The sequence below is a fragment of the Lissotriton helveticus genome, chromosome 6, assembly GCF_964261635.1.
Source record: "Lissotriton helveticus chromosome 6, aLisHel1.1, whole genome shotgun sequence".
In the NCBI taxonomy this organism is placed as follows: domain Eukaryota; kingdom Metazoa; phylum Chordata; class Amphibia; order Caudata; family Salamandridae; genus Lissotriton; species Lissotriton helveticus.
Window position 1 is genome coordinate 711495711 of NC_136067.1, and position 72089 is coordinate 711567799.

Sequence of the window (72089 nt, forward strand, 5' to 3'; positions counted from 1 at the left end):
GTACTAGTATACAAGAGGTATTTCTTTCCATATGGGCACACATGGACAAAATCTGATTTTGGCATAGTTGAAGAACCTCTTGGGATAGTAGGCACCTATGGCAAATAATGGTAGCACAATGGAGGTAATTCTTTCCATAAGAGAGGATAACCGTAGCATATGGGGGTGAGGGGAATCATAATAAAATGCTGGCTCAATATTTGTTATACGGTTCAGCCATGGTATATTTACGGCAATAAAGGCAACATCCTGGTACTAACATGCTGCATGCACTCTTTGCATGAGGGGCAGTCATGACATATGAGGGCCACCCAGGAAAAAATGCTGACCCTGGCACAATGAAGGTCATTTTCGAAATATGGGGGCACTCATAGCATATTTTGAAAAACATGGGGTCAACAGCTGGGGAGATTCAGGTTACACTGGCTTGGCACATCATGAATGGGCTTTAATATTTAATAAATGCCCTTTCAAAGCCTGTGACTTTTTAGCAGGTCTGTGTAAAAATTGTGCTTGAAAATGAGCTATGCCCCAAAGTTTTTGGAAATGTTCTGGAGGCAGAACTTGCCCACCCTGAATCCTTTTGGAAGAGAACTACTGCACTCACTTCATTAGTTTGCTACAATTTTGGGAAAGTAATACGCCCCATCACTTTCAAAGATCATGTCAGCACTCTAATAAGTGGTGTCTAAAGTAGGCATTAATCTGTTTTGTGTTGTTATATTAATCATACAGTCATTATGGAACTTCAGCAATGTCAATTAGTGTGATGTCATCATGGCAAAGGTCATGTGACATCACTTCATGGTTGGATTTGGGGTCATAGTTTATGCAACTTCCTGACATTTCATCAAGATTATATGGTGTGTGATGCCACTTCTACTACTCCTGGCAGTTTGGTGAATCAACATCCATGTGTTGGTGTAGCTATCCAGAAAGCTGAGGACAGAGCATGATTTACATAGAAAAAAGCAATCATGTGACTTTTATAGAAAAATAAAGAACAATAGCAACAATGAACTGCAAAATACAACCAACCTTTGGTGTGTGAGATTAAAGTCAAGACTTTAGTGCAGGAGACATCAAGATTTAGCACTATCATGGTGCTGTAGTGCTGGTGCAAGAAAATTATAACACAAGGTAATGGGATTTCGGCGAATTAATAGTCTGGAACATTTTTAGTTGCAGCTTGAATGTTTATTAAGGAAGTACATAGAATCATGTAGTTTCCTGAACATATAGAAGTCTTGCTGTTCTGGAAGGGAATATTATATATGGTGTACAATTTACTTGAAGTCACACTATCACTATAAGCGTGAATGACAGCAGAACTCTCCAGACTGCAAAGGGTACTATATTTTTATACACTTTACTTGTTACAGCACTTTCTTTCACTTTCAGCTGGATTACAAATTCATCACAGACCCCTGTTTCATATATGTAAAAGCCAGTTTCTGGCTTCTTGGGGTGCAAAGCATTCTGGTTCAACTCATGGAGCGACCAATGTATCATATGTTAACCGATTCATGTATACTATAGACATGGCCACTGGAAGAACGCGATTACGCGGGCGAACCTTGTTACGCATGAGTATGGATTTGCCACACTTGTCCCATAATCCATCATCTGCTGATTTTAACAGAAATATTATGTGGTTCTAGAACAAATGGATAAACTGTTAGTAAAAACTTGGTGATGTAGTTCCCGCACTGTTAGGCTAATTTCAAAGGTTAATTTGTAATATTTCGGTTGCTATTTTCTGTAGCTGGCTGTTAACTGGTTAACTAGTACTAATGAGGAGAAATATTTGCCCGGACAGTATTACCGTGTATAAAAATTTGAAAAGAATGAAGTGATAGTATCTAAAGATGTGCCGCATTATGCTGCACAATTTGCCTTTTCTTACCTCATAATTTAGTCGACCCTGACACATAAATTGGTGCTCCCCTGCCGCACAATTCCAGTGGCTCTGACTATAGATGGCAACATGCATTATTTTGTTATGACATTGTTTTGGGTGAAAGAACAATTTTTAAGTTTTAATTTTGCTTATATAATGTCAATGCATTAATTATTAGCTATGACTTGATTGATCCACGCATTATAGTTGCAGACTTTAGTGTATACAGTTGGGGCGTCCTTCGAGGCGCACTTGCCAGGTCCCCAAGAGACAACACCCTGAAGCTGTCCGTTGCACTCCAGGGGTCCTCCTGAGTCTCCCTGCAAAAGAGACACAAAAAATACCTATTAGATACTGTACTTTTTTGTTTCTTGACAAAACAGATGTCCCGTGGTGTAAAAACATGTATTGCAGCCTCTTACGGAGGAATGGCCTAAGGATTCGAATTTTTAACAAGTTAATACGTTTTTATAACTACCATTTTTGTTATGCAAAGATATATGGTTGAATATTGCATTATCATTCAATAAAGAACAGTAGGACAACTCACTAAGGTGTACAGCTGCCAGCAGATTCTGGCAACATGATAGCTAAACAATAATCAAAGCCTAATGGGTTTGTAAATGCCTCCAGAAGCCTGGGAAAATATCACATGTGAAATAATAATCTAGGCTTCCCATTCTTCCATAATCTGTAATCTGTTTCTTGTGAACTGGGAATTTTGAAACCCCTTCTGTTTCAGCAAAAGGGCATTCCTGTGAGATTGTCTTCATTAGTCTTGCTGTCGCAGTTCGAAACCAGCAGCTGCCAAGCAGTGTAGCCTCACGTGCACAGGCCGTCAAGGAAGCCACAGGTGTAAATCCAATGACCAACTGACCTTATGAGAGGGGTACATGCATTTCCTTGTGTTTCTGGGGAACCACATGAGTAAAGTAGAAGGTGCATCCACAGATCAATAATAAAATCAATAAATAAAACAATAATAATATTAACAATAATAACAACAACTACAACAATAGTAATAGTAATAATAATAATACTAAGAAAAAGCACCAATAATAATTATTATTATCATGAATATAATACAAATTAAAAAAATTATTATAATAATTATAATATTTATGATATAGCCTAATAGCCTGCTGTAGCGGGCTATACCGGCCATTAAAGGCCTGCTCCAGCGTTTCGGCTCGGGCCATTAACAAGGGAGCGGGACTTTAATGGCCGGTATAGCCCAGCTACAATGGGCTATACGGCTAATAAAACATTCTGCCACTAGGGGGCAGAATGTTCTAACAAAAAGAAAACAGCAACAGCTGTGAACAAAAGCAACATTGGAATATTGCTCTGCAAGCTTTTACCGGCCCGTAGAAGCCCGGAGCACTCCATTGTATTTAAGGGAGTGCTTCACATTCCGATGCTCAAATTATAATATAGCCTTATAGCCCGCGGCATTGGGCTATACCGGACATTAAAGGACTGCCCCAGAGTTAAAGGCCCAAGCCGAAGGTGAGGGCCTTTAATAATGGAGCAGGACTTTAATGGCCGATATAGCCCAGCTACGGAGGGCTATACGGCTATTAGAACATTCTGCCACTAGAGGGCAGAATGTTCTAACAAATAAAACATAGGGCTCTCGGAGTCCGAGGAGGTTTAAATTCCCTCTGGCTCCGAGAGGCCTTTGTAAAATAACATTGGAATGTTGCTTTGCTGGCTTTTACCAGCCTGTGGAAGCTTGAAGCATTCCATTTATTAAATGGAGTGCTCCACATTCCCATGTTCTAATGATAATTATTGTTGTTATTATTGGTAATAATAATAATAGTTATATTAGTGCTGGACATAAACAGGTGTATATCATACCTTATACACCTTCTGAAGGTGTGTATTTTGAATGACTGTCTGTAAGGCAAGTGATATACCCACCTGAAACTCTTTTCTGATCTTAGGGATTTGTAAAAGGAAGGCAGACATGAATTGAAGTGACCTTTTGGCATCAATTGTCAAATGAACATAGGACCTGCATCACACAGGGCCTTAAAGCATAGGCATGAGCTTTTGAAGGCTATTTGTGTTTTTGGAAACTGATGAAGCATTTGCAGCGCCCTGAGAGAGATTGCGTACCAGGCGTTTAAGCAAAAGCTGTGCTGTGGCATTCTGGACCAGCTGTAGATGTTTAGTGGTGTAGGTAGAAAGTCCTAGGAACAAAGCATCTGCATAATCTAGCAGAGAGTCCACCACCAACAGCAAATTGGGATAAGGAGTGTTATCCGGTGGAAAAGGAAAAATCTTAAAGAGAATCTTCAGTTAAAGGAAGCAGGATGATATGTCCTTTGCCAAGAATGTTTCAACGGAGAGTTCATCATCAAACACAGCCCCAAGATTTTACCATTCTTAACTGGCAAAGGTCAAAGGCTTAGAGAGTCAGGCCACCCTCGAGGACAAGATCTTAGGTGGACTGCCTAGCACTATCACCTCAGTTTTATCTGAATTATGTTTCAGACAGTTTCTTTAGTTCCAGTCAGCCACAAAATTAAGCCAGAAAAAAAATTGGGGTGGCTGCATTGCTGTTGTCATCTAGCCTGAGAATGATATGACTATTATCTACATAACAGATCCAGAATAGATGATGCTCCATACGCAGCCCTGGAAGAGGCATTACATACAGGTTGAAAAGCATGGGGTTCAGTGAGGAGCCCTGCGGAACTTCGCATAAAACCTGCCAGGCTGAAGAGAAAATGTAAAAACAGTCTTGCTGTGGCCTGCTAAAAATGACCAATCTGGTTCAAATCCTGTCACGCACTTCCATCCCTCCAAACCTGTCAAGTAATGTGGCAAGAAACAGTGCTGATGGCTGGGTAGAGTGATAAAAGAATGAGAGCGGCAAGATCAGTGCTTAATTTGAGCTGGTGCATGCCAATGGGAGCCACCGGAACTCTTTTTTGGGGGCCAGCACTTATTTTCATGCATCAGAAATTTACAGTGAGCAAGGGACAGAATGGCTGAAGAGAAAGATGGAAAAAATGTCACAAAATGGGAAAGCAAAAACTGGCAAGAGTGAAATAACTGGGCAGCAGGCTGCGGGCTGCGGGCTTCTGAGTAGAGCTTTAGGCACAGGCACACAGGGCCCGATTCACAGAACTAACTTAAGACAAAATCCTAAACTTACTACCATTTTGGTATTCACAGAAGGCATTTAGGAGTCCTAAAGTTAGGAGTCCTAACTTTACTACTACTAAATTGAGAAAAATCCTAACTTTAAGACTTTCGGTATTCACAGAAGGCATTTAAGAGTCCTAAAGTTAGGACTCCTAACTTCTGTGAATACCGAAATGAGTAATTGCATTCTGTGAATACCAAAATGAGTAAGTGCCTTCTGTGAATACCTAAATGGTAGTAAGTTTAGGATTTTGTCTTAAGTTAGTTCTGTGAATCGGGCCCTCATTCTTTTACAAATGAACCACTGTTTAAGATTATCTGTGGATCATTTTGAACAGAGACAAAAGCCACTTTGGTACCATGAGAGGCAAAGAACACATTTTTACAGGGTTAAGAAGCAAGTTTGTGGTGATAAGCTTTATCAGCTGAGAGTTAATAACCTTCTTTGTGAACTTTGCACAAAAGAATGAAAGTGAGACGAGGCTGTGGTTGCCGACAACCAAAGGGTACAAGGAGGGTTTTTCAAAAGTCAGAGAGTATAGGCTCTTTTCCAGGGCCGGACTGGAAACCAATTCGGCCCTGGCAAAGTGCTCTGCCGACCCCCCCAGGGGAGGGGGGGGAGTTTGTGGGTGCCGCCGAGCTCTTTACCAGGGCCGGATTTCGGCCGATTTTGTTACAGGGCTGAAGCAAATACGGCCCTGTAACTAAAACGGTCCCCAGGGGCCCCAAACCGGCCCCCACCCGCACGGCCAGTCTGGGCCTGCTCTTTTCCAGTCTGCAGGGAGATGACTAGACAGAAGAGAGTAATTAACCGTTCTGCAGACTGAGGTATTGATAACCAGCTTTGAAGAATAAACAAATTAGGCTAGACAGGGCTCCGACCAAAGTATGACTTAATGATGATCATCATTTTTGTTATCTCCTCAGGAGAGACATGACTGAATTTGGTGAGCGCCTGTGCAGTAACTGAGGTCAAATCACTAAGCATGGAGGCTGAAGATGACAAGTGAAAGAGTTGATAAATAATCAAAATGGTATCACAGAAGAAATTAGATAGTGAAATGCAGAAAGCGGTGAAGGGGTGATCTGCTGTTGCATATGCAATGTGCTGGAGAAATCCCTAATGATTTTAATCATTTCAAAGGAATCTCTGCTGCTTTTCAGCAGTCAGGAAGCATAATGTTTTGACAGTGCTTGTCTGACCGGAGATTTACATTTCATGTGGCCATTTTCGCCTCTTAAAGATAATTGTGGTGCCAGCGTCTTTCGAGCAACTTACAAGCTAGTTAAATTAATGTAGCGAATTCGCCATTTCTGCATGGTCACTCCAATTTTATTTTCCTTTTTCTGCACAATATATTTGCTGGATTTAATACTCTGTGCACTTTACCACTGCTAACCAGAACTAAAGTGTCTGTGCTTCCCCTCTAAATCATGTGCTATTCATTGGAACTCCCTATTAGGCCTACTTACGTTTTCTATAAGTCCCTTGTAAATGGTGCCTTAAGTACGCTTATGACATGAAACGTTAAATGTCAAACTACTTAGTTTGTAAAATATGACTTAATGGTGAAATCAGATTTACTTGAGCAGAAAAGAAACTTTGTAACAATTTACTTAGGGCTGCCTGTGCTAGTACTAGTTTAAAACCAGCTCTACCATTCATCACACCGCCAGCTTGAATACACATCTTTGACATTAAGAGTTCAGAACTCTGACTCAGAGGACAATGACTTGCCGCTGGGCCTAGGAAAAGCCAAGTGTTAACTGCTGACCATGTAGCAGTCATTAGCTATCTAAGAGTGGATAGGAATAGCTGGCAAAACACTTTAGCGCCACTATCTCTTTTGACTTAGAGATGCCAGGGAGGACTTCTCCTATTCATTCCCAGAACTCGCCCAGACAGCCTGTATCCAGTCAAAGTAGGGTGGGGGACCATTGCTGCTACCTATCCCACTTCAGAGTTGGAATACACATCTTTAACTGGGTGAGTAAACAGTAATGGGAAATGTATGTTTCTGAGCGAATGTTAGGTTGCATATGTGGATCGTTGGGTGGTGTTGGTGTCCTTTGTGGAACATTGGGGTGTGAGGTTCTAGGGATGACAGGTGGTGCAGACTGGTTTGACTGACTGTGAAATAGAGCTTTTCTGTCCTTACTGCTGTATACTTCTTTTCTGTGGCAATGGGTTAAGCTGTCAGTCTCACCAGTCTTCTCCAGTGATTCTTCTACTTTCCATCGCAGAAGGAACCTCTGTGTGTGGTGCGCTGGAGTGCCGGACCACAGCAGTAGCTGTTAGCACAATTGAGGATCCAGCACAATGGCGGCGGGCTGTTAGTTGTCCATGCAGGCCCCACAGCATATTTGGTGCCTTACTGTGGCAATTTATGGTGAGTCGCATATTTCCCTCTCACTGGATTGAGGAACCCTGAACCACACCTCCATGCCCTACTGCCTCTAGAAACACACGTTGCGTGTATGATGCCAGCAGCCATTTTGATAGATTGGGAAGATTTCCATTCCATATGATAGTTTTGCTTGGCATGCATTCCCAACGTTCCAACTGGCAACCATTTTGTGCTGTTGGGTACTGAATCTGTGCCCAATCAGCTTCAGAAACTTAGTACTTTAGTTTTGGTGACCATCTTTATTTGAGAAGCTCTTCAGGTTTTCTGTGCATTGAGTCTGTGTTCACAGTGACAGGCACACCTAATCACTGTGATTAGTTTCTCATACAATTTAGCAACTATGGTATTAGTGGCAGCAACTCACCCATGCTAGGCCACACTCATGGATAAGATATCAGCTCCACACCATATTTACCCGTTTGGGAACTCCTCCACTTAATTGGTCACAGTGGAGTCAAGCATTTGAGGCATATTTGGAGGCATTCAACACTGACACATTCACCTCTAAAAAGAAAAAATCACTATTGATATGCAATCCAAAAAAGAACTGTTCTGGATTGGTATACAGTTTTACAGCATTCACATCTTCCTGGAGAGTCTATAGAGGACTTTGTAGCTGCCTTGAGCATCCTTACATCCACATGTAATAATGGGATTCAAGGTTGAATTTTGAATAAACAGCTAATTGTACAGACTAATAATACGAAAATCCAGGTAAGACTTCTAACCAGTGCAGATCCCAACTTGCAAACAGCATTGACGATATCTAGAAACATCAAACACTCGGAGCAAGGCATGAAGGAAATTAACAAAAGGTTTAAACCTTGAACTGAGGTTCAACTGATCTCTAAACAATCTGAAATACAATCATCTAAGATAGAAAGCGGAAAGGCTCCGCAGAAAGTGGTCAATCCCACCACCAAGTCTACCCGGGATAAGACTGATGGTTTGTGTTTCCGATATGGCAGCAAGTCTCATTTGAGCAATGTTACATTTTGTACTGCTGTCAACCAAACTTGTTTTAAGTGCAGAAAGAAAGGGAATTTTGCACTTGTATGTAAATCAATGTCAGGGCAGACCAGAATAGTTCAGCAATTGTAAAGTCATTGAAGAATGACTTGTCTGAGGATGATGGCAATTGAATATTAATGCTAACTTCTCCAGAGCATGATGAAACTGTAGAGATATCTACTATGAATGGGTGTCACAGAAGGAAACCTCCAGAGTGTGGAATTGCCGTAAATGGGAAGATCAGTAAATTAATGACGGATTCTGGTTCTCCTTTCACTTTTATGAATGTGAAGGACTTTGAAGGGTCCTCGGGATACAATTACACGCTTCACACATTGAAATATTTGCATATGGGGGAAAGAAAGTATAAGTTAAGGGTCAATTTGATGCCACATTCGAGTTTGTGGGCAAATCCATGGAGGGAGGCGCCGATTTGTTAGGATGGAAGGAACAGGGTGATTTGGACATGGGATTGGATCCAAATCATCCTAATATGGTTATTTAAATGAAAAGAATGTATGATTCAAGCAGTGCATATATTGGTCGAATTGGTGGGTGGGTAAGGAATTATCCCAATGTGTTCAACAAACATTTGGGTAAATTGAAGAGTCTCCAACACCACGTTATTTGTGAGGCCAGTTGTGCACATGGTGTGCTAGGTAACTTTGCGGCTACTTAATGAGCCGAAATCTGAACTTAAGAAATTGTGTGATCTGGGGATCTTTGAACCTATTGAAGTCTGCAAAGTCTGATAAGTCATTGAGGTTGTGTGTTGATTTAAGGCAACTGGACGCTAATATTTAGGTTGATCACCAACCATTGCACTATATTAATGAACTGTTGCCAACCCTTAAGGGGGTGGGGTTTTTTACATCATTGGATGTGTCAGCTGCTTACCACCAGGTTGAGTTGTGTCAAGAATCCCAACATCTTACATCTTTTGTCACGCCTGAAGGTGCGTATCCCTATTTTCAGATGCCATTGGGATTAACATCTGCTTGAGCTGTTTTTCAGAGATTGATGAGTAAATTGTTCAAAGATTTTCCTGTAGTCACTTATTTTCAAGATGATATCTTTGTGTATGGTCAAGATAAATCTGAACACGACCAAAGGCATACTTTGACATACTGAGATCTAGTGGGTTGATAATAAAGAAGGATAACTGCAAGCTTTCTCTGGATGGGGTAAAACCCAAAGTCAAAATACTGGAAGCAATTGAGAAGGTTCCTAAACCTCTCAACAAGGATCAACTTAGGTCTCTTTTGGACTTAATAGAATATTATGTAAAATGTGTGGGAAATTTTGCAAGCAAGACAGCATGCGTAAGGTACCTGCTTAAGAAGAATGTAAAGTATATTTAGAATGATGAGTGTGAAAAGGTGTTTGAGTCAATTAAACATGACATTGTTATAGCATGCCCTCTTAATCCATTCGATACTAATGACACCTGAATCGTTTCCACTGATGCCTGCAATTTGGGCCTTGGGGCCGTACTTATGCGGAAGTAGAGCAATGTTGATGAGGAAATTATTGCATTTGCTTCAAGGTCTTTGAGAGGTACAGAGACCATTTATTCCATGATAGTGAAGGAGGCTCTTGGTTTGTGGTGGGGTGTGCAGTACTTCAAAGATTTCGTGTGGGGCTGCATGTTTATACTAAGAATGGACCATAAACAATTGGTAGACCTATTTATCAGTAGCGGGGGTGGAAGAGCTACCCCACGCATTGTCAAATGACAATATAATGCAAGTGTTTCCCAACAACTTAGAGTATGTTGTTGGTGCCAGGAATGTATTTCCTGATTGTTTGTCAAGACTACTGTTATGTGAGACTGGGTCCTAGTTGAAAATGATGTATGATGACTTGGAAAGGGAATGTGGGGTGAGTTCCATTGATGTTACTATGAATGGTGCTCCTCCTGAAGAAGAGTGGATGGAAGCCTTAGCAGTTGACCGTAAGGTTCAAAGTATGCTGGAATTTGTTGCCAGTCATTGGCCTCCTGCTAAAGAAGTTCAGAGGAACTTAATTCCATATTTAAGGGCTTCAGATGAGTTGCCGGTTGTTAATGGTGTTTTGCATAGGCGTGGAATGTTGGTAGTTCCATCGGAGTTGTGCAACTAGGTTCTAACTTTAATGTTGGCACATGAAGCCTAGAATACCTGATGATTTTTTGTGGCTAGCGTTTGGCATGCTGTGGAATGTTTTGTCTGTGAGTGTAGTGTGTGAGTCATGAGTGACAAAACCCATGTACATGTCCTGTTACCCCCTTAACCACAGTAAATTTGTCATGGCATAAACTGTCTTTTGGCATATCGGAACCATGCAGTGTGTTTTTTAGCACACCAAAATATGCTTGCATATTAATTTACTATTTTGCTAAGTGGCATGAAATCAAATTTGTGGACAGTGTGAATACTGGTGTAGTCATTGATTTATTCAAAGAAGTGTTTCTGAGGGAAGGGTATCCTTAGGAATTGGTGACCAGCAATGGCACCCAGTTGGTGTTGAGGTAAATGGAAGAATTTTCAAAAATGTCTGACATAAAACACATCAGAACGTCTTTACATCATCCCAATAGCAATGGGTTGGTGGAAAGAAATAATTGTATTATTTGTTGTTGTTGTTGTAAAAGCTTTATTTCGATACGTAAATATCTTAAAAGCGATACATACAAAAATACATTTTCAAGGCTTATGGTAACATACATTTATGATTACTAAAATAGTCAGATAAAATACAATAAATAGTTAAAAAGAGAATTAAATTGAAATAGAAAGCCTTTTAGCTCGGATCACCCAAGCCCATTTTAAAAACTTTGAAACACCGCAAACAATGTAGGGGGATGTGTCAGTCAATAAAATGCGAAGGGCCACCAGATGCTGACGTGTGCCTAAGAGCCTGCACAATGGTGTTAGCCAACGCCTCCTTGGGGCACAATAGTCAGGACGTTCGAAGAAAAAATGTGCCACCGTCTCCATCCGTGTCGAGCACATGGCACAAAAAGGTGAGGACTGGGAAGATGAAGATCTCCACCTGGACACCAAGTTGGCCAAAGGCAAGGTGCCCACTCTGAGTTTGAAATAGAGAGCCCTGTCCAGGGGAATGGAGATTAGGTCCAAATAAGGCTCATAAGCAACCACGTCTTTAATTCTCAGGAATGCGGCGGTCGAATTGCAGTGGCGTGGATTGCGAATGAGTTTGGTGGCTATCCAGTCCCAATATAGCTTCTTCAGGGTGGCTTTCGGAGGAGCAGAGCGAGTAACCCAGGAATCTTCCAAACCCAGCTCCACCAATAGGCTCTTGATGTCCCTTAGCCATTTATTTCGATGCCATCCCTCCATAGCAATTACCTCGGACAGACCTGCTGCATAGGAGGCTAGCTCCGGGACCCTCCACAGGCGGGCCCACAAGAGCAGAGGCCGTAATCGCGCCTGGTCCGCGATTGATTTACAGCCCAAATCAAGAAGCACTGGGACGGTCGGTGTGCTCGATGGGAGTGCCAAGAGTTCTTTCAGGAATTTACTTTCTGCCTTGGCTAATGACTCCAGGTTTGTGGTACCCCACAACTCCGCCCCGTACAAAGCCGCAGCAACCCCTCTTGCTTTATAAATATCAATAGCTGGAGAGATACAATGTTTGGGGGAAGAACGATGTTCCCTGAGTAGAGCTCCAGTCACCCTTTTGTGGTTGAGCAACATCTTTTGGATATGTGGGGTCCAGCTCATGGAGTTACTGAGGCGAATCCCTAAATAATCAAACTCACGGACCCTCTCCAGGGGAACGGCATTTAAAACCGGAGGGGGCCCTAACTTTTTTGGGGGATTCATAGTCAGGAATTTGGTCTTAAGAAAAAATGTTCCACAGCGGATCAACTAGCAAGCACCTCAAATTTCCAAAGTCCCATATAAGTTTTACTTATAATTGTGCTGTAAACCTCCAGGACCTGCTGTGATTGGGTCCCACTGGAATCCCAGATGTAAAATGTCAAGAATAAATGGAGGCAGCACCAGATTTTAAGTGAATCAATGGAGCCAAAGGTGTATTCCAAAATAGTATTTTCTTATTTTTCAAGGTGCACAAGACAGCCAACGCGTTTCGCTCCAGCAGGAGCTTCGTCAGGGCAAATGTAATAAGTGGTCAGTCTTCCAATTGTGCAGTCAAGTTGAGTCAAGGAACTCTGATCAATATGATGAGACCCAGAGCTATTGTAAGTATTCCTAGCCAAGAGTAGGGAAATATATCATATCGGGCCGTTGAGTGATAAATACAGGTTTCTTAGGCGAACCGTCCCAAGGATATATATTTATATCATGGGAGGAGGGTATAGAAAGACGTTTGCGCAGTCCTTAATAAGCTGCCAAACTACGAGCTGCAGAAAAGTTCGCAGCAAAACAACAGCCCAACGCGGAATCACTCGAATTTGGTCTTATCTATGTTAATAATCAGGCCCCTAAGGGAGCAGAACTCCTGGAAGCGGGTGAGGAGCTTTTGGAGACCCTGAGGTGTCTTTGCAATGAGCAGGGTATCGTCAGCAAAGAGCAGGGTGGGGATCCTGGTGCCCGCCAGGGACGGAGCATCTGCAGGTTCCTTAAGAAGGTGCTCAACCACACCATTCACATACAATGAGAATAGTGTGGGAGCCAGCACACATCCCTGGCGGACACCCCTACGCACTGGGATTCTGTTGGTAATTGTATTATCAAGAATCAGCTTGCATTTGGCGTTGGTGAATGGTTTGGAAAAGAAGTCTGTGATGAGGTATATGGTTTGTGCCATCAGAACCACACCTCATGTAGCTACAGGTACGTCACCTTTCACTATTAGGGGGCAGTGATGCCGGAATGAAATTGAGCAAGGAATAGATGCATCAGACAAGTGTTGATGTTAAGGTTAGCAGTGTTGTGGAGGTGAGATGTGAAGTGCAAAAGAAATATAGCACAATAGGCAAAAATTACAACAGATTGATTGTTAAGGCACCTGCTCATGTTCAGAAAAGATTTTCCAGTTTTTCGGCATCTGTTCAAGAAAGTAAGTGAAGAAACATGCAATAATTATCAAGGATAGGAGGGTGTGGAACAAGAGTTTTATTTCATTGGTACCCGACTCCAAGGCCACCAATGTGCATTAGAAAATGGGTGTGGAACAGATGAATGTGTTGAAGTTGAATGTGACCAGCACCAACCTAGATTCCTCGGAGAATTAGAACTCTTCTTGTGAAGTCTAAGGATTTTGTTATGAAACAGATATGTATTATTTTTTACCTACATGTGTATGGTACCTGTTGGTTTTCTCTTTGCCTTCGCGACATGTTTGTATTTACATTTGCCTTTTGTTAATGCTCATTTTACCATTGAGTAGTTGGTTATGTTGATCAACGTAAGTTTATTTTGCATGTATGTCCCTTCCATGTTCCCTATCCCAATATAGGCAGTCTTATTCCATATGGTGCTATATTTTATTTCATTTGCTGTTTTACTTTTATTATTTCTGCTAATTACATTCTTATATGTCTTTGGTTGTGAAGGAAGGGGGTGTGTAGGGTTGCATATGTAGAATGTTGGGTGTTGTGGTAAATAAGCTGTATCTAAAATACAAAATGATCACAACATTGGTAGGTTAATTTGTATTGAGAAAAGGCAATGGAAATAGAAGAGAAAGTAAGTAAAAAGACCCTCATCTACAGTAAAACCTTCTTAGCATATTCCTTGCAGACAGGAAGCTCTTTTAAAATGTGACAGATATCTTGTCTGCTGTATTACAAGTGCCATAGGCTGTAATAAACAGTGGGTGAGTTGTACTCTTAACTGTCTCAAGTAGAACGGGGGCCGGGCTTTGCTCTCCTTGTCAAATAACAACACCGTTTTAGCAATGTTTTATAAGCATGCTGGGTCACAAAGTTAGAAAGTGTAGCTAGAAAGTGTTACAGTTTCCAGCAAAATGGCGCTTTTGCAACCTAATATCTCATTCAAATTAACAAGGGACATTAAGTTCTGTACTGTAGGCATGAGCAGGGCTAGATGTCTTCCTTACCCCACAGGAGCTCCGGCCTCCCTGCATGAATCCAGCACACATCATGTTGTCTGTGTAGTAGTAGGGATAGGCCTGCTTGCACTGTGCACTGGAGATAATTGGCAGATCCAAACACTGGAGAACCCGGGGATAAACGACTGGAAGAAAAACACAACGTTGGAAGAAAATAGTTTAGATTCAACAAAAGATACATTAGGAGCAGACCAAATATAAATTTGGGAGGTTTGCAAACTCTGCAATCATCGTGAAGTGCAAACATTACAGCACTTGATCAAAATGTTTTATGCAAATCAGTTTTGTGAGATAAATTTTTCTTTAAATTGAATTTTTGCTGAGGTGTTTAATCTGCAAAATCGACTGTATGGGATCTTTTTTCTAGCAGTACACTCTTTGTAACATACGTTTACGGATGAAAAAAGTTACACGCTTATTGATCGTTGAAGAAACGTCTTGTTTAGTATGTTTTATACCTTCTGTTTCATTATATTGTTCATCCAGTAAATGTCGATGAGCAAAAGAAAGTGTAGTGAAGCAGCACATGCTATATGGTGATACGTTATTTCTAGAATCCTACACACCTTCTAGGCTACTTCAAGGTCAGAACTTTAGGGACAGGAGTACATGATCTGGCTAGCAAAGGCCAATTTAGGTAGCTTTTGTTTTTTTAAAGTGAAAAATGGCTTTATTTCATCTTTCTCCTGCTGAGAAAATCTATCACTTCAATGCAAGTCAATGGAGAAGTTACTTCCTGCCAGTAGAGTAGCCTGGAGTAACAGATGCATGAGTTACAGGAGAAGTTGAGAGAAGATCAGATTTATTTCATCTTGAACACTACAAACAAATTTAAATATATTGATTGTGGGGAAAATAGTATCTAGAGCATTGATTCTTAAACTAGGTCCACAGACCCCTGGGGCCCACCAAACCTACTCTACGCAGGGGGCTTGTGACTACTTAGAACATGAAATGACATCAGCAGATTAATAAACTATTTAAACACATGTAAGTTAGAAATTGGATGCAAAAATTAGAGCTTTATGTGGTCTTTGGTGGAGGATCTCCATATGAAACAAAGTAGGAGGGATACAAAACTTGAGGACGGCCTGTATGCCTGGGTGGCCCTGGTGGAAAGATTTAGAGGTCATTTGGCCCTTTGCATTAGGCTGTGATTCGATGTGTACCTTGGATGTTTCACTGTATTGTCACTCATCGATTGCCACCTGCAAATCTATTATTGTTAATGCAATGGAATATCCCTCCAGTTGCTCACTATGTACTGTGAATATTGTAATAAGAGCTGCACTTATGGTTGTCATTGATATGTTAAAACTGATTAAATAAAGGATTTTTCAAAAAATAGAGCCCTATTTACAAAGGTAAATTTACTAGTGTACACTTACTCATGTGTAAATCTACTACTGTAGCTTATAGTAACTTTGCAATTATTTGCTACACACCATTTCCTAGTGTAAAACTTTCCAGGATGGAGCTGATATAGATGAGGCTAGGAAACGGTAAACACAGAAACTTTTCCTATTTTAGATGCACCATATAGTGTCCAGTTTCTCTGTCCAGCAGCAAGAGGAAATTCAACATTTTGTAAGGAGAGCCTGCCTGCACCTACCCAGGAACCATGATTCATCCTTGGACCTCCTCACTCCTCAAGATTCATTATAATGACAAATGGGCCTCCTTCCTCGAGGAAGCACTTGCACATGGCATAGAAAATAAAAATCACCTCGGTGTCTCAAGAATATCTCTACTAAGGTGACTAGCTAGGAGACGATTAACATAGAAAAGGTCAATGCCTGGAGAACAATTCATTCTGAATCGTCTGGTTACATGGTTCTGTCTATTGGCCCCTGTGGGGTCTGTGGCAATCGTCAGGACCAGCAATTCCTGTTTAGTGCAGCTCTATGCCCCATTAATTCCAGATATCTTTCACTCATGTACACATCTTGTGATTACAAGAGGAATTCAGAAATACTTGCAATTCGTTTTCCTAATTTAGGACCCTATTGAATATCTATGTAAGGTCCCATTAAGGTACACCGTGTGGGGACCCTTTGAAGTCACACATTCTTCAAAGTGAGGGCCCTATATTTGACCTATTCATCAGTCTGTCCATAAATAGGGCCCCATTTGTCCGCCCTCCAGAGACACCAGCAATGACTTTGCCAATGCTTTCTGTACTTGCCACATTATTGATTTATGGTATTTTAAACATCATGATTAAAAACCTTCTTGGATTAGTTCCCTGTATCTTTTTACCTGAACTTTAGAGAAAGACACCTGAATGAAATCAATCTGACAATGACTTATGAGTTGTCTACTATGATACTAAAGCTCATCTTTATTAGCAGTGTTGAGAGAGAAAAGACATTTATCAAAGCTCCTTTGTTTCCTATTTGAAGGAAACAAAGGACACTGAGTGCTATAAAGGGTGTGTAATTAATACTGCACTCCCCTCAAAACCTAAAGCATCCACATTCACGTCTGTGGATGATTGTAGGAAAATGCCTCTTTTTGCATGATTGCCCCCATTGATGTGAGCTGATGGTGCTGCTTTTGTTTAGTCTGTGGTCCTTAACTCAGCTAACCCAGGCCTTATTGCAAGTGTTCAGTCTCCTAAAGCATGTTGCAATTCTCCTAACAGGCATATTTAAGTCCCTAATATATGATACCAAGTGTTTCCAGGGCCTGTACACAAAATGTCACTAGTGGCTTCAGCACATACTGTGCCACCCACTACAGTGTCAGTGCACACCTGACTTCAAGCCTACCATTGTAGCCTGGTTTGGCAGTTTTAAATTGCTACTTTGACCTGCCCACATAAACCTTTTTAAATGATCTAAACTTTCCTTTTTAGTATGAATAGGTCAAGCCTATATAGGCCTCATAAGCCCACAGAAGCAGTGCATGGTATTTAAAAGTGGGACATGTTGAAAATTACTGTCACACATGTCCTTAGAGTGAAATAGCCATAAAAGCTGTTTTTGCTGTAGCAAAGCTGGCTGTTCCAAGGCAACATACTGGGTTATAATAGTACAGTTAATAATGCTAATTGCCGTTAGGAAACAGCTAAAAATATAATTCAAACACTCTTTATAATAATCATTCAAAATCCAATCTAACGGTAAAACTGAATTTGTAATAACTATTAAGGAAAAGGTACTTTTAGAAAGTACCCTTTTCTCTGCCTAAAGCCTCCAGAGGACCATTTGCATGAGCTCCAACTGGTGGCTGATTGCCCCTTGAAGAGGTTTAAAACCTGCCACCAGAGCCGATAAAAGGTCTTGAACATGGCAAGGTGTTTCTGTTTCACTGGCAGGATGACCATCTAGGCTGTACCCAGGAACCTATTTAATTTCAAAGAGGCCTGCCATATCACAGGGCAATGTTAGCTGACACATGGGCAGGGCTCTTCTGTGCTCCCAGTCAGGCAGGCACCAGTCCCAGTGATATTCAACGTTATTGGATAGGGAGGAACAGGCAATCACCCATATCCACGGGGTGGTGACAGGCATACATCTGGTATCCCCAGTACCCTATTGAGAACATTATTGGAGCTATCGAAGATCAGGAGAGGACTGAAACTATAGTTGGAGACCTGAGAAGAACCCTGAAGAACTGGACCTTATCTCCCTCTTGTTCTGAGGACAACAAGTGACTACAGGGGTAAGTTGGCTGACCACCTGTTAACCTACATGGCTTCAAAAAGCTGCAAAAGGCCCATTTTACTGAATGGCCCAGCTGATCAGTTCCAACTGGAACTGCCCTGGGTTCCCTGGGGGCTTCTGCTGGAGTGAGACTTGACCCCCAAGTGTTGTTCCTGATGTCCTGATGACCCTTGGCTGTGTCAAACTGTACTCCTCCTAAAAAACCTGGGACTTAGAAACATTTTGGCTCCAAAGACCTCCAGAGGTCAGAGGTCAGAGACAAACCTACCAAGTCATCCGATAAAGGTGAGTTGCTTCTTGGTCAAAGATTTAGGTTTCTCCCCCTCAGAGCTTTTCCTCAATGGCAAATCTATTTTAGCTCGACTTTGTGGACAGATTTGGATTCAGATTCTTTATTTCCTGCATAGTTTCTTAAAACCATTGCAATATTATACCATAAAATACAAAAATAAACTAACAAATTTATCAAAGTGTGTATCTAGTAAAAACAGAATTTAAAAACCCTTGTTGGGAACATTTTTGCCAGTATAAAGTCTGAGTTAATTGTAGGCATTGTGTGGGACTTTGTGTGTCTTACTACTATAAATTACAGATACGTGTTATTTTAGTCTAGTCATGGGATTCTTTGCCAGTCATCATAATTATTTTAGTCCAGTTATCTCCGATTGTTGTAAGGGTTAACCCTTTACTTCTGGCAGTATGTTGTTGTTATGGTCTGGTTAGAAACATATGCTTTTTAGCATTGTGCAGCCCGGGCCTTTTTTCGTTTCCGCTAACTTGGGCCTTTTTTGTTCAGCCATCCTAACGAATTTGACCAATCTACAATTTAATTGTGTATTTCCTGGATTGAAGCATGCTAACACTGCTTGTCTCCTGGTCCCAATGCCATTCTTTCTGAAGGGTTCTTTAAGAAGCTGATTCCGTGCTTGGCGCAGGTCCTTGCATAGGCAGATTAAGTGTAGTATGTCGCTTCGTTTGATGTTGCACAACCTGCACGACTCATGAGCTAGTGGCCTTTGCCATGGTGGAAGGTGCTGAGCGCATGGAAGGATTCCCATCCTGTGCCTCAAAAAGTTCATATTTATGGACTTCAAGTAGCCCTGGTTGAAATACAATTGTGGAGCCAGTGTTTTATAGGAGTTAAGGGTCATCCAGGCATGCAATCTGTTTGAGAAGATTGCTTTGTCTTCCACCAAAGAGATTTGTTTTAAGGATTTCCAGACCAGTTTCTTGAAATTAGAATAGCTGATTTGTGCATTCCAAAGTTCTGTGAGTTGGGTATATTCTAGAGCTAGTTGTAGGTAGCTTCTGGCTTGGGAATGCTCCCTGTGCTGTATGTCGTACCACAGCAGATAATTTAACGTATTTGTAGTGGCACTTCTGATCCTGTGCAAGCAGATAATATACGCCATGCCTGGCTAGATCTTAACATAGGAGACCGAACTCCAGCCTTATTTGAGCCGGTGATGTGTAGGATGGAAGGCTGAACAAGATTTTATAGGCCTTGACCTGTGTGCGTTCCAGCTCTTTTGCATCTCTTCCCCGCATTGCCTCACTACCATAGGTAATTGAGGGGAGTAATTTGACCCGGACTACTTCCAGAAGCGGAGTCAGGGTAGGCCCCATCAATTTGCTTGCAAGATTTTTAATTGTTAAGGCAATCAGCATCCTTTTCCTTCTGGCTTCCTCTTTCTGACGTCTAAACGTCCCATCCTTGTCAAATGTCACTCCAAGGTACTTGTATTCTTGAACTGGGACAAGTTTTGTACCGCCAAGGAACCAGCTTTTTTGGAGGCTCTTTTTGTTGTTTTTTGACATTGTCCGTGTCTTGCTCAAGTTTATCTTTAGGTTGTTTTCTGAGGCGTAGTTCTGCATTACCGTCAGTAGGCGCTGGAGACCAACATGCGTGTGACTGAGCAAAACTACGTCATCGGCATACATGAGATTTGACAGTGTTTGTCCTTCGATCCTTGGTGAGTGGGAATTGCAGGAGTTGAGCGCCTTTGGAAGATCAGCCCTAAACAGATTAAACAGGCACACAGCCCTGTTTCAGACCCTTTGTTGTGGGAACCTTTGCGGAGATGTGTGTGCCACCACCTAATTTTACCTGCACCCAGGTATCCGTGTGCAGCAGTTTTAGCATTTTTAAAGTGTGTTGAGGTATGCCCCATTGAGCCAGTTTTCCCCATAATCTGGCCCTATCAACGTTATCAAAGGCAGCGCAGAAGTCAATATAACATAAATGTAAAGTAATTTTTGAGGCTTTGGCTGCATCGATTATTACCGAGATTGTGAGGATGTTTGTGGATGTACTTGCCATTTTGCGGAAGCCAGTCTGATTCAGCGGTATTATACAATTCATCTCCGCACAGTTTGTTAGCTCCTCTAATACAGTGCCCGAGAAGTATTTAGCTTCATTGTCTATTAGAGCTATTAGGCGATTGTTATTGGCCTCGGCTTTATCACCTTTTTTGTGGATTGGCACTATAGTTGAGCCTTTCCATGATTCCGGTATTCTATTTAACCGCCTAACTTCCAAAAATAAAAGATACAGGATATCCGCCCAGTCCTCGCGCTTAGCTTTAAACAGGGCTGGTGGAATTCCATTCGGACCCGGGGCCCCTTCCTTCCTCCCTTTGGCTAGCAACTTCATGATTAAGAGGGGGTGAGAGCAGTTGTCTGAAATCAGAGGGTTGATTTCTTTGAGCAGCAGCTCCTGATCCCTCATCCCAAATTACTTGCTCCTCTAATACAGTGCCCGAGAAGTATTTAGCTTCATTGTCTAGTAGAGCTAGTAGGTGATAGTTATTGGCCTCGGCTTTATCACCTTTTTTGTGGATTGGCACTATCGTTGAGCCTTTCCATGACTTTGTGGACAGGGTATCCAGTCCTGCAGGAGGAATCCAAGCTCCATAAAATTGACTACGTCCGAACGTAGAAATCTTCATTGTGCGAACGTCCGAAAAGTTAGTGGCCTGCCTGAGGCATACATTTTGAATTTTTCACACTCTGAGCTTTTCCTCAAAAAAAGTCAATGACTTCACTAGGACCTCATCTGATGCCTATGCAGCTTTGTGGAGCCCTTTTCAGCCACAGCCTAGTGCCCTGCCCAACTGAAGATTTTTGAATTCCATTTCAGTGGCTAAGTTAGAAGGTAAAACTTCTGACCATGTCAAACCTAGTTTCCATAACAGTCTGCTCTAAATTGTGCCTTGATCCTGGTCAAGCGCAGCCAGATGACAGCGGTTGGCTCTTAATGCTTCTTTGTACTATTTTTATTGAAAACTTGAAAAATTCATATTTCCAGTGCCCCTTATTGTTGTGGTTTTTGTTGTTTTGGTGCCATTTTGTTCATGAAATAATTTTTCCAATAATGCTGTACTACAGGCCTATTCCGAACATCTATACACAAGCTACTGAGAGGCTTCGAAAATTATTGCCTGTCCAAAAATCTGGTGATTAACACTCCAAAAACTAAATTAATGATATGAAATTCAAGGTGAAATTCACAAAACATATTTAAAATCAAAGACAGGGCCCTTGATCGTTTCAAATATTATGATTAGCTGGAGATTAGATTTGACGAGAAGTTGTTCTGGCCCAAACAGCTAGCACAAAGTGAAACAATCACTAGTCAATGTGCAAGTGCTGTTTTACGGTTCTGTAACAAATGCAGATGAAGATCAATTGAACCCGTCCTCTACGTGCAGTGCTATGGCTGTGTTAAGGCTGAAGTTGGGCATGCACAATGTCGAAGCCCATCTAGCACTTGAACAGACCTTGCATTGAATCCGAATATGGACCAAATCCAAGCTTGCTATCTATTTAAAAGCCCTTGGCAAAGCAGTGGCTCATGCAGACTACTCTGGTCTAATGTTATTGCAAATTTTCTAGCTGCTGTAGGTTTTGGAGAAATCTGGACTAATCCACAGTCAGAAAATATTGGGCTATCAGAAGACTGGAATCAAGTTTAGGAGACGCTTCTAGGAAACTAAACCCTCTGCCTCGTATGAGCTGTACTTGGACCGTTTTTTTCCAGAGATAAAAAGGTCATTGTACATGAGGTTCAGAATAGGCACAGTGCCAACAATGAGTTACACCAAAAACAGGTCCAACCATCTTCAGCCTCGGCTGCGTGTACCTGTAAACAAGGCTCTGATGAAGCTGTGTTACATGTCATGTTCCTCTGCACTAACTCCTTCAAGGCAAGGAGGCTCTACCTTCGCCCCCTTTTTAACAAATATAACATAAGGCATTGATTGCCCCTATGTCATCAAACTGATTATGAAGATTTATTGTATCCTAGTGGCATCATATATCTATGCTGCTTGGAAAGAGACCCAACACTGCTTTCCAGAAGTTTATTGTATAGCACTGACTTAACATGCTTTGGCTGCGGCCTATGTAATCAGTGGAGAGTAGGCTGTCTTAAATGTATCTCACGTTATGCATTTTGAGCCCGGGGCGACCCTATGCAACAATCTTCGTTTGTCACTATAAGTTGACTAGTTGTCTAATGGTGATCTCCCTCGACTGACTATCCTTAAACTGACAAGACAGAAGTCTTTAAGAACCAAGGCTCACTATTAGAGCCTGCGGTGCAAGGAAAACTGAGTGGCAAAAATGCTTTCTGCATGTCCACAAAGAGCTGGAAACCCACTGGATCGCTGCATCTGAGCAGCTCCACCTTAAAAACATCCTCTCAAGAGTTGGTACCAAAATCTTTATTAAATACCTGTCCCTCTCTCTATGTTTGCTGTGAGCCCTCTAGATGCGCTGCAAGGGGCCACGTGGGCTATAATAAAGCCTCAATGCAACATATGGGATAATTGTTATTTTTTTGACATAGACTTGCACAGGGGCCTCAAAGCCAACATCTTGGTGCTTACAGGGAGAGGGATACCTTGACAGGAAGCAGCTCACACGTCTCGCTTCTTCCGCTAAGGAGTACACCTCGCTGCCTGCTGCCGGAAGCAGGCAGGATAAATTCACTTTTCAGCTTCATCGAAAGTATTTAAGGCGCAAAGACACCCATGCATCTCTTCCCTTCCACCACGAACGTATATAGGCAGGGCCTCATGTATTAGAAGCGACGCATCGCTGCGTGAAAGCAGTGATGCGTCACTTGCCAGTGCGCTCTCCCTGCGACCCTATGGATGCGTCATATTTACTGTATGACGCATCATGTTGCAAGGAGTTACAGATACGTCACTATTTCTGACGTATCTGCAGGCACAAAAGTGACGCATTGCTGGAGTTTCTTACAAAAGTCACGCAACTCCAGCAATGTGTCCTTTCACATGGGGCATGCCCCATGTGATAGGGCCTGTGTCAGCCTTATGCCTGCTGTGAAGCAGGCGTAATTTTTGATGCATTTGCACCCTAGAAGTGACGCAGTAAAATCGCGTAGATTTCACTGCGTCACTTCTACGAGGCTAACTTACGTGGGAACGCCCACCCTGCATACATTATACCTGACGCAGGTATAATGTTGCACAGGGAATTACAAAGTGACGCATCTGCTTAGATGCGTCACTTTGTAAACAGGGCGCCCCAGGAGGCATTTTTTACGCCACCGATGCGTCACAAAAAGTGACGCAAGAGAAGCACAAAACTGTCACAAGGCCTCATAAATAAGGCTCGCAGTATATACGTTAACTGTGGCTTCAATAGCTCAGCAGTGAAACCAAGTGCGCTTCTAACAGAGATCGTTCAAGGGCTCAGGTATCACAGTTCCTTTGTATTATTATTTATACTTGAAAATAAGATGCGTGCTTTTTGAAAAAATCAGTTTTAACGTTTCTCGAAGTGTTGTTTATGTCATGTGGCTGCACTAAAGTGCAGCTGGCATCTCTTACCAGGCGATACTATGCGAAGTAATATGTGCATGTACTAGATGACATAATGATGACCTCCCTTTAATTTTAGTGGTTTTCAAAACTAGGGGTGGCCTCCCTGGGGTGCCTAAATTGATCGCGTGTCGGTGCACGACATTGGCTAAGAAGCGCACCATGGCCAAAACAGTGCTGTGTTTTTAGTGAAAACAACAGAGTGGCAATGACATCTTTTGTCACTCTTGTCCTGGCTGGGAGTGGGTGTCAAAGGGGAGGAGCTCTGAATAAGCCTCTAAGGCCCTCCCTCCCATTCCGGATAAAAGACACAGAGGGGCAGTATTTACAAGCCTGTACGCCACATTTTTGCCGCCGTTGCGTAACTTTTGTGACACAGCAGCGGCGCAAAGCCAGCGCCATGCTGCAGGGTATTTACAACGTGACGCATCTAGGGAGTAGGGAGATGCGTCACGTTGTAAAGCCCTGCGCCACATGTGGGCGTTTCGGCACGGGGGGGGGGGTTCCGGTGCAGGAACGCCTTGGAAAAGTGGCTGAGTGAAATCTACAAGATTTCACTCAGTCACTTTTCCGACCCCGCTGCGTCAAAATCTGAAGCAGGCGTAAGGAATGGTGCAGCACAGCTAGTATAGGCCCCCCCCCCGAGCAGTGCTGGAGTTGCGTCGCGCTTGCGACACAACTCCAGCACTGCGTCACCTTTACGGCATCAGATGCGTCACGCATCTGTCTATACTTGCGCCATGGTGCGCCGCATTATAAATGTGGCGCATCCATGGTGGCGCAAGAGGTGTCTGACGTGACGCAAAATAACTGGCGCATCACTGCTGATATGCAGGGATGCGCTAGTTATTGTAAATCTGCCCCAGAATACATAGTTTGACACTAGGGAGACCAGACTGAATGCCCACAGCAGGTTGGCAATCGTGTATTCGATCGTATTTTTAAAAGGGATGACTGAACACAACTGCAATGTCTGACTTCCTAAATATATTTAGAGATACTAATTAGATAGAATAGTTGTGAACAAATATTTTAGTCATTTTGGGGCACCACGGCGATTTTGTTTTACATGAGGGGGCGCAGCAATAAAAGGACCACTGCTTGAATTGGTTGCAATTCTGTTCTTCCACAGCTAGACTGTTTACATGACCTCATGTACCTTAAGTTCCCCATGTCAGGTGTCACACACTTTTGTGCATTTATAACTATAAAACAAAACGACAGTAACGACAATGCAAAGCAAAAAGCAACTTACAGCAACTTCCTCGCATCTTCTGAACTTCCAGTTCTACAGTTAGCTTTTAGACATACAGTCAACTGCACTGAAGGGCATTGCCGTTTAATTCCAGCATCATTTTGGAATGTGTTGATTGCAAACTGGACAGTGACAAAGACAAACATGTATACTATACACCTTATTGTACTTGTAGAAATAGTGGATTCGCGAAATTTTACCTGAATCAGGCACTGTATTGCCCCATCCAGATGTGAGGCACCAGGTACCAGCTGCTGCACAGCTGGTTGGCAGAGCAATCGGAGAGACGTAGTGGTTGTACTGTGCCGGCTTGGACAGCTTGACCAGCATGATGTCGTTATCTTGATTCTGGGAGTTGTAGTTCGGATGCTTGATGACTTTAGAGACTTGGATGGCCTGCTCCGTGCTTTCGGTGTAAGTCGTGTCATACTCACCAAGGTAGGCTACCAAGGTGTTGGCCCTTGCAGGGAAAAACATAAATGGAAAATGAGTTAATTAAAAAAGAGATAGAGACAGAGTGGAAGACAAAGGATGGATTGATGGAGGGGCAGCTCGTTTAGGCCTATTGGGGATGTGCAGTCAGGCAATTGTGACTGTATGTTTATCACAACTTCTGCAACTTCAATTGAACTTTTATTATCGCATTCCCAATGTGGTAATAACCCACCACACCACAGGAAAGCCACAGCCGTTCCCATCAGCACAATCTGGTGCAAGCTTTGTAGCTTTAAATGCAGAAAAATGCACAGAAACATTCTGCGTGTTATTCACCATTGAAATACGCATTTGTTGTAATTTGTTATTCACCATTGAAAGCCGCATTTGTTGTAATTTGTTATTCACCTTGAAACCCGCATTTGTTGTAATTTGTTATTCACCATATAAAGCCGCATTTGTTGTAATTTTAGTAATAACTAGTGCGGTAATGCTATTACCACCTCGTGATATTACTGCACTTTTCTTGACCAATTTCAAATGAGGGCCGGAACGAGAGATGAAGTGACAGAAAGAACACAGTATAACATTTTTACATAAACTATTCGGATATCGGCAACCATGTGGCCACACTGTAAAAGTTATCGCTGTTACGCTCTTTCTTACAACAGCTAATAGAATACCAGATGTCTACATCTTGAAATAGGTATCATTCATAAGAGTCATACATGTCTCGTTCCAGGAATAGCCACAATGAGTCAAAGAAAGTTCTAATGGTAACTATGCTGAACAAATCAACTTCTCGCCCTTTGGAAAGGTGCACTACATACCCATCTAGGATCTGACCTTTCAAAGCTAAATATCCAAGAGACAGCTCACCTGCCAGGCATAAGTATTATTAAAACGAATAGACTATTGCACGACTGACAGTCAGCCTTCCGACCAGTAAGGGCACAGAAACCCCAACTGCTGACATCAGAGAATAGCTGCTCTTCTCCTTCAATGCTTGCAAAATGGCGATTTTGTTTTTATTTCACTTTTCTGTGGTCCATGGGGCAGTAGACCACAATATTCTATGTGATCTTCTGAGTTTCTAGAAAAGTGGGCTCGGTAATTGGACCGTCATTTTATGTGTTCCATTCAGACTACATTCAATAACTTGAATGGAATCATCATCGGCTCTGACATCAAACGCAGGGTTCACCAAGACAGTCATAGCCGTATTTAACACTTACACAAGACATCTTACTTAGGTCATATCCCATTACCGACTGAATTTCCTCTGCATGCATTTGGAAATTCAAATGTACATACTTTGGGGCTATTCCAGAGGTTAAGAAATGGATAGCAACAAGGAGGTAGCCAGAAAATGTAAATACCCCTCACTTGAACCATACGTCTTCTCACCCACCGAGCAATAAGGCAAGCAAACCCAACTCTCCTTAGGAACGTTACCATCACACTTTAATCATCCATCTATCCCTTCATATATTCACCAATAAATATCTCCACATATCTATATATACATGTATTCACACATCCATCCTTTCATATTTGCCATCCTTCCATTTATCATGTCTACTCATTTCACCCTATACCCTTGACCCTTTTGCTCTTGCATCCATCCTCTCATCCTTCCGTTTATCCACCTTTTTACTCTTCCATCTTAGCTCTCTTCACTTGACTGAAACAAGCACTCAAATCCTAACAAGCAGTTTGCTGCCTAAAAGGCAAATGGAAGGCACAACAAAATATCTATTTTGCACCCCAGTACGACATACAGCAGCTTTGACCTTCCTCCACCTATCGGCAGCCTTCAACACTGTATCCCACCTCACACTGATCGAAAGACTCCACCACATCGGCATTCAAGGAGACGCGCATAGATGGATCGCCTTTTTCCTCAATGGAAGAACTCAGAGGATCCATTTCCCACATTTCACCTCTGAACCCAAGGGGATCACCTGCGGTGTCCCCAGGGCTCATCCCTCAGCCCCACACTCTTCAGCACATATATGACCCCGCTTGCAAACATCCTCAGATCCCAAGGTCTCAACATAATTTCCTATGTAGATGACACCCAACTCATACTCTCACTCACCGACGACCCCACCACCACTAGAACCAACTTCCACAGATGCATGACAAATATCGCCGACTGGATGAAGAACACCTGCCTGTCGCTGAACACAGACAAGATGGAAGTACTGATCTTTGGTAAGCAATACCCGCACCCATACCCTCCAACCACGCCAGAAACTTCGGAATCATCATTGACAACAAGCTTACCATGAAATCACAGATCAATGCCGTCTCCCCCACTTGCTTCCTCACTCTGCGCATGTTATGCAAGATCTTCAAGTGGCTACCTTTACACAAGAGATGCACCGTGACACACGTCCTCTTCACCAGCCGACTGGACTACAGCAATGCCCACTATCTAGGAATCACGGCACACCTTCTACAACGATTGCAGACCATGCAGAACGCCGCAGCCAGATTAATCCTTGGCCTTGGCTGACGAACCCACATCACACCCCACCTCAGGAAACTCCACTGGTCCTCGTACAGAAAAGATGCCAATTCAAGTTGCTGATCCATGTACACAAGGCTCTACACAACGAAGGACTTGCCTACATTAACCACCAGCTGAACTTCCATCAACCATAGAGAAGACTATGCTCCACCTTACTTTCACTTTCCCATAATCCCTGCATCTGCATTTACTGTGAAATGCTTTTAAGGATATTTTCTTTTATCCAAATAAAGATTTTCTTTCTTTTCCTGCATCTACTGAAGCAGAAGTGGAGGATGCTCCTTCTTCCGCATCGCAGCAAAGAGCTGGAATAGCCTCCCCACTCAACCCAGGACCATCACCTCACCTCAGGAATTCCGAATGTCCCTCAAGACCTGGCTGTTCGAATAAGCTTCCGGGACCTGCAAGCGACTGGATACCCTATCAAATGATTAGCCATTGTAGACACCCAAGGGCTTCACTAGTGATAGCCATTTAATATATAGGATGAAAAATGTCTCTTCTCAGAGCCACATAATGAACCAAATGCAGTTCACTCCAGAATTGGTTTTGCTTAATCTCTTCCACTCATCCTACATCAACCACGACTGAATTTCCATCTTCCCTCGAGACACCTGCGCTCCACTTCACTCGCCCTCGCATACGTTCCCTGCATCCATTGCACTGCCAGCAGGGGCAGCACATTTTCCTACATCGCCGGCAAAGCCTGCAATAACCTTCCACTCCACCTCTGAACAGCACCCTCCCTAGAAGATTTCAGAAAGTAACTCAAGATCTGGATTTTCGATGCAGATGCCGCAACCTCAGCATCCAGATACCCCTATGGGTGACAGTGTTGTGCTATTTAAATGACCTATTGATTCATGAAGGAATCCATACTAATATAATAAAGAGAGAGCCCAAACCTTTGAGGCGGGTAATCTCAGGAACCACAGCACCAATCACAACACCCAATACAGCGTTGGAAAGGGCAGTTGCAGCAGAAGGACATAGGCTATGCAGACGCCCACCATATACATTTAAAAGGTAAAAGAACCGTGCCAGCAAAGTAGTCCCTTGTGGGCGTGTCTGTGTTGTGCTGTGGGCGTGTGCTGGGGGCGTGACAAACGCTGGGGGTGTGTGGTACGTTCCGCCCTTCATGCCATGTCTCATATTGTGTGCTAATCCCACCCTGCTCCCTTTAAATACCCCTGCACCCCATAATCATAACCCACCCTTACTCCTTAAAATACTCCAACACCCTTAAACACTAACCCATCTTAACCCTATAAATATACCCTGTACCCCAAAACCCAAACGTATCCCTAAACCCTAAAAATACCCCATTACACAAAAACACAAACCTAGCCCTGAACCCTATAAATACCCCTGTACCTCAAAACCTAAACCTACCCCTGAACCCTAAAAATACCCCTGTACCCCAAAACCCAAACCTAGCCCTGAACCCTAAAAATACCACTGTACCCCAAAACCCAAACCTACCCCTGAACCCTAAAATACCCCTGTACCCCAAAACCCAAACCTAGCCCTGAACCCTTAAAATACCCCTGTACCCCAAAACCCAAACCTACCCCTGAACCCTAAAAATACCCCAAAAACCCCAAAACCCAAACCTAGCCCTGAACCCTAAAATAACCCTGCACCCCAAAACATAAACCTACCCCTGAACCCTAAAATACCCCTGCACCCCAAAACCCAAACCTAGCCCTGAGCCCTAAAAATACCCCTGTACCCCAAAACCCAAACCTAGCCCTGAACCATTAAAACACCCCTGTACCCCAAAACCCAAACCTACCCCTGAACCCTAAAAATACCCCTATACCCCAAAACACAAACCTAGCCCTGAACCCTAAAAATACCCCTGTACCCCAAAACCCATACCTATCCCTAAACCCTAAAACTACCCCTGTACCCCATAACCCAAAACTATATCTTAACCCTTAAAATACCCAAACACCCCAAAACATATACCTCAGTACCCCAAAACATATACCCCTATACCCATACTTACCTTATCCAAACATTTTAAAAAAACATGCTTTTACCATTCATGCATTTAGAACGAATTTCGTTGTAAATGTATGCGTGGTAAAAGCATATAAAATGTAATGCCATGCGTTATAATGGCATTGCGGAGTCATGGTACTTTCGTAATGAAAGTATGCGGAGTGATGGTATGCGGAAAGAAAGTTGCGGAATAATGGGCGTTTACCCTCCCCCGGTAAGTACATTGGTGGCACGGCGGCCCACATCTCCAGCAACATACTCATATTTTTTCACCACCCATTTGAAAAATGCACAGGTCTCTCTCATTGATGGCCAGCACCGACATACACTTTTAGACACACGTCCCGCCACAAGTTCTAGAATTGCGAACTTTAGAGCTGGGGAGCTACGTTCGAATCTCGGCATCAGCTCAACATCCTGTGATTCCAGGCAAATCGCTTTGTCTCCCCGTGCCTACCACAAATGAATGTGTTCTTCTGTAATGTAAATTGTGCTCATGCCATGTTGTTGAGTTTGCGCTATATAATATTGCAAGGAAAAATAAAGTAGGGAAACTCGAGTTCACACACTACTGAACGGGCACTCTTTAAGTGCATCAGCAGTGCACTGTGAATCGGAGCGTTTCACAGGCCTGTCACAGATAAGAAATGCTATCAAAACGAAATCCTACAAAACAATATACTACTGGCCGGCAGCAATTCATACCCGGACAACGTCGGGACGGGCTGCTAGTATTGTTTTAAAAGTCATATTTCCCTGCTGTGCTATACTTTGCAGCCTTCCTTTGTCCTGGGTCACAATTAGAACAGAAAGAAGGCATGGGGGAAAACGTGGGTGAGACAACTGGGCAATGGCCATCATTTCATGGTTCAAATCGGCATATTTCTACAACTGATATATTGTACAGGAGAAGAGAAACACTCACGGCTGGTAGCAATGGGCAGCTGATACGATCCAGTACTGATTGATCAGAGAACCTCCACACCAGCGACCTCCATTGCACATGAAGTAGACCTGCCAGGGAGCACTGCCCCTGGCGCAGTTGTAGCCGTTGACTACATCATTGATATCTTCAACCTTTGTGGGGTAGGCAGCTGCAAGCAGAAATGACGGGTAAGACAACTGGTTGCATAGCTATGGAATCAAATCACTCATAGAGTCAGTAACTATCACTGTTACCTATTAACGCTTCCCCTCAGGATTAGAAACAGAACCTGAATGGTGCAGTAATGCCAAGCTCACTAAAGACCAAACAGTACTGATGATGCTCGATGTGGCATTATCACATCAGAGGTTGTATCATGAATGGCTGTGCTGGCTCAGTGCAGAGCAGAGCACAGCTTCATATGTATTTGTAGTGTCCAAAGGACACTACAAACTCGGGATTTCCTTGAGTTAGTGCATGAGCAGCAGACAGCAAAGTGCAGACACAGAGAGAGGCAACATTTCTAGTATTTTCATCAAAGAACTGAGAAGAAAAATGCATATTATTGTATTGCCCTCCCATTCTGAAGCATAAACCTGGAGATGTTCAATAATACTGCTCCCATGTTATTAGTATTTCCAGGATGTGGTATTACAACAGCTAATTACAGATCATTGTTACTGAGGTTAAAGATGTTACTGGGTTTACTTCGGTACAAATTGACAAAGCAATATTGTGAAATACTTTCATTGATAATGCATTTCCCAATGAGATAGGCGTATTTGGAATAAAATGCAAATTATTAATTCTCCCATTAAAAGGTGCTACAGTCAATTGAGGTAGAAAGACCCCTCCGTTAAAATTGTATATAATAAAACACCCAGGAAACGGTGAGAAAGTATCAAAAAGTAATTCATTGAAAAATAGGAAGAGGGGTGAGAGAGGATGAAGGTGGTGGAATTCAATGGATCTTCCCCATTGTTCAAGAGCAGTCAGGAAAATAATCCCCCAAATTAAACGAACAAAGTTACGGCCAAAAATGTTTTTCCAACTACATTTACAAAGTGGACTCTATATAATGACAGTAAGCATCCAATATTTAGGTCTGGCCTTTGAGATAACTTTAGCTGTGTTGCCAAACTATTGTTTTCCCCCCCAAAAATTGTATATAACATATATACAAAGAGGTATTGGTCAGCTGACTTGATCCATTAGTATGTTAAATGGTCACTCACATTTTGCTTCCACCCACCAAAGCATAGGGCAGAGGTCTTCAAACTGTGGGATGCAGCCCCCTGTGGGACTGTGGATGTATTCCCAGAAGACCACAAATGACACTGTAAGTACTTGTAAGGGTTACATGCAGGGTTGAAGTGCTTAAAAAAGTGTGGGAACTGTAATCCATACTGAGGTGGTGAGGTCAAAGGCTTACATAAAAAGAACCAAATACATTGTGTCTTATAGTTTTTTCACTTTTAGGCAACTGCATATAAAAAACACAAACCTTAACCCCTGGCCATCATACGTCATGGTGGGCATGTGCTAAAGATGGCCGGGGGCTGTCCAAACCCCGCCCGCTCATTAATAATCACAGTGCGCAAGGGGTTAAAGGCAAGTTAAACTAAACAGTGGGAATGTAGTATAAACTTCAGTTGGCTAATGTGACCATTGTAGATGTCTGTATGTGGAATCAAAGAGCTAAAGATCTGAAATCTTATTGGTGCAGAGGGCAATCGTGACAAGTGTATTTATAGTGCTGCGAGGTCTCAGTCTGTAACAAAAAGCACAGTGGATATGTAAGCCATTATTTTAAAATTGTATTATATACAGTATGGTGCCACAAACTGATTTATTGTTTAAGATAAAAACACGTGCTTTCAAAGCATATATTTTAGTAACACGTAGACTGTACATAGTCCAAACATTTTTATAGTGCCTGTTAAAAGTACGTTTTCCAGGTGTCCGCTGATTATGCCATTACATTCATTCTCAAAAAGAATAAACCTCTGTCCCTGTAAATATTCAAGTGACTCCCTCGATTAAAGCCTTGGCTGGGTCCCAAGCAGCCTTTGCATTTGCTGATTAACCAAATGCACACATTTACATTCCTTTTAGGTGGCAGGCACCCTGGTAAGGAGTCCGGTTTCAGCTTTCTTTCCCTTCTTCGGCTTCACAGCACAGGAGAACCCTCAAACCCTCTCCCACCTGCCCCCCCCTTCACTTTCACCAAGATGATTCTCAAGATCTACATTAACCATTTTGGGTCAGTTATTTTTTTTAACAAAAAAGTATGTAAAATTAAAAAAGCATGGGCATGTTGTTCCCCATAGACCCTACCTACTTGATCTCTGTCCAGATGTCCTTCCAAGTGAAATGAGGGGGACGATGGCAGAAAGGAGACCAGCAGAGTCGTATTGAGACCACGAACCCCGATAGTCCAGACAGCTGGGGCCTCAGAGTTATGTCCCAGGAGAAACAGAATAAGAGCAAGATCCATGCATAGTGGCGAAGAGATGGCCCAGACTAGGGGCTGCTATGTGGGGGTTATTTATTCAATTTATAAATGGACAGAGGCAGCTTTCTCAGAGGGGTGTTCTGAGGAAGGTGGGGAGATATTGTTGCTCATTTCTTTAAAGGGCAATCACTGCCATTAGCGCAATGGATCAGTATCACTGAGGCCAGGGGTGTGAGGGACCCCTGCACCCAAATCATGGCTGTATTATTAGCAAAAATGAGTTTGGGCCTGGTTTTCTTGCTTGCATTAAGGTACAGGCAACCTGCGCTTAAACAAAGGGGCAAAGAGACTACTTCGGGCCTCAGACCTAGGAGTAATGCCGCTGACCGCGTGACCCGCAGGGAAACATGGGCGGGGCAGCGCTCTAGTCCCACTCGGCAAGCTCCAGCCAATGCAGGAGTGGGGGGCGGGAAGGAGACAGGCGGGGCTCCGCGCCCCTCCCCGCGTCCACCAGGCACCGGCCAGGGGAGGGCCTACCCGACGGGAGGGGCTTACGCAGTATTTATACCATGGTGGCACACGGCTCGGCCTCTTTCACAAGCCCAGTCCAGAGGTCTGTAAATTTGTCTGCTCAAACGGTGCAGACTAGTTTCGAGTGAAGTCCAAGATATCTTTATTAAGGTCAACATGGCCCAAAAAGTGCAGTTTAGTGCAGTCTGGAACCAAGGTCAGGTGACTCAAGAAGGTGATTCAAGATACACAGCTGGTGTAATGGCAACGCGAGACTGCCAGCTTATGCTGGGTAGGAGGTCCCGTACCACCAACCTGAAGGGTGCCACGGGGCTAATCCAGTAATATGTTTAAGAATGACGTAGATGCCAGTCGGGAGAGGGTTTGAACGTTCTTTTGTCTTCTTTCCAGCTGACTGTTGCGTGTGGGTGATGGGCCACTCTTATGTTCCCAGGTTGGAACAATGGGCGGCATTCAAGAAGTGGACTCTGGTTTTCGCGCGGACACAAATCGTATGGTTGGGCTTTCCTGGAATGAAATGGGTCAACCTGAAGTCCAAGCTAGAACAGTACCTGGCCTTGAGGGGTGGTCCCCCCCCCCCCACCAATGTCTTCACCATCCACCTGGGTGGGAACAATCTAGTCACACTGGGGTGGAGGGCCCTGATCAGGCCATGCAGAGGGACTTGATAGCAGTGAGCAACAGGTTGGGAGCTGCTGAGCTTCTTTGGTCAGAAATGGTCCCTCGCAGAGAATGGAGGGGAGCTAGGTCGCCAGTTGCGATAGAACACTCCCGCAGGAGGGTCAACAGATCCATGCAGAAGTTTATGGAGTAGAGAGGCCTGGGTTTCATTAGGCATGCACTCATACAGGAAAAAGCAGAAGGGTACTACGATAAAGATGGGGTACACCTGTCCGAAGTGGGAATGGATATGTTCCTTCTGGATGTCCATGAGGCACTGACAGCGACAGGATGCAAGTAGCATAGTGGGTGGGGGGCTCTGACATCGACGGGGGCCTCCTGCAGAGCTGTGGCGGAGTACAGGGTGATCTGGAAGCAGACGGGTACAGTAAGGGTACCTCTGCGGCAGAAGGGTACAGTAAGGGTACCTCTGCCTGGCACAGTAAGGGTGCCTGAGCCAAGGACCAGGAGCCGCAGGAGGTTCCGGGAAACCGGGACGACGCCCCGTTAGTCCTTCGGGCGGTCGGGGGGCCTGAACCGATCAGGGGTGTGCCACACCGCTCCGCCCTGACAGGGGGGGCGGGAGTATAACGAAGATGGCAATGTGCTGCACCGTCAGAGCATCGACTCACCGTGCAAGATGGCTCCTTAGGCATGCGGGACAGCGAGGGGCTGCCTGCTTTGGATCGCCCGTAAGATGACCCACCATAAACGTCATACGTGTGTTGTATGAAAATAAACCTGCAGCAGTTCTTTCCCACAATACGTTTCCAGAGTATCATTTGGGTTGGAATTGTGTCATGTGTAAGTGGGCGGGAGTGAATGACGGTGTGGGCACTATGCCGCTGACCGCGTGACCCGCAGGGGAACATGGGCGGGCAGCGCTTTAGTCCCACTTGGCAAGCTCCAGCCAATGCAGGAGTGGGGGGCGGGAAGGAAACAGGCGGGGCTCCGCTCCCTCCCCGCGTCCACCAGGCACCGGCCAGGGGAGGGCCTACCCGACGGGAGGGGCGTACGCAGTATTTATACCATGGTGGCACACGGCTCGGACTCTTTCACAAGCCCTGTCCACCCGCGGCTCAAGCGCTGTTCCCACCCTAACCCTGACCCAGCAGCTTGAGCGGCGGCGCGAAGTGATGAATTTTGTAATGTTCTTTTTTGTGTTGCAGGCGGAGTTACAGGGCGATCTGGAAGCAGACGGGTACAGTAAGGGTACCTCTGCGGCAGAAGGGTACAGTAAGGGTACCTCTGCCTGGCACAGTAAGGGTGCCTGAGCCAAGGACCAGGAGCCGCAGGAGGTTCCGGGAAACCGCGACGGCGCCCCGTTAGTCCTTCGGGTGGTCGGGGAGCCTGAACCGATCAGGGGTGTGCCACACCGCTCTGCCCTGACAGGGGGGGCGGGAGTATAACGAAGATGGCAATGTGCTGCACCGTCAGAGCATCGAGTCACTGTGCAAGATGGCTCCTTAGGCATGCGGGACAGCGAGGGGCTGCTTGCTTTGGATCGCCCGTAAGATGACCCACCATAAACGTCATACGTGTGTTGTATGAAAATAAACCTGCAGCAGTTCTTTCCCACAATACGTTTCCAGAGTATCATTTGGGTTGGAATTGTGTCATGTGTAAGTGGGCGGGAGTGAATGACGGTGTGGGCACTATGGCCCATTGGAACGGGCAGAGGAGACAGCCTGCTTTGCAAGGCTGTAGGCTACATTGGCTCCACAGGTGCAATGCCACCGGAACCCAGAGGTGTGAGGAACCAACCAAGCTGTTTTACTACCTTTCCTTGCTTACTTTAGGGCCCACTGCACCTTTTCTGCACCAGGTTTGCTTTGGGCTTTGGACCTATGGCCCAAGGGAGGGGAAAACAGAAGCAGAGAAGACACTTTAGCTGGGCCTCAGAGAGAGATGGCAGAGAGGGAGATGAAGCAATATGGGGGTGCTGTTTTTTTTAGAAATGTTTGAAGAGACTGCTGCTTTGCAAGGCAATAGCTTTCGTTAATGAAGTAAGTGCATTGGCACTCTCACCCAGGGGTATGAGAGGCCCACTGCATCACAATTATGATTGTCTTACTTTACAAAAAGAGGCATGGGTTGGGCATGGGGTCTCCTTTTCCATGCTAGCTTTAGGAAAGAGGGCACCGTTCCCTCTAGGAGGGGGCAACAAGTGGGAACTCATTTCTTTCTGATCAGGTAAGGGAGTCTGTTTTAACACTGGGCTGATGGCCAGGTATGGTGGCCAGATGTATTGAGGAAGGGGTGAAAGAGGCAGAGAGACAGCCTGCTACTCAGGACTGCAGCCATGGTTTGCTTTTGGCATGGGTGAATTGGACCCAGGGCCGGGGCAGCTAGATTTAGAAGGGTGAATATGCAGCTGACCTTGTGAGCTTCCATGAATAATGCTTGCATTCCAGACTGCTGGTTCAGTTCATTACCACGAGGCTGGCTATAAAACCATGTTTTCTTTATTTTCCTTAGCCTTCCCGTATATCGGTTCAAAAACTGAACAGGCCCTTTAGGACAAGAGCCAAATGTGTGTTCACAGGCTGGTCACTGCTCTGAGATATTCAGCAGGACGTGACCTATGAGCACAAAGAGGGACAAAGAGGCCCCCACTAGGATCACCATTGAGAGGGGAAGATGGTGAAGGGGTGGAGGAGGAGGACCAGTAGGGGTGCCAAATGTAGTTGTTCCCACAGAGCTCTCTGAGTAAATGCCAGCCCTGGCTGCTGCTATCATTAATGCAGCAATTGAACTGGGGCCCAGTAGAGTGACGGGCTCATAACACCCCAATTAAGAGGCATTGGGTTGTTGGTCTATTTCTGGTTTTGTTCGATATATTTTATCTTCCATAAGTCTTGCAATTATTATAGATTAACAACTACAGAAAAGGTTTCACAGAAATGGTCACACCTCTGCCTCTCCTGTTCCCCCAAATCTTGCCATAAAAATTTGGAGGGAGGCCCGATTTAAAAACATCTCACTTGAGGGCACTCAGAGCAGAAAAGTTCCAAGACCTCTGGCTTAGGCTTAGGCAATGGCTCAACCCAATATACCCATTCGCTCCCTTCCCTTTGAGAGAATGCACAAGTTTGCATATTTGTTGCGCCTCGCCCAGGAATAGTTCCTTTCTCTTCGGTTGCAAAGCTGGTTCAAAGACGGCTTTTTTTATTTCACGTTTTTTTATTAACTTCAAATACCTTATACCTGTTGTTTGTTTTACTTGCACTCCTTTCTTACGTTTCGGTCGTAAATGTTTAAATCACTAGGCAACAATATAGCTTAGTGCTATTGAGTAATGTTATGTGGCAATTTATTCTTCTCTCCTTCAAAAATGAAAATAAAAAAATATGTGTGGCACAATTGAAAAGCTTGTTGCTTAGAAAACATCACTAATAAAACAGCTCCATGCGTTAAAGTTTATTTTGAAATCAATATTGTTATTGCAATTATAATGCAGCCATGCGTAGGTGATGGCACATTTCCTTTTTGTCTTTTTATTTTTTTGTGGCATGTGCTTGTAATGAAAGAAACAGAACTAACCACTGCACCAGCTTGCAAAGTTAACAATTGCACCAGCTTGCAAAGACAAGACATACTGGATTTATAAATGGCTGTTTTATGTGTTGGGAAAATGTACTCTTCCCTTAATTTGTTCCTTCTTTTGGAGTTCACTGCAGGCATAGTTGCTGGTGTGTTTGCGATGAATGGAGGCTTTTGGGGAGAACAATGTAACACAAATCACTCTACTTCATGAAGTTTGAGCTTGGCAAATGGGAACTGCTTCTTCAACGTTATTCACCATAGAAAATATGTTAATTCCTTTTGGGTATAGCCAACTTGCCCCATCAGAACTTTCAACCACTTATCAACTGAAACCGGAAAAAGGGCCAACTCCGTTGATTCTATGTTGTCGAGAATTCTCGTGTATCATTCGGAGTTCCCTCCACAAATGTAAACAAGCATTAGTAAAGTCAATAGGTCTGTTGTTGGCTGCCATCTTTTTGCCTTTGTCAGTGCTTGTTTTGTTTTGTGGCGGGTATTGCACAGGTTTACTGTTGGAAAAACTGCTGAGCCCTTGTCAAATCTTGAAAAAAATGACTAAAAAGCAAAAATATATTTTGGTCACAAAAAAGGGCATTTAATGGAACTACTTTGTGTGCGGAAGTGCTCCTTGTGCAATGGGATAAATGCCATCACTCACAGTGAAGTAGGTAACGGCTAAGGTGGGCTGACCCATTGCTCCATGCTGTAGGGTATAGTGGGTGTATCAAAAACATGAATTACATAATACCATACCAATCGATGAAGAGCGATAGCTGAAAAGCACTATACGTGTGTTCAACACATACTTTTAGAAACATCAAAAGGTCTTGGCTAAAGCCTTATCTAAAAAAATTCAGCAGTAGATAAAAATGACATGTGAGCCGAAGTGTTCTAGAGAATGGATAGTTTGACCATCACCAAATGGCTCCTGTATAATTGCATCATTCTTTGAAAGACAACTTGCAGTTTATCATATCATTTCGTAAAGGGAACGGATAAAAATAGGAAGGACCAGGAGATGGATCAATGGTATGAGGGAGCTCCAGAGCTGAGCTTGTCTAGCTACACTGTATGCAGCTCCTGCTTAGTTTATGTTGTCTCATAAGTACCTGAACTATCTCCTTTGGTCTGCGATTCCTGAACGACGAGAATTTACGCACCTACTGATTGTATTTGATGACATGAACTAGTGATTATTATAGTCGGATCTAGTTTCTACGACATGAAGGGTGCTTCTGTTACTTGTTACTTCAATAGTCTCCCTTTGTAAGTGACGCTAGAGCTCTGTTCTTTACCGGCTTACTCTCGCTCTATAGCCGGCATATATTTATCGAACGTATAGGATACCCAGAGCCTCAGTTTCAAGAAGAAAGTGAGTCCTCTTATAAAATACACTTCAAATTCAGAGTACAAGGTTCTGTATAAGGATCTAAAGGCCTAAATTCCACAGGGATGTGTTTCGCACATTGACGCTATTTTCACTGGCTTACCTGCCTGATGCCCCAGTGCCAGAACCACCAGCAGAAAGAGCTTCATCTTGAGGTATGGTCTTCTGCTATGTCTGCCTACAACTGTTAAAACTGGAAGGACATTTTTATACAGTTTTACATCAGGTCGCCTACGTCAGAGATAACATAGAACATTGTGCGGAACATATTGGCTATATGCCTTATCTTGTCCAAATTCTGATCTGTTTTTCAAAAATAACTCTTAATACAAACAGTAACATGAAAACTGGCCCACATCCCAGAAGTATACAAGTGGAACATAATAGATTAGTGTGTCTCACAATCTCGGTCAAGCGTTGGTGAGTGACATTGGCAGCAAGAATAGCATGAGTCTTTGGCTTAAGGTGACCAAAGGTTCAAATTGGTGATATCAATGTTAGAATAAACACAGACAGGCACACAAATACATAGAAACTCTCCTGCAAGGACAAAGATGTATATACTCTTGACCTTTTTCTAAAAAGCGAATTCAATTGTTGTTAGAGGTCCACACAAATTGTGTGCCCTCCTTGACTTTAGGATTTTCAAAGGTTGACAAAGGTTCTAAAGTCTAACAAAGTCCAAGCAGCAAACTAACAATTGAGCAGATGCAGCTAAAATACAATTCCATTAGTGAGAATACGGATTACACCGTAAATAACCATTCTTTGCAAAAATATACCATCCCTATGGATATCATGTCCGCACACACTACTGATGGTCACTGTACTCACATATGGGGCCATATCATGAAGAGCTGTGCTGGTGCACCACCCCAAATTCTTTCTCTACTGATGAGGGAGACTATCCCGAAACCCAGACCATGTCTCGGGTCTAGAGATCTTGGGAATAACAAGTACTTACTTGCACCAACTTTGGTGAACCACTTACGAACTTTGTTTCAACTCTTCAAACTACACGCACTTCACATACCAAAGTGCTTAGGGGCGATCCGGAGGAGAGGCTAGCGGTGTGCGACCCATCGTAGATTTCTGTTAAAGGGCTCCCATGAGACCACAAGCTGACGAGCTTTTGGAGACGCACCTGCGCGCCGGAGAGGCATTGAGGCCTGTGACGGTTACTTGGCGGCCTTCTCATCCATCCCAAATTCTTTCTCTACTGATGAGGGAGACTATCCCGAAACCCGGGCCATGTCTCGGGTCTAGAGATCTTGGGAATAACAAGTACTTACTTGCACCAACTTTGGTGAACCACTTACGAACTGTAGTGTAGTTCCTATTATCCCAATAGGCTCTGCGCATTGGAATAATATCTTCAATAGTATAGACGTAGGACTGTGGTTAACTAGGTCTTCTACTGACGATATTAGACTTAAAGTTATGTGTGCCAGCTAGCTCAGAGTTCACTAGAAACTTTCTCGAATAGGCAAGGAGGAGTTTAACCTCCCTGGATAGACAAGAAGGGATTTAGTTTCTGACAACCATAGAACATGACAACTTTGCTCTCCCCTAATCAAGAGTATATCTCTAGAGTCGTGTGAAAACAAAAGACAACTATTTTACTCAGTCAGTACGTGCATTCTTAGTTTCACCAGTTTGTAGAGAAATAAGAGATGGGCGTGCTTCAATAAAAAGATGTTATTTATTGATCAGTCTCTTTTCTCATACAAGAGAAATGAATCGCTATGATTGCAATACTTATAGTTAAGTAAAGTGCATACAGTAAAAACAGAATTATAAAATAATACTGTAAAAGCATTTATATGGTTTCTTAGCCATATGATGCTTAAAATGGATAAAAGATATACATACATATATATACATTGACTAATCGTTCTCAACTGGTGCTTCTAACTACGCCTACCCCGGTGTACCTGACCTAAGCCTAATACTTGGGAGGGAGTAAGTAAGTAGCAGTTTAAGTTAAGTTTGTTTTGCCAAGAATCTGACTCAAGAATTCTCTGTAAGGGGTTAGTCAGTTCAGTACCTGGGATTTAGAAGGCTGGAGGGTTGGTATCTCTGTCTCAGGACTCGATATCCCATTTACCCGCGAGGGCGGCTGGAAACGCCGGAGGCTGGATTTCTCGGCAGGAGAAAAGGCAGCGTCTCTCTCAGCGCGTCAAAAGGGAGGGGCAGCGTCCGTGGGCTTTTCTGCATCAGCTGGGCTCTCCGGCAAGTAGCGCTGCTCCAAGCTCGTCACCACCGTGTTTTAGCTTAGGGCAGCGTCGGTATATTTATACCTGAAAGGTGCCGTGTTTGACGTAAGGATGGACATAAGACGTCAGCAAGAATGTCATAAGGACTGGTCGTTCTTACATTCTTTGCAGGAGTTCTCGAGCAAAATCAAAACAATAGCTGCGGGGGATTTCCCAGGTCTGTTGGAGGTTTGATTTGTTTTGAGAACTCGTGTGCTTTCTAGGGGGCTGAAGGGATAGTGCTTGCTTAATGTGACTACAAAAAGGGGGTGGTGATGGACAGAGTATCTGAGTTAATCAGAACACTCCTACCCAGTCAACAGATCAGGGCTTGATCCATCACCGTTTTTTAGCTCACTGCACCATCCCAGTTCAGAACCTGGCTATATGCAAATTAGTCTGTCCCTGGCCCAGTGCATCATGGGAACAGGGCAGACCAAACTACCAAGCCAATTCTTCACTGGAAAAGAAACAAGCTTCCGGGGACCGGTTTCTGGCATTACAGCCGTCATCGGACCGGCTTGCTTGAATCCTGATGGTGCAATGAGCAAGGGACTCATGTCTGAGCATACCCTTCCACACTCATGGTGGCCAAAATAATTACAAAAAGGGGGTGGTGATGGACAGAGTATCTGAGTTAATCAGAACACTCCTACCCAGTCAACAGATCAGGGCTTGATCCATCACCGTTTTTTAGCTCACTGCACCATCCCAGTTCAGAACCTGGCTATATGCAAATTAGTCTGTCCCTGGCCCAGTGCATCATGGGAACAGGGCAGACCAAACTACCAAGCCAATTCTTCACTGGAAAAGAAACAAGCTTCCGGGGACCGGTTTCTGGCATTACAGCCGTCTTCGGCCCGGCTTGCTTGAATCCTGATGGTGCAATGAGCAAGGGACTCATATCTGAGCATACCCTTCCACACTCATGGTGGCCAAAATAATTACAAAAAGGGGGTGGTGATGGACAGAGTATCTGAGTTAATCAGAACACTCCTACCCAGTCAACAGATCAGGGATTGATCCATCACCGTTTTTAGCTCACTGCACCATCCCAGTTCAGAACCTGGCTATATGCAAATTAGTCTGTCCCTGACCCAGTGCATCATGGGAACAGGGCAGACCAAACTACCAAGCCAATTCTTCACTGGAAAAGAAACAAGCTTCCGGGGACAGGTTTCTGGCATTACAGTCGTCTTCGGCCCGGCTTGCTTGAATCCTGATGGTGCAATGAGCAAGGGACTCATGTCTGAGAATACCCTTCCACACTCATGGTGGCCAAAATAATTACAAAAAGGGGGTGGTGATGGACAGAGTATCTGAGTTAATCAGAACACTCCTACCCAGTCAACAGATCAGGGCTTGATCCATCACCGTTTTTTAGCTCACTGCACCATCCCAGTTCAGAACCTGGCTATATGCAAGTTAGTCTGTCCCTGGCCCAGTGCATCATGGGAACAGGGCAGACCAAACTACCAAGCCAATTCTTCACTGGAAAAGAAACAAGCTTCCGGGGACCGGTTTCTGGCATTACAGCCGTCTTCGGCCCGGCTTGCTTGAATCCTGATGGTGCAATGAGCAAGGGACTTATGTCTGAGCATACCCTTCCACACTCATGGTGGCCAAAATAATTACAAAAAGGGGGTGGTGATGGACAGAGTATCTGAGTTAATCAGAACACTCCTACCCAGTCAACAGATCAGGGCTTGATCCATCACCGTTTTTTAGCTCACTGCACCATCCCAGTTCAGAACCTGGCTATATGCAAATTAGTCTGTCCCTGGCCCAGTGCATCATGGGAACAGGGCAGACCAAACTACCAAGCCAATTCTTCACTGGAAAAGAAACAAGCTTCCAGGGACCGGTTTCTGGCATTACAGCCGTCTTCGGCCCGGCTTGCTTGAATCCTGATGGTGCAATGAGCAAGGGACTCATGTCTGAGCATACCCTTCCACACTCATGGTGGCCAAAATAATTACAAAAAGGGGGTGGTGATGGACAGAGTATCTGAGTTAATCAGAACACTCCTACCCAGTCAACAGATCAGGGCTTGATCCATCACCGTTTTTTAGCTCACTGCACCATCCCAGTTCAGAACCTGGCTATATGCAAATTAGTCTGTCCCTGGCCCAGTGCATCATGGGAACAGGGCAGACTAAACTACCAAGCCAATTCTTCACTGGAAAAGAAACAAGCTTCCGGGGACCGGTTTCTGGCATTACAGCCGTCTTCGGCCCGGCTTGCTTGAATCCTGATGGTGCAATGAGCAAGGGACTCATGTCTGAGCATACCCTTCCACACTCATGGTGGCCAAAATAATTACAAAAAGGGGGTGGTGATGGACAGAGTATCTGAGTTAATCAGAACACTCCTACCCAGTCAACAGATCAGGGCTTGATCCATCACCGTTTTTTAGCTCACTGCACCATCCCAGTTCAGAACCTGGCTATATGCAAATTAGTCTGTCCCTGGCCCAGTGCATCATGGGAACAGGGCAGACCAAACTACCAAGCCAATTCTTCACTGGAAAAGAAACAAGCTTCCGGGGACCGGTTTCTGGCATTACAGCCGTCTTCGGCCCGGCTTGCTTGAATCCTGATGGTGCAATGAGCAAGGGACTCATATCTGAGCATACCCTTCCACACTCATGGTGGCCAAAATAATTACAAAAAGGGGGTGGTGATGGACAGAGTATCTGAGTTAATCAGAACACTCCTACCCAGTCAACAGATCAGGGATTGATCCATCACCGTTTTTAGCTCACTGCACCATCCCAGTTCAGAACCTGGCTATATGCAAATTAGTCTGTCCCTGACCCAGTGCATCATGGGAACAGGGCAGACCAAACTACCAAGCCAATTCTTCACTGGAAAAGAAACAAGCTTCCGGGGACAGGTTTCTGGCATTACAGTCGTCTTCGGCCCGGCTTGCTTGAATCCTGATGGTGCAATGAGCAAGGGACTCATGTCTGAGCATACCCTTCCACACTCATGGTGGCCAAAATAATTACAAAAAGGGGGTGGTGATGGACAGAGTATCTGAGTTAATCAGAACACTCCTACCCAGTCAACAGATCAGGGCTTGATCCATCACCGTTTTTTAGCTCACTGCACCATCCCAGTTCAGAACCTGGCTATATGCAAATTAGTCTGTCCCTGGCCCAGTGCATCATGGGAACAGGGCAGACCAAACTACCAAGCCAATTCTTCACTGGAAAAGAAACAAGCTTCCGGGGACCGGTTTCTGGCATTACAGCCGTCTTCGGCCCGGCTTGCTTGAATCCTGATGGTGCAATGAGCAAGGGACTTATGTCTGAGCATACCCTTCCACACTCATGGTGGCCAAAATAATTACAAAAAGGGGGTGGTGATGGACAGAGTATCTGAGTTAATCAGAACACTCCTACCCAGTCAACAGATCAGGGCTTGATCCATCACCGTTTTTTAGCTCACTGCACCATCCCAGTTCAGAACCTGGCTATATGCAAATTAGTCTGTCCCTGGCCCAGTGCATCATGGGAACAGGGCAGACCAAACTACCAAGCCAATTCTTCACTGGAAAAGAAACAAGCTTCCAGGGACCGGTTTCTGGCATTACAGCCGTCTTCGGCCCGGCTTGCTTGAATCCTGATGGTGCAATGAGCAAGGGACTCATGTCTGAGCATACCCTTCCACACTCATGGTGGCCAAAATAATTACAAAAAGGGGGTGGTGATGGACAGAGTATCTGAGTTAATCAGAACACTCCTACCCAGTCAACAGATCAGGGCTTGATCCATCACCGTTTTTTAGCTCACTGCACCATCCCAGTTCAGAACCTGGCTATATGCAAATTAGTCTGTCCCTGGCCCAGTGCATCATGGGAACAGGGCAGACTAAACTACCAAGCCAATTCTTCACTGGAAAAGAAACAAGCTTCCGGGGACCGGTTTCTGGCATTACAGCCGTCTTCGGCCCGGCTTGCTTGAATCCTGATGGTGCAATGAGCAAGGGACTCATGTCTGAGCATACCCTTCCACACTCATGGTGGCCAAAATAATTACAAAAAGGGGGTGGTGATGGACAGAGTATCTGAGTTAATCAGAACACTCCTACCCAGTCAACAGATCAGGGCTTGATCCATCACCGTTTTTTAGCTCACTGCACCATCCCAGTTCAGAACCTGGCTATATGCAAATTAGTCTGTCCCTGGCCCAGTGCATCATGGGAACAGGGCAGACCAAACTACCAAGCCAATTCTTCACTGGAAAAGAAACAAGCTTCCGGGGACCGGTTTCTGGCATTACAGCTGTCTTCGGCCCGGCTTGCTTGAATCCTGATGGTGCAATGAGCAAGGGACTCATATCTGAGCATACCCTTCCACACTCATGGTGGCCAAAATAATTACAAAAAGGGGGTGGTGATGGACAGAGTATCTGAGTTAATCAGAACACTCCTACCCAGTCAACAGATCAGGGATTGATCCATCACCGTTTTTAGCTCACTGCACCATCCCAGTTCAGAACCTGGCTATATGCAAATTAGTCGGTCCCTGACCCAGTGCATCATGGGAACAGGGCAGACCAAACTACCAAGCCAATTCTTCACTGGAAAAGAAACAAGCTTCCGGGGACCGGTTTCTGGCATTACAGCCGTCTTCGGCCCGGCTTGCTTGAATCCTGATGGTGCAATGAGCAAGGGACTCATGTCTGAGCATACCCTTCCACACTCATGGTGGCCAAAATAATTACAAAAAGGGGGTGGTAAAGGACAGAGTATCTGAGTTAATCAGAACACTCCTACCCAGTCAACAGATCAGGGCTTGATCCATCACCGTTTTTTAGCTCACTGCACCATCCCAGTTCAGAACCTGGCTATATGCAAATTAGTCTGTTCCTGGCCCAGTGCATCATGGGAACAGGGCAGACCAAACTACCAAGCCAATTCTTCACTGGAAAAGAAACAAGCTTCCGGGGACCGGTTTCTGGCATTACAGCCGTCTTCGGTCCGGCTTGCTTGAATCCTGATGGTGCAATGAGCAAGGGACTCATGTCTGAGCATACCCTTCCACACTCATGGTGGCCAAAATAATTACAAAAAGGGGGTGGTGATGGACAGAGTATCTGAGTTAATCAGAACACTCCTACCCAGTCAACAGATCAGGGCTTGATCCATCACCGTTTTTTAGCTCACTGCACCATCCCAGTTCAGAACCTGGCTATATGCAAATTAGTCTGTCCCTGGCCCAGTGCATCATGGGAACAGGGCAGACCAAACTACCAAGCCAATTCTTCACTGGAAAAGAAACAAGCTTCCAGGGACCGGTTTCTGGCATTACAGCCGTCTTCGGCCCGGCTTGCTTGAATCCTGATGGTGCAATGAGCAAGGGACTCATGTCTGAGCATACCCTTCCACACTCATGGTGGCCAAAATAATTACAAAAAGGGGGTGGTGATGGACAGAGTATCTGAGTTAATCAGAACACTCCTACCCAGTCAACAGATCAGGGCTTGATCCATCACCGTTTTTTAGCTCACTGCACCATCCCAGTTCAGAGCCTGGCTATATGCAAATTAGTCTGTCCCTGGCCCAGTGCATCATGGGAACAGGGCAGACCAAACTACCAAGCCAATTCTTCACTGGAAAAGAAACAAGCTTCCGGGGAACGGTTTCTGGCATTACAGCCGTCTTCGGCCCGGCTTGCTTGAATCCTGATGGTGCAATGAGCAAGGGACTCATGTCTGAGCATACCCTTCCACACTCATGGTGGCCAAAATAATTACAAAAAGGGGGTGGTGATGGACAGAGTATCTGAGTTAATCAGAACACTCCTACCCAGTCAACAGATCAGGGCTTGATCCATCACCGTTTTTTAGCTCACTGCACCATCCCAGTTCAGAACCTGGCTATATGCAAATTAGTCTGTCCCTGGCCCAGTGCATCATGGGAACAGGGCAGACCAAACTACCAAGCCAATTCTTCACTGGAAAAGAAACAAGCTTCCGGGGACCGGTTTCTGGCATTACAGCCGTCTTCGGCCCGGCTTGCTTGAATCCTGATGGTGCAATGAGCAAGGGACTCATGTCTGAGCATACCCTTCCACACTCATGGTGGCCAAAATAATTACAAAAAGGGGGTGGTGATGGACAGAGTATCTGAGTTAATCAGAACACTCCTACCCAGTCAACAGATCGGGGCTTGATCCATCACCGTTTTTTAGCTCACTGCACCATCCCAGTTCAGAACCTGGCTATATGCAAATTAGTCTTTCCCTGGCCCAGTGCATCATGGGAACAGGGCAGACCAAACTACCAAGCCAATTCTTCACTGGAAAAGAAACTAGCTTCCGGGGACCGGTTTCTGGCATTACAGCCGTCTTCGGCCCGGCTTGCTTGAATCCTGATGGTGCAATGAGCAAGGGACTCATGTCTGAGCATACCCTTCCACACTCATGGTGGCCAAAATTATTACAAAAAGGGGGTGGTGATGGACAGAGTATCTGAGTTAATCAGAACACTCCTACCCAGTCAAAAGATCAGGGCTTGATCCATCACCGTTTTTTAGCTCACTGCACCATCCCAGTTCAGAACCTGGCTATATGCAAATTAGTCTGTCCCTGGCCCAGTGCATCATGGGAATAGGGCAGACCAAACTACCAAGCCAATTCTTCACTGGAAAAGAAACAAGCTTCCGGGGACCGGTTTCTGGCATTACAGCCGTCTTCGGCCCGGCTTGCTTGAATCCTGATGGTGCAATGAGCAAGGGACTCATGTCTGAGCATACCCTTCCACACTCATGGTGGCCAAAATAATTACAAAAAGGGGGTGGTGATGGACAGAGTATCTGAGTTAATCAGAACACTCCTACCCAGTCAACAGATCAGGGCTTGATCCATCACCGTTTTTTAGCTCACTGCACCATCCCAGTTCAGCACCTGGCTATATGCAAATTAGTCTGTCCCTGGCCCAGTGCATCATGGGAACAGGGCAGACCAAACTACCAAGCCAATTCTTCACTGGAAAAGAAACAAGCTTCCGGGGAACGGTTTCTGGCATTACAGCCGTCTTCGGCCCGGCTTGCTTGAATCCTGATGGTGCAATGAGCAAGGGACTCATGTCTGAGCATACCCTTCCACACTCATGGTGGCCAAAATAATTACAAAAAGGGGGTGGTGATGGACAGAGTATCTGAGTTAATCAGAACACTCCTACCCAGTCAACAGATCAGGGCTTGATCCATCACCGTTTTTTAGCTCACTGCACCATCCCAGTTCAGAACCTGGCTATATGCAAATTAGTCTGTCCCTGGCCCAGTGCATCATGGGAACAGGGCAGACCAAACTACCAAGCCAATTCTTCACTGGAAAAGAAACAATCTTCCGGGGACCGGTTTCTGGCATTACAGCCGTCTTCGGCCCAGCTTGCTTGAATCCTGATGGTGCAATGAGCAAGGGACTCATGTCTGAGCATACCCTTCCACACTCATGGTGGCCAAAATAATTACAAAAAGGGGGTGGTGATGGACAGAGTATCTGAGTTAATCAGAACACTCCTACCCAGTCAACAGATCAGGGCTTGATCCAGCACCGTTTTTTAGCTCACTGCACCATCCCAGTTCAGAACCTGGCTATATGCAAATTAGTCTGTCCCTGGCCCAGTGCATCATGGGAACAGGGCAGACCAAACTACCAAGCCAATTCTTCACTGGAAAAGAAACAAGCTTCCGGGGACCGGTTTCTGGCATTACAGCCGTCTTCGGCCCGGCTTGCTTGAATCCTGATGGTGCAATGAGCACGGGACTCATGTCTGAGCATACCCTTCCACACTCATGGTGGCCAAAATAATTACAAAAAGGGGGTGGTGATGGACAGAGTATCTGAGTTAATCAGAACACTCCTACCCAGTCAACAGATCAGGGCTTGATCCATCACCGTTTTTTAGCTCACTGCACCATCCCAGTTCAGAACCTGGCTATATGCAAAATAGTCTGTCCCTGGCCCAGTGCATCATGGGAACAGGGCAGACCAAACTACCAAGCCAATTCTTCACTGGAAAAGAAACAAGCTTCCGGGGACCGGTTTCTGGCATTACAGCCGTCTTCGGCCGGCTTGCTTGAATCCTGATGGTGCAATGAGCAAGGGACTCATGTCTGAGCATACCCTTCCACACTCATGGTGGCCAAAATAATTACAAAAAGGGGGTGGTGATGGACAGAGTATCTGAGTTAATCAGAACACTCCTACCCAGTCAACAGATCAGGGCTTGATTCATCACCGTTTTTTAGCTCACTGCACCATCCCAGTTCAGAACCTGGCTATATGCAAATTAGTCTGTCCCTGGCCCAGTGCATCATGGGAACAGGGCAGACCAAACTACCAAGCCAATTCTTCACTGGAAAAGAAACAAGCTTCCGGGGACTGGTTTCTGGCATTACAGCCGTCTTCGGCCCTGGCTTGCTTGAATCCTGATGGTGCAATGAGCAAGGGACTCATGTCTGAGCATACCCTTCCACACTCATGGTGGCCAAAATAATTACAAAAAGGGGGTGGTGATGGACAGAGTATCTGAGTTAATCAGAACACTCCTACCCAGTCAACAGATCAGGGCTTGATCCATCACCGTTTTTTAGCTCACTGCACCGTCCCAGTTCAGAACCTGGCTATATGCAAATTAGTCTGTCCCTGGCCCAGTGCATCATGGGAACAGGGCAGACCAAACTACCAAGCCAATTCTTCACTGGAAAAGAAACAAGCTTCCGGGGACCGGTTTCTGGCATTACAGCCGTCTTCGGCCCGGCTTGCTTGAATCCTGATGGTGCAATGAGCAAGGGACTCATGTCTGAGCATACCCTTCCACACTCATGGTGGCCAAAATAATTACAAAAAGGGGGTGGTGATGGACAGAGTATCTGAGTTAATCAGAACACTCCTACCCAGTCAACAGATCAGGGCTTGATCCATCACCGTTTTTTAGCTCACTGCACCATCCCAGTTCAGAACCTGGCTATATGCAAATTAGTCTGTCCCTGGCCCAGTGCATCATGGGAACAGGGCAGACCAAACTACCAAGCCAATTCTTCACTGGAAAAGAAACAATCTTCCGGGGACCGGTTTCTGGCATTACAGCCGTCTTCGGCCCGGCTTGCTTGAATCCTGATGGTGCAATGAGCAAGGGACTCATGTCTGAGCATACCCTTCCACACTCATGGTGGCCAAAATAATTACAAAAAGGGGGTGGTGATGGACAGAGTATCTGAGTTAATCAGAACACTCCTACCCAGTCAACAGATCAGGGCTTGATCCAGCACCGTTTTTTAGCTCACTGCACCATCCCAGTTCAGAACCTGGCTATATGCAAATTAGTCTGTCCCTGGCCCAGTGCATCATGGGAACAGGGCAGACCAAACTACCAAGCCAATTCTTCACTGGAAAAGAAACAAGCTTCCGGGGACCGGTTTCTGGCATTACAGCCGTCTTCGGCCCGGCTTGCTTGAATCCTGATGGTGCAATGAGCAAGGGACTCATGTCTGAGCATACCCTTCCACACTCATGGTGGCCAAAATAATTACAAAAAGGGGGTGGTGATGGACAGAGTATCTGAGTTAATCAGAACACTCCTACCCAGTCAACAGATCAGGGCTTGATCCATCACCGTTTTTTAGCTCACTGCACCATCCCAGTTCAGAACCTGGCTATATGCAAATTAGTCTGTCCCTGGCCCAGTGCATCATGGGAACAGGGCAGACCAAACTACCAAGCCAATTCTTCACTGGAAAAGAAACAATCTTCCGGGGACCGGTTTCTGGCATTACAGCCGTCTTCGGCCCGGCTTGCTTGAATCCTGATGGTGCAATGAGCAAGGGACTCATGTCTGAGCATACCCTTCCACACTCATGGTGGCCAAAATAATTACAAAAAGGGGGTGGTGATGGACAGAGTATCTGAGTTAATCAGAACACTCCTACCCAGTCAACAGATCAGGGCTTGATCCAGCACCGTTTTTTAGCTCACTGCACCATCCCAGTTCAGAACCTGGCTATATGCAAATTAGTCTGTCCCTGGCCCAGTGCATCATGGGAACAGGGCAGACCAAACTACCAAGCCAATTCTTCACTGGAAAAGAAACAAGCTTCCGGGGACCGGTTTCTGGCATTACAGCCGTCTTCGGCCCGGCTTGCTTGAATCCTGATGGTGCAATGAGCAAGGGACTCATGTCTGAGCATACCCTTCCACACTCATGGTGGCCAAAATAATTACAAAAAGGGGGTGGTGATGGACAGAGTATCTGAGTTAATCAGAACACTCCTACCCAGTCGACAGATCAGGGCTTGATCCATCACCGTTTTTTAGCTCACTGCACCATCCCAGTTCAGAACCTGGCTATATGCAAAATAGTCTGTCCCTGGCCCAGTGCATCATGGGAACAGGGCAGACCAAACTACCAAGCCAATTCTTCACTGGAAAAGAAACAAGCTTCCGGGGACCGGTTTCTGGCATTACAGCCGTCTTCGGCCGGCTTGCTTGAATCCTGATGGTGCAATGAGCAAGGGACTCATGTCTGAGCATACCCTTCCACACTCATGGTGGCCAAAATAATTACAAAAAGGGGGTGGTGATGGACAGAGTATCTGAGTTAATCAGAACACTCCTACCCAGTCAACAGATCAGGGCTTGATCCATCACCGTTTTTTAGCTCACTGCACCATCCCAGTTCAGAACCTGGCTATATGCAAATTAGTCTGTCCCTGGCCCAGTGCATCATGGGAACAGGGCAGACCAAACTACCAAGCCAATTCTTCACTGGAGAAGAAACAAGCTTCCGGGGACTGGTTTCTGGCATTACAGCCGTCTTCGGCCCTGGCTTGCTTGAATCCTGATGGTGCAATGAGCAAGGGACTCATGTCTGAGCATACCCTTCCACACTCATGGTGGCCAAAATAATTACAAAAAGGGGGTGGTGATGGACAGAGTATCTGAGTTAATCAGAACACTCCTACCCAGTCAACAGATCAGGGCTTGATCCATCACCGTTTTTTAGCTCACTGCACCATCCCAGTTCAGAACCTGGCTATATGCAAATTAGTCTGTCCCTGGCCCAGTGCATCATGGGAACAGGGCAGACCAAACTACCAAGCCAATTCTTCACTGGAAAAGAAACAAGCTTCCGGGGACCGGTTTCTGGCATTACAGCCGTCTTCGGCCCGGCTTGCTTGAATCCTGATGGTGCAATGAGCAAGGGACTCATGTCTGAGCATACCCTTCCACACTCATGGTGGCCAAAATAATTACAAAAAGGGGGTGGTGATGGACAGAGTATCTGAGTTAATCAGAACACTCCTACCCAGTCAACAGATCAGGGCTTGATCCATCACCGTTTTTTAGCTCACTGCACCATCCCAGTTCAGAACCTGGCTATATGCAAATTAGTCTGTCCCTGGCCCAGTGCATCATGGGAACAGGGCAGACCAAACTACCAAGCCAATTCTTCACTGGAAAAGAAACAAGCTTCCGGGGACAGGTTTCTGGCATTACAGTCGTCTTCGGCCCGGCTTGCTTGAATCCTGATGGTGCAATGAGCAAGGGACTCATGTCTGAGCATACCCTTCCACACTCATGGTGGCCAAAATAATTACAAAAAGGGGGTGGTGATGGACAGAGTATCTGAGTTAATCAGAACACTCCTACCCAGTCAACAGATCAGGGCTTGATCCATCACCGTTTTTTTAGCTCACTGCACCATCCCAGTTCAGAACCTGGCTATATGCAAATTAGTCTGTCCCTGGCCCAGTGCATCATGGGAACAGGGCAGACCAAACTACCAAGCCAATTCTTCACTGGAAAAGAAACAAGCTTCCGGGGACCGGTTTCTGGCATTACAGCCGTCTTCGGCCCGGCTTGCTTGAATCCTGATGGTGCAATGAGCAAGGGACTCATGTCTGAGCATACCCTTCCACACTCATGGTGGCCAAAATAATTACAAAAAGGGGGTGGTGATGGACAGAGTATCTGAGTTAATCAGAACACTCCTACCCAGTCAACAGATCAGGGCTTGATCCATCACCGTGTTTTTAGCTCACTGCACCATCCCAGTTCAGAACCTGGCTATATGCAAATTAGTCTGTCCCTGGCCCAGTGCATCATGGGAACAGGGCAGACCAAACTACCAAGCCAATTCTTCACTGGAAAAGACACAAGCTTCCGGGGACAGGTTTCTGGCATTACAGTCGTCTTCGGCCCGGCTTGCTTGAATCCTGATGGTGCAATGAGCAAGGGACTCATGTCTGAGCATACCCTTCCACACTCATGGTGGCCAAAATAATTACAAAAAGGGGGTGGTGATGGACAGAGTATCTGAGTTAATCAGAACACTCCTACCCAGTCAACAGATCAGGGCTTGATCCATCACCGTTTTTTTAGCTCACTGCACCATCCCAGTTCAGAACCTGGCTATATGCAAATTAGTCTGTCCCTGGCCCAGTGCATCATGGGAACAGGGCAGACCAAACTACCAAGCCAATTCTTCACTGGAAAAGAAACAAGCTTCCGGGGACCGGTTTCTGGCATTACAGCCGTCTTCGGCCCGGCTTGCTTGAATCCTGATGGTGCAATGAGCAAGGGACTCATGTCTGAGCATACCCTTCCACACTCATGGTGGCCAAAATAATTACAAAAAGGGGGTGGTGATGGACAGAGTATCTGAGTTAATCAGAACACTCCTACCCAGTCAACAGATCAGGGCTTGATCCATCACCGTTTTTTAGCTCACTGCACCATCCCAGTTCAGAACCTGGCTATATGCAAATTAGTCTGTCCCTGGCCCAGTGCATCATGGGAACAGGGCAGACCAAACTACCAAGCCAATTCTTCACTGGAAAAGAAACAAGCTTCCGGGGACCGGTTTCTGGCATTACAGCCGTCTTCGGCCCGACTTGCTTGAATCCTGATGGTGCAATGAGCAAGGGACTCATGTCTGAGCATACCCTTCCACACTCATGGTGGCCAAAATAATTACAAAAAGGGGGTGGTGATGGACAGAGTATCTGAGTTAATCAGAACACTCCTACCCAGTCAACAGATCAGGGCTTGATCCATCACCGTTTTTTAGCTCACTGCACCATCCCAGTTCAGAACCTGGCTATATGCAAATTAGTCTGTCCCTGGCCCAGTGCATCATGGGAACAGGGCAGACCAAACTACCAAGCCAATTCTTCACTGGAAAAGAAACAAGCTTCCGGGGACCGGTTTCTGGCATTACAGCCGTCTTCGGCCCGGCTTGCTTGAATCCTGATGGTGCAATGAGCAAGGGACTCATGTCTGAGCATACCCTTCCACACTCATGGTGGCCAAAATAATTACAAAAAGGGGGTGGTGATGGACAGAGTATCTGAGTTAATCAGAACACTCCTACCCAGTCAACAGATCAGGGCTTGATCCATCACCGTGTTTTTAGCTCACTGCACCATCCCAGTTCAGAACCTGGCTATATGCAAATTAGTCTGTCCCTGGCCCAGTGCATCATGGGAACAGGGCAGACCAAACTACCAAGCCAATTCTTCACTGGAAAAGAAACAAGCTTCCGGGGACAGGTTTCTGGCATTACAGTCGTCTTCGGCCCGGCTTGCTTGAATCCTGATGGTGCAATGAGCAAGGGACTCATGTCTGAGCATACCCTTCCACACTCATGGTGGCCAAAATAATTACAAAAAGGGGGTGGTGATGGACAGAGTATCTGAGTTAATCAGAACACTCCTACCCAGTCAACAGATCAGGGCTTGATCCATCACCGTTTTTTTAGCTCACTGCACCATCCCAGTTCAGAACCTGGCTATATGCAAATTAGTCTGTCCCTGGCCCAGTGCATCATGGGAACAGGGCAGACCAAACTACCAAGCCAATTCTTCACTGGAAAAGAAACAAGCTTCCGGGGACCGGTTTCTGGCATTACAGCCGTCTTCGGCCCGGCTTGCTTGAATCCTGATGGTGCAATGAGCAAGGGACTCATGTCTGAGCATACCCTTCCACACTCATGGTGGCCAAAATAATTACAAAAAGGGGGTGGTGATGGACAGAGTATCTGAGTTAATCAGAACACTCCTACCCAGTCAACAGATCAGGGCTTGATCCATCACCGTTTTTTAGCTCACTGCACCATCCCAGTTCAGAACCTGGCTATATGCAAATTAGTCTGTCCCTGGCCCAGTGCATCATGGGAACAGGGCAGACCAAACTACCAAGCCAATTCTTCACTGGAAAAGAAACAAGCTTCCGGGGACCGGTTTCTGGCATTACAGCCGTCTTCGGCCCGACTTGCTTGAATCCTGATGGTGCAATGAGCAAGGGACTCATGTCTGAGCATACCCTTCCACACTCATGGTGGCCAAAATAATTACAAAAAGGGGGTGGTGATGGACAGAGTATCTGAGTTAATCAGAACACTCCTACCCAGTCAACAGATCAGGGCTTGATCCATCACCGTTTTTTAGCTCACTGCACCATCCCAGTTCAGAACCTGGCTATATGCAAATTAGTCTGTCCCTGGCCCAGTGCATCATGGGAACAGGGCAGACCAAACTACCAAGCCAATTCTTCACTGGAAAAGAAACAAGCTTCCGGGGACCGGTTTCTGGCATTACAGCCGTCTTCGGCCCGGCTTGCTTGAATCCTGATGGTGCAATGAGCAAGGGACTCATGTCTGAGCATACCCTTCCACACTCATGGTGGCCAAAATAATTACAAAAAGGGGGTGGTGATGGACAGAGTATCTGAGTTAATCAGAACACTCCTACCCAGTCAACAGATCAGGGATTGATCCATCACCGTTTTTTAGCTCACTGCACCATCCCAGTTCAGAACCTGGCTATATGCAAATTAGTCTGTCCCTGGCCCAGTGCATCATGGGAACAGGGCAGACCAAACTACCAAGCCAATTCTTCACTGGAAAAGAAACAAGCTTCCGGGGACCGGTTTCTGGCATTACAGCCGTCTTCGGCCCGGCTTGCTTGAATCCTGATGGTGCAATGAGCAAGGGACTCATGTCTGAGCATACCCTTCCACACTCATGGTGGCCAAAATAATTACAAAAAGGGGGTGGTGATGGACAGAGTATCTGAGTTAATCAGAACACTCCTACCCAGTCAACAGATCAGGGCTTGATCCATCACCGTTTTTTAGCTCACTGCACCATCCCAGTTCAGAACCTGGCTATATGCAAATTAGTCTGTCCCTGGCCCAGTGCATCATGGGAACAGGGCAGACCAAACTACCAAGCCAATTCTTCACTGGAAAAGAAACAAGCTTCCGGGGACAGGTTTCTGGCATTACAGTCGTCTTCGGCCCGGCTTGCTTGAATCCTGATGGTGCAATGAGCAAGGGACTCATGTCTGAGCATACCCTTCCACACTCATGGTGGCCAAAATAATTACAAAAAGGGGGTGGTGATGGACAGAGTATCTGAGTTAATCAGAACACTCCTACCCAGTCAACAGATCAGGGCTTGATCCATCACCGTTTTTTTAGCTCACTGCACCATCCCAGTTCAGAACCTGGCTATATGCAAATTAGTCTGTCCCTGGCCCAGTGCATCATGGGAACAGGGCAGACCAAACTACCAAGCCAATTCTTCACTGGAAAAGAAACAAGCTTCCGGGGACCGGTTTCTGGCATTACAGCCGTCTTCGGCCCGGCTTGCTTGAATCCTGATGGTGCAATGAGCAAGGGACTCATGTCTGAGCATACCCTTCCACACTCATGGTGGCCAAAATAATTACAAAAAGGGGGTGGTGATGGACAGAGTATCTGAGTTAATCAGAACACTCCTACCCAGTCAACAGATCAGGGCTTGATCCATCACCGTTTTTTAGCTCACTGCACCATCCCAGTTCAGAACCTGGATATATGCAAATTAGTCTGTCCTGGCCCAGTGCATCATGGGAACAGGGCAGACCAAACTACCAAGCCAATTCTTCACTGGAAAAGAAACAAGCTTCCGGGGACCGGTTTCTGGCATTACAGCCGTCTTCGGCCCGGCTTGCTTGAATCCTGATGGTGCAATGAGCAAGGGACTCATGTCTGAGCATACCCTTCCACACTCATGGTGGCCAAAATAATTACAAAAAGGGGGTGGTGATGGACAGAGTATCTGAGTTAATCAGAACACTCCTACCCAGTCAACAGATCAGGGCTTGATCCATCACCGTTTTTTAGCTCACTGCACCATCCCAGTTCAGAACCTGGCTATATGCAAATTAGTCTGTCCCTGGCCCAGTGCATCATGGGAACAGGGCAGACCAAACTACCAAGCCAATTCTTCACTGGAAAAGAAACAAGCTTCCGGGGACCGGTTTCTGGCATTACAGCCGTCTTCGGCCCGGCTTGCTTGAATCCTGATGGTGCAATGAGCAAGGGACTCATGTCTGAGCATACCCTTCCACACTCATGGTGGCCAAAATAATTACAAAAAGGGGGTGGTGATGGACAGAGTATCTGAGTTAATCAGAACACTCCTACCCAGTCAACAGATCAGGGCTTGATCCATCACCGTTTTTTTAGCTCACTGCACCATCCCAGTTCAGAACCTGGCTATATGCAAATTAGTCTGTCCCTGGCCCAGTGCATCATGGGAACAGGGAAGACCAAACTACCAAGCCAATTCTTCACTGGAAAAGAAACAAGCTTCCGGGGACCGGTTTCTGGCATTACAGCCGTCTTCGGCCCGGCTTGCTTGAATCCTGATGGTGCAATGAGCAAGGGACTCATGTCTGAGCATACCCTTCCACACTCATGGTGGCCAAAATAATTACAAAAAGGGGGTGGTGATGGACAGAGTATCTGAGTTAATCAGAACACTCCTACCCAGTCAACAGATCAGGGCTTGATCCATCACCGTTTTTTAGCTCACTGCACCATCCCAGTTCAAAACCTGGCTATATGCAAATTAGTCTGTCCCTGGCCCAGTGCATCATGGGAACAGGGCAGACCAAACTACCAAGCCAATTCTTCACTGGAAAAGAAACAAGCTTCCGGGGACCGGTTTCTGGCATTACAGCCGTCTTCGGCCCGACTTGCTTGAATCCTGATGGTGCAATGAGCAAGGGACTCATGTCTGAGCATACCCTTCCACACTCATGGTGGCCAAAATAATTACAAAAAGGGGGTGGTGATGGACAGAGTATCTGAGTTAATCAGAACACTCCTACCCAGTCAACAGATCAGGGCTTGATCCATCACCGTTTTTTAGCTCACTGCACCATCCCAGTTCAGAACCTGGCTATATGCAAATTAGTCTGTCCCTGGCCCAGTGCATCATGGGAACAGGGCAGACCAAACTACCAAGCCAATTCTTCACTGGAAAAGAAACAAGCTTCCGGGGACCGGTTTCTGGCATTACAGCCATCTTCGGCCCGGCTTGCTTGAATCCTGATGGTGCAATGAGCAAGGGACTCATGTCTGAGCATACCCTTCCACACTCATGGTGGCCAAAATAATTACAAAAAGGGGGTGGTGATGGACAGAGTATCTGAGTTAATCAGAACACTCCTACCCAGTCAACAGATCAGGGCTTGATCCATCACCGTTTTTTAGCTCACTGCACCATCCCAGTTCAGAACCTGGCTATATGCAAATTAGTCTGTCCCTGGCCCAGTGCATCATGGGAACAGGGCAGACCAAACTACCAAGCCAATTCTTCACTGGAAAAGAAACAAGCTTCCGGGGACAGGTTTCTGGCATTACAGTCGTCTTCGGCCCGGCTTGCTTGAATCCTGATGGTGCAATGAGCAAGGGACTCATGTCTGAGCATACCCTTCCACACTCATGGTGGCCAAAATAATTACAAAAAGGGGGTGGTGATGGACAGAGTATCTGAGTTAATCAGAACACTCCTACCCAGTCAACAGATCAGGGCTTGATCCATCACCGTTTTTTTAGCTCACTGCACCATCCCAGTTCAGAACCTGGCTATATGCAAATTAGTCTGTCCCTGGCCCAGTGCATCATGGGAACAGGGCAGACCAAACTACCAAGCCAATTCTTCACTGGAAAAGAAACAAGCTTCCGGGGACCGGTTTCTGGCATTACAGCCGTCTTCGGCCCGGCTTGCTTGAATCCTGATGGTGCAATGAGCAAGGGACTCATGTCTGAGCATACCCTTCCACACTCATGGTGGCCAAAATAATTACAAAAAGGGGGTGGTGATGGACAGAGTATCTGAGTTAATCAGAACACTCCTACCCAGTCAACAGATCAGGGCTTGATCCATCACCGTTTTTTAGCTCACTGCACCATCCCAGTTCAGAACCTGGCTATATGCAAATTAGTCTGTCCCTGGCCCAGTGCATCATGGGAACAGGGCAGACCAAACTACCAAGCCAATTCTTCACTGGAAAAGAAACAAGCTTCCGGGGACCGGTTTCTGGCATTACAGCCGTCTTCGGCCCGACTTGCTTGAATCCTGATGGTGCAATGAGCAAGGGACTCATGTCTGAGCATACCCTTCCACACTCATGGTGGCCAAAATAATTACAAAAAGGGGGTGGTGATGGACAGAGTATCTGAGTTAATCAGAACACTCCTACCCAGTCAACAGATCAGGGCTTGATCCATCACCGTTTTTTAGCTCACTGCACCATCCCAGTTCAGAACCTGGCTATATGCAAATTAGTCTGTCCCTGGCCCAGTGCATCATGGGAACAGGGCAGACCAAACTACCAAGCCAATTCTTCACTGGAAAAGAAACAAGCTTCAAGCCCTGATCTTTGGACTGGGTAAGAGTGGTCTGCTTAATTCAGGCACTCTGTTCATCACCACCCCCCTTTTCTGAATCATTTTGTCCACCATAAGCGTGGAAGGGTATACTCAGATGTGAGTCCCTTGCTCATTGCACCATCAGGATTCAAGCAAGCCAGGCCGACGACGCCTGAAATGGCAGAAACCGGTCCCCGGAAGCTTGTTTCCTTCCCAGTACAAGAATTGGCTTGGTAGTTTGGTTTGCCCTGTTCCCATCATGCACTGGGACAGGAACAGACTAATTTGCATATAGCCAAGTTCTGAGCTGGGATGGTGCAGTGAGCTAAAAAACGGTGATGGATCAAGCCCTGATCTTTGGACTGGGTAAGAGTGGTCTGCTTAATTCAGGCACTCTGTTCATCACCACCCCCCTTTTCTGAATCATTTTGTCCACCATAAGCGTGGAAGGGTATACTCAGATGTGAGTCCCTTGCTCATTGCACCATCAGGATTCAAGCAAGCCGGGCCGACGACGCCTGAAATGGCAGAAACCGGTCCCCGGAAGCTTGTTTCCTTCCCAGTACAAGAATTGGCTTGGTAGTTTGGTTTGCCCTGTTCCCATCATGCACTGGGACAGGAACAGACTAATTTGCATATAGCCAAGTTCTGAGCTGGGATGGTGCAGTGAGCTAAAAAACGGTGATGGATCAAGCCCTGATCTTTGGACTGGGTAAGAGTGGTCTGCTTAATTCAGGCACTCTGTTCATCACCACCCCCCTTTTCTGAATCATTTTGTCCACCATAAGCGTGGAAGGGTATACTCAGATGTGAGTCCCTTGCTCATTGCACCATCAGGATTCAAGCAAGCCGGGCCGACGACGCCTGAAATGGCAGAAACCGGTCCCCGGAAGCTTGTTTCCTTCCCAGTACAAGAATTGGCTTGGTAGTTTGGTTTGCCCTGTTCCCATCATGCACTGGGACAGGAACAGACTAATTTGCATATAGCCAAGTTCTGAGCTGGGATGGTGCAGTGAGCTAAAAAACGGTGATGGATCAAGCCCTGATCTTTGGACTGGGTAAGAGTGGTCTGCTTAATTCAGGCACTCTGTTCATCACCACCCCCCTTTTCTGAATCATTTTGTCCACCATAAGCGTGGAAGGGTATACTCAGATGTGAGTCCCTTGCTCATTGCACCATCAGGATTCAAGCAAGCCGGGCCGACGACGCCTGAAATGGCAGAAACCGGTCCCCGGAAGCTTGTTTCCTTCCCAGTACAAGAATTGGCTTGGTAGTTTGGTTTGCCCTGTTCCCATCATGCACTGGGACAGGAACAGACTAATTTGCATATAGCCAAGTTCTGAGCTGGGATGGTGCAGTGAGCTAAAAAACGGTGATGGATCAAGCCCTGATCTTTGGACTGGGTAAGAGTGGTCTGCTTAATTCAGGCACTCTGTTCATCACCACCCCCCTTTTCTGAATCATTTTGTCCACCATAAGCGTGGAAGGGTATACTCAGATGTGAGTCCCTTGCTCATTGCACCATCAGGATTCAAGCCGGGCCGACGACGCCTGAAATGGCAGAAACCGGTCCCCGGAAGCTTGTTTCCTTCCCAGTACAAGAATTGGCTTGGTAGTTTGGTTTGCCCTGTTCCCATCATGCACTGGGACAGGAACAGACTAATTTGCATATAGCCAAGTTCTGAGCTGGGATGGTGCAGTGAGCTAAAAAACGGTGATGGATCAAGCCCTGATCTTTGGACCGGGTAAGAGTGGTCTGCTTAATTCAGGCACTCTGTTCATCACCACCCCCCTTTTCTGAATCATTTTGTCCACCATAAGCGTGGAAGGGTATACTCAGATGTGAGTCCCTTGCTCATTGCACCATCAGGATTCAAGCAAGCCGGGCCGACGACGCCTGAAATGGCAGAAACCGGTCCCCGGAAGCTTGTTTCCTTCCCAGTACAAGAATTGGCTTGGTAGTTTGGTTTGCCCTGTTCCCATCATGCACTGGGACAGGAACAGACTAATTTGCATATAGCCAAGTTCTGAGCTGGGATGGTGCAGTGAGCTAAAAAACGGTGATGGATCAAGCCCTGATCTTTGGACTGGGTAAGAGTGGTCTGCTTAATTCAGGCACTCTGTTCATCACCACCCCCCTTTTCTGAATCATTTTGTCCACCATAAGCGTGGAAGGGTATACTCAGATGTGAGTACCTTGCTCATTGCACCATCAGGATTCAAGCAAGCCGGGCCGACGACGCCTGAAATGGCAGAAACCGGTCCCCGGAAGCTTGTTTCCTTCCCAGTACAAGAATTGGCTTGGTAGTTTGGTTTGCCCTGTTCCCATCATGCACTGGGACAGGAACAGACTAATTTGCATATAGCCAAGTTCTGAGCTGGGATGGTGCAGTGAGCTAAAAAACGGTGATGGATCAAGCCCTGATCTTTGGACTGGGTAAGAGTGGTCTGCTTAATTCAGGCACTCTGTTCATCACCACCCCCCTTTTCTGAATCATTTTGTCCACCATAAGCGTGGAAGGGTATACTCAGATGTGAGTCCCTTGCTCATTGCACCATCAGGATTCAAGCAAGCCGGGCCGACGACGCCTGAAATGGCAGAAACCGGTCCCCGGAAGCTTGTTTCCTTCCCAGTACAAGAATTGGCTTGGTAGTTTGGTTTGCCCTGTTCCCATCATGCACTGGGACAGGAACAGACTAATTTGCATATAGCCAAGTTCTGAGCTGGGATGGTGCAGTGAGCTAAAAAACGGTGATGGATCAAGCCCTGATCTTTGGACTGGGTAAGAGTGGTCTGCTTAATTCAGGCACTCTGTTCATCACCACCCCCCTTTTCTGAATCATTTTGTCCACCATAAGCGTGGAAGGGTATACTCAGATGTGAGTCCCTTGCTCATTGCACCATCAGGATTCAAGCAAGCCGGGCCGACGACGCCTGAAATGGCAGAAACCGGTCCCCGGAAGCTTGTTTCCTTCCCAGTACGAGAATTGGCTTGGTAGTTTGGTTTGCCCTGTTCCCATCATGCACTGGGACAGGAACAGACTAATTTGCATATAGCCAAGTTCTGAGCTGGGATGGTGCAGTGAGCTAAAAAACGGTGATGGATCAAGCCCTGATCTTTGGACTGGGTAAGAGTGGTCTGCTTAATTCAGGCACTCTGTTCATCACCACCCCCCTTTTCTGAATCATTTTGTCCACCATAAGCGTGGAAGGGTATACTCAGATGTGAGTACCTTGCTCATTGCACCATCAGGATTCAAGCAAGCCGGGCCGACGACGCCTGAAATGGCAGAAACCGGTCCCCGGAAGCTTGTTTCCTTCCCAGTACAAGAATTGGCTTGGTAGTTTGGTTTGCCCTGTTCCCATCATGCACTGGGACAGGAACAGACTAATTTGCATATAGCCAAGTTCTGAGCTGGGATGGTGCAGTGAGCTAAAAAACGGTGATGGATCAAGCCCTGATCTTTGGACTGGGTAAGAGTGGTCTGCTTAATTCAGGCCCTCTGTTCATCACCACCCCCCTTTTCTGAATCATTTTGTCCACCATAAGCGTGGAAGGGTATACTCAGATGTGAGTCCCTTGCTCATTGCACCATCAGGATTCAAGCAAGCCGGGCCGACGACGCCTGAAATGGCAGAAACCGGTCCCCGGAAGCTTGTTTCCTTCCCAGTACAAGAATTGGCTTGGTAGTTTGGTTTGCCCTGTTCCCATCATGCACTGGGACAGGAACAGACTAATTTGCATATAGCCAAGTTCTGAGCTGGGATGGTGCAGTGAGCTAAAAAACGGTGATGGATCAAGCCCTGATCTTTGGACTGGGTAAGAGTGGTCTGCTTAATTCAGGCACTCTGTTCATCACCACCCCCCTTTTCTGAATCATTTTGTCCACCATAAGCGTGGAAGGGTATACTCAGATGTGAGTACCTTGCTCATTGCACCATCAGGATTCAAGCAAGCCGGGCCGACGACGCCTGAAATGGCAGAAACCGGTCCCCGGAAGCTTGTTTCCTTCCCAGTACAAGAATTGGCTTGGTAGTTTGGTTTGCCCTGTTCCCATCATGCACTGGGACAGGAACAGACTAATTTGCATATAGCCAAGTTCTGAGCTGGGATGGTGCAGTGAGCTAAAAAACGGTGATGGATCAAGCCCTGATCTTTGGACTGGGTAAGAGTGGTCTGCTTAATTCAGGCACTCTGTTCATCACCACCCCCCTTTTCTGAATCATTTTGTCCACCATAAGCGTGGAAGGGTATACTCAGATGTGAGTCCCTTGCTCATTGCACCATCAGGATTCAAGCAAGCCGGGCCGACGACGCCTGAAATGGCAGAAACCGGTCCCCGGAAGCTTGTTTCCTTCCCAGTACAAGAATTGGCTTGGTAGTTTGGTTTGCCCTGTTCCCATCATGCACTGGGACAGGAACAGACTAATTTGCATATAGCCAAGTTCTGAGCTGGGATGGTGCATTGAGCTAAAAAACGGTGATGGATCAAGCCCTGATCTTTGGACTGGGTAAGAGTGGTCTGCTTAATTCAGGCACTCTGTTCATCACCATCCCCCTTTTCTGAATCATTTTGTCCACCATAAGCGTGGAAGGGTATACTCAGATGTGAGTCCCTTGCTCATTGCACCATCAGGATTCAAGCAAGCCGGGCCGACGACGCCTGAAATGGCAGAAACCGGTCCCCGGAAGCTTGTTTCCTTCCCAGTACAAGAATTGGCTTGGTAGTTTGGTTTGCCCTGTTCCCATCATGCACTGGGACAGGAACAGACTAATTTGCATATAGCCAAGTTCTGAGCTGGGATGGTGCAGTGAGCTAAAAAACGGTGATGGATCAAGCCCTGATCTTTGGACTGGGTAAGAGTGGTCTGCTTAATTCAGGCACTCTGTTCATCACCACCCCCCTTTTCTGAATCATTTTGTCCACCATAAGCGTGGAAGGGTATACTCAGATGTGAGTCCCTTGCTCATTGCACCATCAGGATTCAAGCAAGCCGGGCCGACGACGCCTGAAATGGCAGAAACCGGTCCCCGGAAGCTTGTTTCCTTCCCAGTACAAGAATTGGCTTGGTAGTTTGGTTTGCCCTGTTCCCATCATGCACTGGGACAGGAACAGACTAATTTGCATATAGCCAAGTTCTGAGCTGGGATGGTGCAGTGAGCTAAAAAACGGTGATGGATCAAGCCCTGATCTTTGGACTGGGTAAGAGTGGTCTGCTTAATTCAGGCACTCTGTTCATCACCACCCCCCTTTTCTGAATTGCTTAATGTGACAGCATGCGCTATGACCTAATCTGAAAACAGGTTTCTGTGCCGGTGTATGGACATTAGTGAATTAATAACCGGACAAGGGTCAGAAATAGGAGTATCAATATAGGTACCTAGATAAACACACTACACCCACTCCACGATTTTATGTACATATTTACTAACCTAAGCAATAGTAAACATAACTAACAGTGCATGTGTATACCGAACCACCCAAAAACATTTTTTTTGTATTTGAAAAATGGTGTATGCGAAATGCACGAAATGAGTATAGGTACTGTATGCATTCAAGCAGTATAATCATTCAATAAGGAAATGCATATTTTATATCAGCATGAATGATTTGCGAAATTACACATGAAATGGCTCTTGATACAGAAAAAAAAATTGCGAGACCATCTCATCACATATAAACACAATTAATTGCATATAAACTAGAGGTTGAGGTAATGTAATGTCTCTAGTATTCCTAAGAATAGAAGTTCTGTTCTCTAAGAATAGTTCTACTTTAAGCAGAAGATAAGTGCCAAAGAAGGTAAATATTTTGGAATTGGAAAAAAAGTTTTCGCTATTCAGGGGAGAAGAGAAAAAATAGTTCACAGTCACTTTGTTTTCAAAAGACTGAAGGCCAAATTCAGAGTTCAGGGAACGCCGTGTGCAAGTTTGTTTAAAATCATTCTCTCTGTTCCGGTGAAAACATAATTTCAGACAGACTCTCGAAAAAACAGCTTCTGGTGAAAGTTCGACTAGGTTGGAAAATGTCGCTACCATGCAGTCATTCGCATGATTGCTTTCAATGATGGTTTGATCAGAACTGCTTACAGAAGGTCGTACCTGGTTGATGCTGCTTTCATCTTGTACTTCACTACCCTTCAATCGTAGTGGTGAAGTCTCCACGAATGCCGTCATCAGGATAGGTAGCTGCTGGGGACAGCACAATGCATGAGCCTTTACTGGACCCAACAAAGTATCTGCATCCAAAGGTACTTCCGATTGTAGTGTAAGACAGGTGTCCAACACGCATTCTTCGCCGCATAGCATGCACCTTAATACAGGCATAACACAATTCTGCCAGATGGGTCTGAATGAAAGAAACAGGTCATATTTAGATCTTGTAGCCGGGCTAAGCCAAGGACTTTAGTTATGCGGTCCCGGTAGCGGATAGCTAGGATCGTTTCTTCCATTGTTGCTGGAGTCTTGTCTGTGACATGGCTTGCCATAACGAAGCAAGAGTAGCAAGAATAAAATGCCTGCTACGAGTCCCAACAGGAGTGGAAGTCCGCCAAAGATGGAATGGACGAAATTTGGAAAAATACCCAGGAGCGCTTTGAATGGGGTTAAAGCTCCCGAAAAAACTGTCTTAAATACACTTGCGATACCACTTGTATCAGAAATATTTAAGATTTCGTTCAGTATTTCTGCGAAGTGTAGGGGGCAATTTGTCGATAACATTGAATGAATCTCTGCCGTTGTCCTTGCAACTTGGAGATCATACGTTTCTTTTGATGACGTCAACTGGGTTGGCGTCTGTAGGAGCACAGTCTTCATTCTGCTTAAAGTATCAATTCGAATAGAAGAAATTTTTAAACTGGGCCATAACCTTCCCTCCCTGTCAGGAGCATCATTCGGGAACAATACTTTTTCACAGCACATGACCCTGGAAGTCACGCTTACAAGATAAGGTTTTCCTGGCAGCAAGCCACAACATCTGTGATCTACAATTAGAATGTAACTCCCGTTCGAAAGTCTTCTAAAGAATGGTTCTATTTGTGTTGAAGGTGTGCCTAACTGGTGAAATGAAAGGTTATTTGAAGTCCCTTCACAGGCCCCATGCAAACTAATACCCTGACACAGAAGTATGCCACTTAGTGATTTTTCACAATTATTACCACTAAGAAATACACTCTGTCCGTTATTACTGACACGTGTGTGTATAGGGCAAGTTCCATGTGGACTTAATGTATCCTTTATCCAACCTTTCATACTGGCCTGCCTGTATATATTTTTGGCAGTATTGAAACTGGAAAGTTGTTATCGGTATATTTATTATCCCATGTATTATCCATTCGATGACAGGTCGTTCTGACATTGTCAATGGTAATCTCTCAAGTTTTTCAATGCTCAGAATTGTATAGTCAGCACCCTTTTGTGCCAAACTGATTTGTTTATCAGTAAGGTTAAAGATATTAAATAGTGACGTTGTGTTGAATAAACGCCAAGGCACATAGCCTGAACGCAGATTTTGTAACGTCCAGCCAAGCTGTACAATAGAACGTAATTGAGACTGACCGTGTTGCAACATCAGTAAGTCTTGTTCTATTATATCGATTGCAGAAGATACAATACTGTCCAGTGAATATATTCTGGAAGACAGAGTCATTAACCCATTGTCCACAACAGAAAGTGATTTTTCCAAATTAACACGGTCAATTTCCCGTATTTTTTCTGCTGTCTCAATTTGAGTTACTTTCCAAGCTTCGTTGTAAGCTGCATATATAGAGGCCGCTATGAAACGTTTTTGACGCTGTTTGCGTGGTCCCATGATGAAATCACGCAAGTCAGCACCTTCTTTAAGTAAAGTTAAGTGTTGCTTAATTTCTGACAGTGTGGATGTATGTAGCCATTGAAGACAGAGTTTCCCCACACTATAAGTAGTTACAATCCCTGGATGTTGTCTCTGGGAGTATCTTGGGTCTGGCCTGGTTAATGTGAACCCCTGTATTTTGTTCAGGAATCTGTCTTGACAGTTATTTGTGTCTGTGGGCCAGATCAACCATTGTTTCCAATCAGCATGTGTTCTGTTTTGGTTTAAAATATGGGATATGTCTATCTCAACATCCGTAGTGCTATTACTGTTAGGTGTTGGTTTTGGAATAGACGGTTTATTTAAGTCTTTAATTTTGGCTAGGCCAAGACAGGATGTTTGTTGAATTGTATCATTCAAAAATATAATTTGTTCTGGGATCATGCAGGCTCTAAATAATGATTCTGTACCTTGCACTTGCCAATCTTTTGTGCCCCAGATCGTTTTCGTTTCAATGTTATTGTTCCAGAAATCAAAACCGAATGTATTCATTTTTTCAAAAAATGAGTCTGAATATATCAATTTTGTGTTTGTAAGCATGGTTTTCAAACCTGTCTTATTTAACAATTTGAAATAAAATGATTCTGCATTACTTGTGTTGAACCCTGAAAAGTATGAATATTTATCAAAAAATGTCTTTGAACTGCCTTTTGGTGGAGTTGCACAATGTTCCCATTGGTTAAAATTTAAAACATTTCTAGGTTGAGTAGATTTATGCAGATAATGGTTACCATAATGGTTGTAACAAAACATTTGATCGTAATTAGATGAACCTTGCAAATAATCATGTTCTGTAAATTTAGCTGACATTACTAGATCAGACATCATATCATTAATACTTTCAAAGTCCCAATCATCAGCAAACGTGCTTGGTTTTACAAAGTCACTCAATGAAATCTTGAATTGATGAGGATACTTCAGGAGCTCAACCGGACCATAGATTTCGTAATCAGTTTTGTCCCATGCTACCCCACCGGGTATAGGATTGGCTGTGAAGTTTACTGAAGAAAGTTCTCTTTTCTCGATGTGTGAAGACTTGTGTGGTTTCAGGACCAAGTTGATGTTCTGACTTGCTGTGTCCATTGTAGCATATTTTCCCTCAATGAAATGTCCCAAGCATAGTACCATGATGAGCCAAAGTATGAGGATGAATACTCCTAGTGCCACCCAAAGTTCAATCCATGGAGAAATCAGATAGGTTTCTTTTAGTTGATGAGAGAGTTCCTTTGCTTTATCTCTAAAAGTTTTTGTTTTCCGCTGTTCCTCAGGTTCACTCAGATCTTCAGAAAAATCATCGAAGTTGATGAAGTAGCCTGATGCTGTTCTGTCAATTGTTTCAATTGCTTCTGGATTCCTTTTCGTTTTTTTGGAATTTTCTTTGTTTCATTAGCATAGTCTGTGGTTACATCATTGTAGACTGGCGTTTCTTGATTTAAGATTTTAATTTGGGTTTCAAGAGGTTTAAGTTCCATGGCTTTGTTGCATAGTCCTTGTTGTTTTACTGTAGGTTTATCAATTGTGATTAGTCTTTCAGTTTGAACCTCTGTGTTTGTAGCAAACTTTGGTGTTCTGCTACTTCTTGGGAGTCCACTTGTCCTACTACTTGTTATCGGCCACATGATTGTGGTTTAACCAGGTCGATGGATACAACTCGGTTCTCCTTTTTACCAGCAAGGGGCGGTAGTACTACTGATCTTGTCCCGTTGACAGACAAGACAGGAACTGCTTTTCTGTAAGAAGGCCCAAATTCCTTCTTCACCGCGATCTTCTCTCTGACCAGATCCCCGATTTTTGGAATCCAGACAGGCTTGCTGGGACAGGTGGTTTCTCTTCAGTGGTTATTGGCTGCTGTTTCAACTTTATGTTGCTCAGGTCTTTTCTTGTTTCGTTTAAGTCCTGTAAAATAGCCAAACGATCTTTGATATCAAAGCATTTTTCTTTAACCACTGAAGTTTGACTATCAAGGTCCTGGATTAACATTCTAGTCCCAAACAATAGTTCGTACGGACTGAGACCTCTCAGAGAATTTCTTGGCAGATTATTAAGACTACGTTGGACACTTATTAAATGTTTGACAAACCCAGCTCCCCAACCTAATAACTTTGCTGTTATAGATTGCTTTATGTCACGGTTTTTTCTTTCCACAATTCCGTTTCCCTCAGGATGAAAGGGACAAGAGTACCGCAATGCAATGCCCATGCTGGTCATGGCCTCCTTGTAAGCCCGAGAGCTAAAAGCAGGACCCTATTCAGAATGTTGCATGCCAATTGCGTATGTGCCGATAAAGACTCGCAAATCTTTTATAACAGTTCTGGCGTCAGCCGATCGCTGGGGCCACATCCATATGATTCTCGTGCATGAATCCACTGCGACCATGATATATTTATAGTTGCCGTCCCTTTGTAAGGGACCGCAGTGGTCCAGGTAAACACAGGCTAATGGTTTGTCTGAGATTAGAAGGGGCCTCTGGGCTGGTCGTTTCACTGTTGATACCTTCATTCTTTGACATATTTCACATTCTAGAACATAGTTCCTAGTTTGTCTCCTCATTCGTGGCCACCAGTATCTCTGTTTTAATAACGATACTGTGGCTGAAACGCCAGCATGTACAGAAGCAAGCCCTTCGTGTGCCGCTATAATGAGTCCTAACCTATGTTCCATGTTCGGAATTGCCCTATCCCCCACTCCAGGGATTCGAGCAAATGGAACGTTATTAGCATCAGTTATGTATGAGTACTTTACTGGAAAGCCTTTCGGGAGTGTTTCTATCGCATTTTTTACCGTAGCACAGACAGCCTGTAATATTTCGCTGTCTATTTTTGTTTTTGACCGGGTGATGGCAGCTACGGAAGCCGTTTGCACAGCTGCCTTCGCGGCCTCGTCAGCCAATGAATTCCCTGCAACGTGAACGCCATCACGTTGATGACTCAGTGTATGTATCACGTGAGTCTTTTTTAGTTCTTTTTGTAAAAGAACTATTTGTTCCCAAAGCATTTTATGCTTGATTGTGCCACCTTTTGCATCTTTAAAACCGTTCTGAACCCAGATTTGTAAGTATTCATTGTAAGACTGAACGCAATAATATGAATCGCACACTATGAGTGTGGGGAATTCGCGATTGGTATTTTCAAGCGCCATCTTAAATGCTAGTAGTTCAGCTCGCTCTGCTGTACAATCTCCTAGAGATTGCGTTTTAGTGACCAGTGGTTTAAATTTTCCTTCGTGCCAGCGACCTTTAACAATCGCGCACGCAGCACTGTAAGCTTGTTTACCCCCAACTGCGGGCTGTGCTGATCCGTCCGTATATATTATACAGCCGTAGCGTTCTAGAGGCAGGATTTCAGTCGGCAGAGGACATTCGAATTCATATTGGAGAAATTCTTGTGTTTTTAAATTAGGGTCAAATTCGTATACCACGTCTGTTGCAGCAAGGGAATTAGCCCACTGTATCCATCTCGGATGTAGTGCTTTAGCATTCGGAATGCTTG

General features: G+C 45.1%; 1 protein-coding gene across 1 annotated transcript; it reads right to left on the minus strand.

Annotated features, from left to right (window-relative positions):
• Nucleotides 1-1175: 1175 nt before the first annotated feature.
• On the minus strand, nucleotides 1176-39950 carry LOC144762900 (trypsin-3-like). Its single transcript, XM_078648197.1, has 5 exons — nucleotides 39878-39950; nucleotides 31196-31364; nucleotides 25493-25752; nucleotides 14509-14645; nucleotides 1176-2220 (listed from the first exon to the last, which is right to left on the minus strand). Exons 1-5 carry the CDS (start codon nucleotides 39921-39923, stop codon nucleotides 2068-2070), a joined length of 765 nt encoding a protein of 254 aa, XP_078504323.1. The 5' UTR covers nucleotides 39924-39950; the 3' UTR covers nucleotides 1176-2067.
• Nucleotides 39951-72089: the final 32139 nt, after the last annotated feature.

Coding starts and splice junctions, on each gene's coding strand:
- LOC144762900 (XM_078648197.1), bottom strand. CDS start 39,923: ATGAAGCTCTTTCTGCTGGTGGTTCTGGCACTGGGGCATCAGGCAG. Junction 31,365..39,877: donor GGCACTGGGGCATCAGGCAG/GTAAGCCAGTGA, acceptor TTCTGCTTGCAG/CTGCCTACCCCACAAAGGTT. Junction 14,646..25,492: donor CAATACAGTGCCTGATTCAG/GTAAAATTTCGC, acceptor TTTTTCTTCCAG/TCGTTTATCCCCGGGTTCTC.